This window comes from Echiichthys vipera (assembly GCF_963691815.1).
Source record: "Echiichthys vipera genome assembly, chromosome: X".
Classification (NCBI taxonomy): Eukaryota; Metazoa; Chordata; class Actinopteri; order Perciformes; family Trachinidae; genus Echiichthys; species Echiichthys vipera.
In genome coordinates, this window is record NC_139825.1 from 45328677 (window position 1) to 45400765 (window position 72089).

The window sequence follows — 72089 nt, forward strand, 5'->3', positions numbered from 1 at the left end:
ACTTCCTTTCCCCTTTGATCTCATTTGCACTGTGTTGTTGTTATTTTAACCTGATTTGATCATTTTGTTTACTCCCCATTTTTATTATTGTTTGTGTTGCACCGTTTTTAACAACTGTACGGTGTCCTTAAGTGCTTATAAAGGCGCCTATAAATCAAATGTATTATTATTATTATTATTTAGATGCTAGTAGGGTGACTTTGTAATTGTTTTAATGTGGCTAGGTTTGAGTCCATGATTACGCCTTAGTTCCTGGGTTGGTTTGTGGTTTTTAGCATTACTGTTTGAAGTTGGGTGCTGACTTTTCACCGTTCTTCCTTGGCTCCAAAAGCAATGATTTCTGTTTTTACTTCGGTTACTTGGAGAAAATTCTGCTCCATGTAATCGTTGATTTGCTCGATGCATCTGCTCAGTGCTTGTATTGGACTACAGTCACCTGGTGATATAGTTATATAGATTTGTGTGTCGTCTGCATACCTGTTGTAACATATGTTGTTGTTTTTCATGATCTGAGCCAGTGGCAGCATGTAGATATAAAACAGAAGAGGCCCCAGGATGGAGCCTTGGGGAACTTCATGTGTAATTTTTGCCTGCTCAGATGTGTATTTACCTTAAACACAAAGTAGTTGCTGTCCTTCAAGTAGGATTCAAACCATTTCAATTCTGTGCCAGAAAGTCCCTCACAGTTAATATTGTGCAACCTTTTTTGAAGAACTGCTGTCTATGATCTGTGCTGACTTTGACTGTGCAGTTATTGTTGGTGATTTCAACATTCATGTTGACAAACTTCATGACAAGGGGACTAAAGAACTTCATTGTGTCATTGATAACCAATGGATTTATTCAGCATGTAACCGAGCTCACACACAACAAAGGTCACACTCATGTCTAAGGGTGTGAGCATTTCTAAGGTTGCTGTGATTGATGTTGCTCTTTCTGATCATTCCTGTGTTTTCTTTGAGAGTGCTGTCTCTGTGCAGAGTGATGTTCAAAGAAAGGTCATCACAAAGCGTAATATCACAGAAAACACCTGTGGAGCATTTATTCAGGCTTTCCCCTCCACACCCACCCTCCCCTGGGTCCCGGTAAATGAGCTTGTTGGTCATTTCAATGTGAAAATGAAAATAAATATTGATACCATTGCACCCACTAAGGTGAAAGTGGTTTCTGGTAAAAAAAAAAAAAGTCTCCGTAGAGAAATTGTGTCTGAAAGCTGAATGCAGGTGGAGGAAAACAAATCCCCAGGTTCACTATGACGTCTATAAAAAAAGACTTCAAATCTACAACTTGAAGCTCAAAAAAGCAAGACAATCCTTCTTCTCAGACATCATTGCCAAAAACAATAATAATGCACGTGACTTGTTTTCTACTTTCGACAGGCTAACAAACCCTCCTGTGTCAGTAGCACCTGAACTGCTTTCCACCAGGGCCTGCAATGAATTTACCTCCTTTTTCAATGACAAAATAAAAAAAAGTAGGCAAACAACCAGTGCCTCCACATCAGGTGCAGGACATGTGCTGCCCACGTGCCAACCTATCGCTCAAATACTCAAATACCATGGCACAATTTCATGTGATTTACCATAGGAGCGTGGAGGACATAATAAAACATCTGAAATCCTCCTCCCGCGGCCTCGATATTCTCCCACCAGGTCTTTTCAAAGATGTACCAAACTGCATGGCCTCAGATCTTCTACAGATTGTCAACACGTCTCTTCTTTCAAGTGTCTTCCCACAGGCCCTGAAAACTGCTGTTAGCAAGCCTTTCTTAATAAAGAACAATTTAGACACTTCACTAATGAACAATTATAGACCAATATCAAACTTCCCATTCTTCAGCAAAATCATTTAAAAAGCTGTTTTTAAGCAGCTGAACAACTTCATGTTAATGAACAGCTGTTTTGATGTCTCCCAGTCTGGTTTTAGACCAAACCCCAGCACAAAGACGGCTCTTGTTAAGGTCTTCAATGACACGGACAATGGCAAAATTTCATTCAATTATTGAATCTCAGTGCTGCATTTGACACAGTCCATCACAACACATTACTAGACCGTCTGGAAAACTGGGTGGGGCTTTCTGGCACAGCATTAAAATGGTTTGAATCCTACTTGAAGGACATGTGGAGTTCCCCAAGGCTCCATTCTGGGGCCTCTGTTTATATCTACATGCTGCCACTGGCTCAGAGCATGAAATACAACAACATATGTTACCACAGCTATGCAGACGACACACAAATCTACATAACTATATCACCTGGTGACTGTAGTCCAATACAAGCACAGAGCAGATGCATCAAGCAAATCAACAATTAGATGGAGCAGAATTTTCTCCAATTAAAGAAAGAAAAAACAGAAATTATTGTTTTTGGAGCCAAGGAAGAATGATCAAAAGTCAGAACCCAACTTCAAACAGTAATGCTAAAAACCATTAACCATGGGACAGGTCTGCTCTGTGTCCCCAGAGTCAGGACTAAACATGGGACAGGTCTGCTCTGTGTCCCCAGAGTCAGGACTAAACATGGGACAGGTCTGCTCTGTGTCCCCAGAGTCAGGACTAAACATGGGGCAGGTCTGCTCTGTGTCCCTAGAGTCAGGACTAAACATGGGGCAGGTCTGCTCTGTGTCCCCAGAGTCAGGACTAAACATGGGACAGGTCTGCTCTGTGTCCCCAGAGTCAGGACTAAACATGGGACAGGTCTGCTCTGTGTCCCCAGAGTCAGGACTAAACATGGGACAGGTCTGCTCTGTGTCCCCAGAGTCAGGACTGAACATGGGACAGGTCTGCTCTGTGTCCCCAGAGTCAGGACTAAACATGGGGCAGGTCTGCTCTGTGTCCCCAGAGTCAGGACTAAACATGGGACAGGTCTGCTCTGTGTCCCCAGAGTCAGGACTAAACATGGGACAGGTCTGCTCTGTGTCCCCAGAGTCAGGACAAAACATGAACGGGCAGCGTTCAGTTTTAATGCACCACACATCTGGAACAAACTTCCAGAAAACTGCAGGTCTGCTGCAACTCTCAGTTCTTTTAAATCAAGACTGAAGACTTTTCTATTCACCGCTGCTTTTCAGTAAACTGCACTGTAACTGCAACCATCTAACAATCTTTTATGTTTTAAAATTGACCTTTTATTCCTTTTTGAATCTTTTATATGTTTTAAATGTATATGTTTTATGTGTTATTGCTTTTAATGTTTTATGTTTTATAAATATCCTGGTTAAATAAATCTTAATAAAATAAAATTGTGTTCTCAAATATTTGGTTCTGTTTGTTTTACATGTTTTTAGGTTACGTGTCCATGTACTTTGCTTTTGCTGCTGTGACATTTAATTTTACCTACAGTGCAGACCTAAAAATTGGACACACCTTCTCATTTAAAGAGTTTTCTTTATATTAGACTATGAAAATTGTTGATACACACTGAAGGCATCAAAACTATGAATTAACACATGTGGAATTATATACTTTTTTTTAACAACTGAAAACACACCTTATATTCTAGTCTCTTCAAAGTAGCCACCTTTTGCTTTGATTACTGTTTCGCACACTCTTGGTATTCTCTTGATGAGCTTCAAGGCAAGAAATCCCACTTATTGAGCACCATTTCAGCTGACAACCTCCTAAACTCATAAAGAAAATGTGTGTGCAAAGCAGTTATCAGAGCAAAAGGGGGCTACTTTGAAGAAACTAGAATATAAGGCGTATTTTCAGTTGTACATATGAAGAGCTCTTTTCCAAAACGAGATAAAAGCCAAATTTAAAAAAAATTAGTTTGAGCCACTTTGCTGTATACAGAACCTTTTCACTGCTTCATCAGTGTTTCTGCCAAATCGCTATATTTCCTTGTTTAAAATGGTCTCAAGATGCAGTTCCTTTCCAAACCGCGACCAGCGCCAAACCTATTTTTAGCCTAAATGCGATACGTCCTCTCGACCAATCAGAATTCAGTGAGCGTTCTATGCGATCCAACATGGCGGCGCTCTGAAGCGGGAGAGTTTTTCGTTTCGTCCGTCCGTTCAACATGTTCAGACTGAGCCAATAAACCATTTTGACCAGATCAATTGAATATTTACCAAATGTGTGGGTCTAGGTAAAACATGTCATTTATTTAAATGGATTTATAGCGTTTTGGATGAGTTAATTCATAGTTTTGATCCCTTCAGTGTGAATCTACAACGTCAAAAGTCATGAAAAGAAAGGAAACTCAGTGAATGAGAAGGTGTGTTCATACTTTTGGTCTGTACTGTAAGTGGGGTCAAAACTGTCTGGTCCTGTAATGTATGTTATGTATACATCGTTTTAGAGTGTTGTTAATGAGGGGAACAATACTATAAGATAATTAATTTTCTGGGTTGAGGCAGTAGATAGCGTACATCTCATTTACACTTAGGAGCCTCCTCTACGTGGTCTCATGGGAGGGCGTATAAATAGCACGCCACTTTTCATGGCTTTTCGCGTGCATGTCTACGCATATTAAGCTTTTCGCGTGTCATTTAACGCCCGTAGTTCCCCAGGGTTAGGGGTTAGGGTTAGGATTAGGGTTAGGGCATTTCACGCCCGTTATCTCAGCCATCCTTCACATGAAATATTGATTTAAAAACAACCCTCTGACAGAAAGCTCCACCACTTCGTATTTCTCCGGAAAGTAGCGGAGAAATACGAACACGTGGGTTTTCCCTCAATGACATTTGTGCGTGAAATGACAACGCCATCTCTGCACTATACAAGTCAATTGAGACTACATGGCGTGAAATGACAAAAATCATGAAAATGCGTTGTAATTATACGCGAGATGGCTTGAGAGAAATATCGTGTCATTCACACGCCTTTTGGTGAGACCAGGCTGGCCTCCTTTATTCCTTCTCTCCTTTTCCTTCCTTATGATTTCCCTTCTCTCACATAGTTTAAAGTATTTTCTTCCTCCTTTGTTCCTCATTCACATCCTTCCTTTCCTTTTATCATTCCTATTTCTTTTTCCTTCTTTCAGTCAGATCTTCCTCACTCCTGTCCTTCCTTTTGTCCTTTCCTTGCACCTACTTCTCTCACTTAATTCAAATACTCATTTACTCCTTCTCTGTGCAGTGAGAGGCAAATTGGTAATAAAAAACTAACCTGATTAAATTGCTATCCTCCTCCCTACCATTTTTCTTGCATTCATTCATTTGTTCACTATAAATTGACAACCCAGAAAAAGGGTTAATTCAGCCAAATTGAAGGGTTTTTTTTCTGTCTTTCCGGGCATCTTTCCGTCATTCAATCAACTGAACTGACAGAGCAAAATTACTCTAATGATTATGTCCTCATCAAGAGCTCTTACTGAAAATTGGCTTTCTAACACTATTTCTATTTCTGAGTTGGATGATACTCACTTCTGAGTCTTTGCTTAAACAAAGCAGAAGAAAATAACCCAGAAGTGCCTGAAATACTCATGAAGACACATACACACACACACACACACACACACACACACACACACACACACACACACACACACACACACACACACAGGTATTAAAAATATAGACTAAATTATTCTTCAACCACTTTGAAGACACTGTAGAGATGACGGGTGACTGTTAAGAGATGGAAACTCCTCCAGCGAGCTCTTGTTCCTCCTCTACAACACTTTGTACCGGCCTTTGCTCGTCGGCTGGTAGGAACACACACACACACACACACACACAACATACTCTACACTACACTTGAATGCAGGTAAACCCTCTTCTCCATATTTTGAATTATTTGACAGATAAAGCATTCATTCACAAGATTAGCATTTCTGGGACAAAAACAAATCAGTTGAAATAATTTCCGTTCTGCCTTCTCTATAAAGACATACCCATCCAATGCCTGAAGGTATTTGTCTTTAATTTTCAACATAGTAAACCTGGAATATTATTGAATATTTAGGGGTTTATTTCAGCATAGACTAGGTGAGGAGTTGTTTTGACCCACATTAATTTCCATGGGTCATATTCACAAAACCTCCTGAGGCTGGGGCGGCAGTAGCTCAGTCCATAGGTGACTTCGCTGGGAACTGGAGGGTCGCCCATTTGAGTCCCTGTGTGGACCAAGAATGGAGCGTGGACTGGTGGCTGGAGAGGTGCCAGTTCATCTCCTGGGCACTGCCGAGGTGCTGTTGAGCAAGGCACCGAACCCCCAACCGCTTGGGGGCGCTGGTCACTGGCAGCCCCCTCGCTCTAACATCTCTCCATTGTTTGCATGCATTTTTGTACAAACTTGTACAAATTTGTGCATTTTCTATGTATTTATTTTGTCTGTTTTCCACGTTTTTGTAACTGAAGAAAGCAATACACTGTATTCTATGTATTAAACGCAGGAGATGAATAAGGAGACAGGTTGGGGTGGTGGATGGGTCCCAAAACATTCACCCAAGCGATTGGGGTTTGTTACCTGCCGCTCATATCCAGGATGTCCTAAACCAAACCAAACACGATGTGAAGAAAAACCCATCAAAAGATGAAGATTTGTTCTGTATCAATGAAACATGACATTGACATCAATGAGTCAACATGAGACCAAAGTCCCTATATGGTTATGTGGTATGTGTCTTAGACCCCTGGGTGACAAAGATATTTTCTTTTAACAGAAAGACTGCCCTACCAACTGGGGTGTGGAGTGTGAAAGACAAGGGAGTATTACATCCACGGAGGGTCAAAAGTAATTAGGGGTCCAAGCCCGAGGGGGCTGGGGGCCACGCGGTGCAAGCAGCAGCGTGGCTCCCAGTACCAGCGGTGCTGGGAACCCTATTGTTTTAGCAAGGATTTTACATACTGCAGCCTACAGTGTGCAAGTTATGGATGTGAAACTTTGAACTTTGGTTCAGACCCCTGCACGTACGGCAGCCACCAAAAATGACACATGTTCACCAGCCGGTAGCGCTATAATCCAGCTGACCACGTTTTTGCCTGTAACTCCCACATTGTACCTCACACATTCAAAGTTCTTACATTCAGGCGTTCCCTGAACTGAGGTGAGTCTCTGGATATAGGCCAGGCCCATTTCTGCCTATATTTAAAAAGCTACTTTTTCGAACACCTCCTAGGTTGAGTGTGAGATGAAACTTGGTAAACGTAATGTTTGGACGGTCCTGACTAAAACCTATCAAAAATAATTCCCATACTCTTATAAATGCCAAAGTTATAAAGGAACAACTTCCAGTAGATTACAATCAAAACTGGAAGTGCTTCGTATCTTCCTCAAATCGACACAAAAATCTAGTAATCTAGTTTCCTAGGTCTATGCAGAATCCAACATATTTTAGCAATTATAAGTCATATTAACAAGAAACTTAAAAACAATAGAATTTGATGCTCATCTGAGGCTTTGAGAAAAATATGACACCAATCAGCCATAAGATGGCGCTGTTTTGAATATCACTCATACTGGAACATTAACCGTACAAGTTATGGAAACACAACTTTCAGGGGAGATAAAAACTGCTGCCCCCTCAGAACACACAAAAAATGACACATGTCAATCACTAGCTGGGACTATAATCAAGGAAAAGGCTTTTTGGTCGCTAACTTCCACATTGTTTATTGCAAATGTAGATTTCTTACATCCACATGTTTTCTGAAAGGCGCTGAATCTTGGGATTTAGACCACGGAACATTTCTGACGAGTACTTTTTGCACAAAATTGCAAAAACTAAAAAAAAGATTTTTTCAACTTGAATGCCTAACCACGGAACTTTGCAGGAATTATCCTTTAATCATCTTGATTTAAAGTTATCAAAATAATTGTAATAGTCCAAAACATGTGTATTTTCTGAAGAAACAACTTCCTGTATGTTTTACTTATTACAGGAAGTATTGTACATATTTGCAATACTTAGTCCGAATTACATCCAACTCAGATTGATAGTTGTCCATGGAAACATCCGTCTCTGTGCAGAATTCGAGGTCAATCGAACAATAGTTGGCCTGTTACACAAAATTGAAAAATACTCAAACAATGTGAAAAATATTCAATAATATAATATCTATTTTGCAAACGCGTCCTAGGCCAAGAGTCTCATGAGCACAACATTTTGGCCCTCATTTATCAAACGAACGTACGGCAGAAAAACGTGCGTACGACAACTTCCACGCAAACTCTGGCATTCATCAATTTGGACGTGAGCGGTTCTTTTATATTTCAAAACAGCTCAGCTCCAGCCCCCTCGCGACCCCGACAGGGACAAACGGTTGAAGATAAATGAATGAATGTGTTGGTGCATGGCTGCAGGAATGCGCACTGCAGAGCCAAAGTCATCTCCTCGGTTAGTGGCTGCCCTCGATAAATTGCATTTAATCAAAAAAGGTATCAGATGATTAACATCTTGGTTTGGTTCTTCTAGGTGACAAAGGTTATCCTCTAACGGGATACCTAATAACCCCGCTGGCAAACCCCGCTACAGAGCAGGAGCAGTGCGCACACACGCCACAGTGGATACAAATGTTTCATAAATCACACGTGTGTCCTGTCGTACGACCAATTCTGCGCTCAGATCTGCGCCTGTTTTCATGCAAGATTGATAAATGAGGGCCATTATCTTTTGAACCCTATGATCAAAAGTGATCAAAAGAATTTTCATAATCGAAATAATATTAAAGTTATAGAGGAAAGACTTGGTACATTTAGTCAAAACAGGAAGTGGTGCATTACTTTGAAGAAGCTTTTCTGATTATCACACAACTTAGAAGTTATCTCCCGAGCCGCAAAATCTAACATCAATCGGCCACAAGCTGGGGTAATGCATGCATTATGTGAACAAACACAATATCTACTAATTCAAATACCTACACTTTCTTTTTCAAACTATAATCTGTGTTGCGTTCAAGCTGTGACTTCTGTCGTGCCCATGGACCTGCAGGTCTGAATTCATCGCCTCTGCGGGTCGCCCGGTCCACGTTGCACAGGGGGCTTGGACCCTGTTGATACCTGCTTGCAGGTCTAGTTAGTCTTACAATGCCTATTAATGACAGTAAATGTCAGTTAATTCTGTTATTTTTTCACCCTAATGTCTCACCATAATCTTATTTTTGAGAACATTGAATCAATGACACATTCAATCCATAACAAATCATGACGGCCTATAGTGTTTTATATACAGTTAACTGCAGAAAGTTTCCGCCTGTCTTCGCTGCCTCCTCACTGTATCCATCATACAGCTAATAAGACACAGTGGTGGATGGTGGGCCCTTTGGGAAAAAAACGATTACTCACTGACACAGAGATGAAAGAAAAAATAGATACAGAAAGAGAGAATCCACTTGAAGAGTTGATGTATCTTGAGTTTTGCTGACCAGCAAATTCACACTTTGGGGGGAAAGTGAAGAACTTCAGTTATCATTTTTTTATGTGAGGAGTGTATCAGAGTTCACTCCCTGAGGTATTTGTTTAATTTAATGAGAACCAGTTCATTCTCCATCGAACAGGCAGAGGCCAGCAGAATTCATTTGGCTTTTACCACTGAAGATGAATAAAGTTTGAACCCTGAAACCTCTCTGCGAGTTGCTCTCGAGCAAGGCGTTTAATCAACACCAGTTAATGTTACTGTAAAAACAACATCTCCACTATCAGTGCTGTACATGAGCTATGTTTTCATGTAGTTTACTAAATGCATCAGCACAAACGCATTTCCTATAGTGCAGTATTACCGTATTTTCCGGATTATAAATTGTAGTATTTTTCATAGTTTGGCCGCGGGTGCGATTTATACTCTGGAGCGACTTATGTGTGAAATTATTTACACATTACCGTAAAATATCAAATAATAGCCCGGGCTGTTATTTATCTCAGTCACGTAAGAGACTAGGCGTATATCAGTAATCGTCACACACACACGTCAACCAATCAAAATTCGGCGGGGGGCGGGTCATGGCAGAAGTGCGTTGTGAAAAAAAAGATGCTAGCTGCTACTTCCGTACCGTTGAGTTGGCGGAGTTGTTCAGAAGTGACACAGAGGAAGAAGAGTTCAGTGGATTTAGTGATTAGCAGCGACAGAGTGTTTGGTAAACGTAGAGCATGTTCTATATGTTATAGTTCTGTGTGATTAGTGACAGAGTGTTTGGTAAACGTAGAGCGTGTTCTATATGTTATAGTTCTGTGTGATTAGCAGTGACAGAGTGTTTGGTAAACGTAGAGCATGTTCTATATGTTATAGTTCTGTGTGATCAGTGACAGAGTGTTTGGTGAACGTAGAGCATGTTCTATATGTTATAGTTCTGTGTGATTAGCAGTGACAGAGTGTTTGGTAAACGTAGAGCATGTTCTACATGTTATAGTTCTGTGTGATTAATGACAGAGTGTTTGGTAAACGTAGAGCATGTTCTATATGTTATAGTTCTGTGTGATTAGCAGCGACAGAGTGTTTGGTAAACGTAGAGCATGTTCTATATGTTATAGTTCTGTGTGATCAGTGACAGAGTGTTTGGTGAACGTAGAGCATGTTCTATATGTTATAGTTCTGTGTGATTAGCAGTGACAGAGTGTTTGGGAAACGTAGAGCATGTTCTATATGTTATAGTTCTGTGTGATTAGTGACAGTGTTTGGTAAACGTAGAGCATGTTCTATATGTTATAGTTCTGTGTGATCAGTGACAGAGTGTTTGGTAAACGTAGAGCGTGTTCTATATGTTATAGTTCTGTGTGATTAGTGACAGAGTGTTTGGTAAACGTAGAGCATGTTCTATATGTTATAGTTCTGTGAATGACTCTTACTGTAACATGTTACGTTAACACACCAGGCACGTTCTCAGCTCGTTGTTTATGCGTCATATAACGTAAACACTTATTCAGCCTGTTGTTCTCTGTTCTAGTTTTGTTTTAAATTGCCTTTCAAGATGAAATGTCGTTTCTTGGTGTTGGATTTTATCAAATACGTTTCCCCCAAAAATGCGACTTATACTCGAATGCGACTTATAAATGTTTTTTTCCTGCTTTATTCTGCATTTTCGGCCGGTGAGACTTTTACTCCAGAGCGACTTTTAATCCGAAAAATACGGTAATAATTCTTGACTTAGATTCGTAATCTACCCTTTAAACATTTCAACAATTTCCACCCACTACTACACACAATCCACACATGGAAATAGCTTCAGCTTGATTTATGAGGCTGCAAATGTAGAATGGGGTTTCCAGATGCACTTGATGTGGTCATGTTAACCCACCACAAGCAATTACATCACTTAGAGGTGATGGATGAAGTGTTTCAGGCAGACAGATGGATAAATGACACACAGTCCTGGCAGCGTGACTAACCACACAGAACGAGAGGCACAGACAAACCAGGGGGTTTCCAGAGACTGCGGGCGGTGTGTGGTGGATGTGAGATGGTAGATGGAGGAAACTGAAGCCAAAGCATTTGGCAGCAGTTGAGCTGTGGGTATCGACAGGGTAATGCTTTATGGGAAAAGATGCATCACTAATGCAGCCAGGTGGAAAAGCCTGTGTGCAGCCACTGAAATTAATTAACTGCAAAAATTAAGGCTGGTTTGATAATCATCATCATTTACAACCTTAATCTTTCCTCAGTGAGCTAATGTTAGTGTGACATGAAGGTAAGAGAAACATTGTTTTCTCCAGATTTCATCTTTTCTGCATTTCCCAGGTAACAGCGGTCAAACTAACTGTGTGCATGAAGCTTGTGTGTAGCTGGTGTCATTCTTGATAGTGCACAAACTAACAATGGTAGGATTTTCTGATCACTATCGTTACCATTACTACTGATAGATTAATCCTTCATTCATTCATCTTCAACTGCTTATCTAGGGGTCGGGGGTCGCGGGGGGCTGGAGCCGATCCCAGCTGACATCGGGCGTGAGGCGGGGTCCACCCTGGACAGGACGCCAGTCTATCACAGGGCACATAGAAACGAACAGAGACAGACAACCATTCACACCTACGGGTGATTTAGAGTCATCAATGAACCGAACACCTGCACGTCTTTGGACTGTGGGAGGAAACCAGAGAACCCGGAGAAAACCCACGCAGACACGGGGAGAACATGCAAACTCCACACAGAAGGGCCCCAGCCGGGATGCGAACCTGAAACCTTCTCGCTGTGAGGCAACAGTGCCAACTACTATCAATTCAACTCATTTGTATAGCATCACGTCAAACAAAGCCGAGTGCTTTACATAAAAACTAAATAAAACATATATCTTTATATAACCAGGCATAAATATATACACACTCGAAATAATTGTTAAGTAGGTGTTTATAAAATCAATTTAATTTTCAAAATGTTGATGATTTACAGACAAAATTTCATTGTTTTGTCACCGCCTGTTTTCAAACTGACGTCCGTTCTGGTCCAGACACTGCTGACAACACGAAACAATGGAATCGCACACATCGCAAAACAATTCCTTTGGTGTTTGTATGCATTCATGTTCAATGGCTGCTGTCAATTCAGCAACTGTTGCAGGTCTCATAGTATAGACTTTGGCTTTTAGGTATTCCCATGTATATACATGTATACATACTAGGGATGGGATAATAATGTATTTTGCGTATTGCGATAAAAACACTGTTAATCGTGGTGAATTTCCATTATCAGGATTGTATGTGTGTGTGTGTGTGTGTGTGTGTGTGTGTGTGACATGACTGATGAACTGACTGCACTTTACTGCAGTTGTCCTCTCCCCACAACATTAATTTGGCCACAGCCCATAAATTGCAGTTCAAATCAAGTAGTGGAAGTCAAAGAAGTCAAAGTGTCCATTGCATCTACAATTAATTCAATTCAATTCAATTCAATTCAATTTTATTTATAGTGCCAAATCATAACAAAAGTTATCTCAGGACACTTTACAGAGTAGGTAAAGACCACACTCTATGACTTATTTATGATTTACAGAGACCCAACAATTCCCCCGTAGAGTACGGTGGCAACGAAAACCTTCACTATAACAGACAGGAACGTCAGACAGACCCAGCTCTGTGGAGGACGCACATCTGTCTGCACCGGAGAGAGGAAGAGAAGGAGAGAGAGAGAGAGAAAAGACGGACAGATGGACAGAGAGAGACAAAGACAGACACAAAGACAGAGACAGACACACTTCCAGTAACTATAATAACATCTATAGTAATGTGAATATGACTTATTAATACAGCAGAACAGTAGAAACAAGCACAGCTAAGGTGATAGATTATAACAGCAGCAGGAAGCGTGTGTATTTACCAACCACAACAACAAATATGCGAGTGTGATCATCAAAGCATGATCGCTGCACGTCGATTTCGCTGTGATTTTTTATGACGTAGAAGATGATATTTTTTAATCAAGGGAAACGTTATGATTTATATTTAATATTGTGTTATTTTCTTTTGTCTTTTTAAACTTTCCACAATACATGCTTTTGTCTCTACCTTTTTAAACAAGCTGGCTTTTGTCAGACAGAATAAATTATATGTTTTTTATGTTTATTACTTTGGACATGTTTATCTAATTAGAGTATATATATATATATGTATGTATTATTTACATTGTTATGTTTTAGGCGGGTTAAATCATGTGGAACGGCTGTTTCCAGCTAATTAACTGCTTTTCCAAAAAAAATAAAAAAGCACACGTGCACACACACACACACACACGCACAGTGTGCACAGTTGGTGCTAAATAGATAATGACTGTAAACAGTGTTGTTAAATGGAAATGAGCCAATGATGATGTTATTAATGCAAATAACCTATAATGCCCAGGGAGTGTAATTAGAACAGACACACACACACACACACACACACACACACACACACACGCTCAGGCATATCAGATTTGTGTGTTTGCATGTGATTTAGAACCATGTTGAACATGAAGTCAATTTTGTGTGAGTGTGTGTGTGTGTGTGTGTGTGTGTGTGTGTGTGTGTGTGTGTGTGTGTGTGTGTGTGTGTGTGTGTGTCTATGGGGTTCTATCCGTGTCAATTAGAGACAATGCGTGCACATAGCGTGTATGTTGCCATGTGATTAATAGAACCTTTTGTTACATTTTGTTGCGTGCGTGTGTGCGTTGTTACATGTGCGCAGTAACAAGAAGCAGCGTGCTACACTTAGAGCGTGTGCACGTCTGACTTTCACTGTTAGATGTTTTCTTTTAGGCGATTACACGCACGTGCGTTCATATGTTTTGATTGTTCACAACCGGAAGTAGATCTAGAATGCACGCACCATTACGGGTTGTTGTGGAAATGGATTCTTCAATAAAGATCAGCAAACAGGATCCGCTTTTTCTACGTGGTCTATTTTGCCAAAGCATTTTCTTCTGCAGACAAAAATACGTTCACCCCTGCGTCCTCACAAAGTTAGAGTCTAGCAGGAATGACTCAGCTAAGCCTTGGTTGGGTGACGTCTTCAGACCAAACAAAAACATGCCTTAGACATTACAATGCTGAACACTCTGAACCTCTCTCATCACAAGGTCTCTAACACAGGGTGCAGATGCACAAATATGCCATTATAACATCAAGAGTTAGTTATTTGCGTTATCCATTAAGAAGGTGAGACAGAGGAGACACTGAACTGTGTCTGACCTGACAAAACTATGATTATGAATTACAAATATCCAAAATTCCCACAACAGGGTACATGAACGCGTAACGTAGTTTCTCTGTGTTCCATTTTCATCCAGTAGATGGCACCACTGAGGAAATAATACACCAAACAGACTTCATCCATTGTTTTATATTTGACCAGAAAGATGATTGAAAAATCACCAAACTACAGGGGAAACATATATTTTCATATATGTGAACACTTGTAAAGGACTAATGTAAGAACAACTGTCCTTAAATGAATAAATAAATAAATGAAGCACCTGTTCAAATGAGGCTTTAGTTTAACTGTTTAAAAGGCGTCTGACTTGTTTATTATTTATGAAAATATAAATCTTGAAATGAAAGATAAATTTTGATCCATATTCTCCTGCTCCTCTGACATGGCTACACTGAATGATGTATTAAATAGACAACACTATGGTTTTATTTTCTCATAGGGTGTTCTTTAATTATTTAATGACAGCCGTGCTTACATTAGTCATTTACAAGCATTGAAATAAACACAATATAACAATGTCTGTTTTGGTGTATTATTTTCTCAGTGGCACCATCTACTGGATGAAAATGGAACAGAGAGAAACTACGTTACGCGTTCATATACCCGTAATGGTGCACGCAGTCCAGATCCACTTCCGCGAACAATAAAACATACGAACGCACGTGCGTGTAATCGCCTAAAAGAAAACCTTGAAATTGGAACATAGAGAAAACTATGTTACATTATTATAATCTAAGCACAGAGACGCTTTTTCCCCTCACTCTTTACCCTCTGTCATGCGTCCACCACCACCACCAAAATGTATCACACTTACATTGTTAATTGTGTTCTAGTAGAGACTGATTGCAACTATTAAACATACAGTATATGTTATCTTTATTGTTTAAAAACATTGAGATAAAGACAATATGTGTTGATGGTTTATGAAGTAAAACTTGATTTCAGACTTGTTTTTAAAGCCCAGGTCCCGGATCCAGAGGGTCACAAAAGTGAAGCCCATACAAGGATTAAACTATTGCAAATAAGACAGAAGTGAAAATGAATAATTTATTCCTACAGCTTTAAATACTGTTGATGCTGGGTGCCACCAGGTTAGATTTTGAGTTGGGTTCTCCAACTGGAAATTCGGTTATTACGACCTCCAAGTTGAACTGTAATGCAGCGTAAGCTTATGTTAAAGCTGCAGTCAGCAAGTCTGGCAGGTCGAGTTGGATCAACATCAAATGTTTACAACTCTCACAATCCCCCACTATCACAAGCTCCTCCACGCTCCCCACGAGTGCTCGTCAGTGCACGTGCACCAGATTCCTGTGATGGCACCCGTGTCTTCTCTCATCAATAAACAACATGGCGTACATGCTACATGGAGGTAGGCTGGCTAACTTACTCAAAGATAGCGATTGCTAACGTCATTAAGCGTATGCCTAGCTTGAGGCGATTTTTACAAAACAAAAAACTGGCTCTACATACACGTAGAGGCACTGTCAAGACTCGGCTCTGTCAGTATCCTTCTCTCTTCCTTGTGTGTGAGTTTGTCTCCCTCTGTCTGTGTTAAGTATATTGTCTCCCCGTCATTAAGTTTAATCTAATCGTGTTTTGTTTTCTGTTTTCTCCGTAGTTTCCCGTGTTCCTGTTTCCCGTCTGTCTCTCTGATTTCCGTCGTCTCCACGTTCCTGTTTTTCCCTCGACCGTCTCGTCATTTGTGTTACCTGTTAACCCTGTAGTGTTTTGCGTTTTGTTTGTAGGTTATTAAATATGTGTTTGTACTTTTACTCCGTGTCCATGTCTGCATTTGGTCCACCTGTTTTTGTGTGTTATCTCTGTACCATTCATGACAGACATGTTTTTTTTCTAAAACCAGATGATTCATATTGTTCTATCGGAGCAAAGTGTCGGCTTCAGTGATTATGATAAAAAAGAAAATCCTGCTGACCGCACTTTTAATATAGCAGATGTTTTATAGTGTTTGTTTATTAGCAGCAGAGGACAGGAGGAAGTAGGGAAACACCTCTCAGCCCCTCTCTCTTCATACATTCTTCTTTCCTTCCCTCCTCTCCATCACACCATCTCATTCTCTTCCTCCCATGCTTTCTACTCCTTCCTTCTCCTTACCTCTTTCCATCAGGAGATATCCTTACCTTCTGTTGTTCTCCATCTCACCTCCAGTTCTCCAATCCATCTTGTCGTCTCTACCCGTGAACATCTCCTCACTTTTAACACCTCGCCTCCTTTTACTATCTTCCAATCCTTATCCCTCCTTAATCTTCTCTACTCAAGATCTCCACCACCTCCACTCCTTAGTATCTGCCATTTTTTCCTCTTCCCCTCGCTGCATCCTCCTTCTCACATTCTGTTTCCTTTCTACTTCCTGTCATTAACTACACCATTCTTCCTCCTATCGACTACAGCATTCTTCCTCCTATCGACTACACCATTCTTCCTCCTATTAACTACACCATTCTTCCTCCTATCAACTACACCATTCTTCCTCCTATCGACTACACCATTCTTCCTCCTATCAACTACAACATTCTTTCTGCTATCAACTACACCATTCTTCCTCCTATTAACTACACCATTCCTCCTCCTATCAACTACACCATTCTTCCTCCTATTAACTACACCATTCTTCCTCCTATCAACTACACCATTCGTCCTCCTATCAACTACACCGTTCTTCCTCCTATTGACTACACCATTCTTCCTCCTATCGACTACACCATTCGTCCTCCTATCAACTACACCATTCTTCCTCCTATTAACTACACCATTCTTCCTCCTATTAACTACACCATTCTTCCTCCTATTGACTACACCATTCTTCCTCCTATTAACTACACCATTCTTCCTCCTATCAACTACACCATTCGTCCTCCTATCAACTACACCGTTCTTCCTCCTATTGACTACACCATTCTTCCTCCTATCAACTACACCATTCGTCCTCCTATCAACTACACCGTTCTTCCTCCTATTGACTACACCATTCTTCCTCCTATCGACTACACCATTCGTCCTCCTATCTACTACACCATTCTTCCTCCTATTAACTACACCATTCTTCCTCCTATCAACTACACCATTCTTCCTCCTATTAACTACACCATTCTTCCTCCTATCGACTTCACCATTCTTCCTCCTATCAACTACACCATTCTTCCTCCTATTAACTACACCATCCTTCCTCCTATCGACTACACCATTCTTCCTCCTATCAACTACACCATTCTTCCTCCCATCAACTACACCATTCTTCCTCATATCAACTACACCATTCTTCCTCCTATCAACTACACCATTCTTCCTCCTATCGACTACACCATTCTTCCTCATATCAACTACACCATTCTTCCTCCTATCGACTACACCATTCTTCCTCCTATTGACTACACCATTCTTCCTCATATCAACTACACCATTCTTCCTCCTATCAACTACACCATTCTTCCTCCTATCGACTACACCATTCTTCCTCCTATCAACTACACCATTCTTCCTCCTATCGACTACACCATTCTTCCTCCTATCGACTACACCATTCTTCCTCCTATCAACTACACCATTCTTCCTCCTATCAACTACACCATTCTTCCTCCTATTAACTACACCATCCTTCCTCCTATCGACTACACCATTCTTCCTCCTATCAACTACACCATTCTTCCTCCTATTAACTACACCATTCTTCCTCCTATAAACTACACCATTCTTCCTTCCATTAACTACACCATTCTTCCTCCTATTAACTACACCATTCTTCCTCCTATCAACTACACCATTCGTCCTCCTATCGACTACACCATTCTTCCTCCTATTAACTACACCATTCTTCCTCCTATTAACTACACCATTCTTCCTCCTATCAACTACACCATTCTTCCTCCTATCGACTACACCATTCTTCCTCTTATTAACTACACCATTCTTCCTCCTATCAACTACACCATTCTTCCTCCTATCGACTACACCATTCTTCCTCCTATCGACTACACCATTCTTCCTCCTATCAACTACACCATTCTTCCTCTTATTAACTACACCATTCTTCCTCCTATTAACTACACAATTCTTCCTCCTATCAACCACAACATTCTTCCTCCTATCAACTACACCATTCTTCCTCCTATTAACTACACCATTCTTCCCCCTATCAACTACACCATTCTTCCTCCTATTAACTACACAATTCTTCCTCCTATCAACTACACCATTCTTCCTCCTATCAACTACACCATTCTTCCTCCTATCAACTACACCATTCTTACTCCTATCAACTACACCATTCTTCCTCCTATCAACTACACCATTCTTCCTCCTATCAACTACACCATTCTTCCTCCTATCAACTACACCATTCTTCCTCCTATCAACTACACCATTCTTCCTCCTATCAACTACACCATTCTTCCTCCTATCAACTACACCATTCTTCCTCCTATCGACTACACCATTCTTCCTCCTATCGACTACACCATTCTTCCTCCTATCAACTACACCATTCTTCCTCTTATTAACTACACCATTCTTCCTCCTATCAACTACACCATTCTTCCTCCTATCAACTACACCATTCTTCCTCCTATCAACTACACCATTCTTCCTCCTATCAACTACACCATTCTTCCTCATATCGACTACACCATTCTTCCTCCTATCAACTACACCATACTTCCTCCTATTAACTACACCATTCTTCCTCCTATTGACTACACCATTCTTCCTCCTATTAACTACACCATTCTTCCTCCTATCAACTACACCATTCTTCCTCCTATCGACTACACCATTCTTCCTCCTATTAACTACACCATTCTTCCTCCTATTGACTACACCATTCTTCCTCCTATTAACTACACCATTCTTCCTCCTATTGACTACACCATTCTTCCTCCTATTAACTACACCATTCTTCCTCCTATCAACTACACCATTCTTCCTCCTATTAACTACACCATTCTTCCTCCTATTAACTACACCATTCTTCCTCCTATCAACTACACCATTCTTCCTCCTATCGACTACACCATTCTTCCTCCTATCGACTACACCATTCTTCCTCCTATCGACTACACCATTCTTCCTCCTATCAACTACACCATTCTTCCTCCTATCAACTACACCATTCTTCCTCCTATCAACTACACCATTCTTCCTCCTATCGACTACACCATTCTTCCTCCTATCGACTACACCATTCTTCCTCCTATTAACTACACCATTCTCCCTCCTATCGACTACACCATTCTTCCTCCTATTAACTACACAATTCTTCCTCCTATCAACTACACCATTCTTCCTCCTATCAACTACACCTTTCTTCCTCCTATCGACTACACCGTTCTTCCTCCTATCAACTACACCATTCTTCCTCCTATCGACTACACCGTTCTTCCTCCTATCGACTACACCATTCTTCCTCCTATCAACTACACCATTCTTACTCCTATCAACTACACCATTCTTCCTCCTATCAACTACACCATTCTTCCTCCTATCAACTACACCATTCTTCCTCCTATCAACTATACCATTCTTCCTCCTATCAACTACACCATTCTTCCTCCTATCAACTACACCATTCTTCCTCCTATCGACTACACCATTCTTCCTCCTATCAACTACACCATTCTTCCTCCTATAAACTACACCATTCTTACTCCTATCAACTACACCATTCTTCCTCCTATCAACTACACCATTCTTCCTCCTATCAACTACACCATTCTTCCTCCTATCAACTATACCATTCTTCCTCCTATCAACTACACCATTCTTCCTCCTATCGACTACACCATTCTTCCTCCTATCAACTACACCATTCTTCCTCCTATTAACTACACCATTCTTCCTCCTATCAACTACACCATTCTTTCTCCTATCAACTACACTATTCTTCCTCCTATCAACTACACCATTCTTCCTCCTATTAACTACACCATTCTTCCTCCTATCAACTACACCATTCTTCCTCCTATTAACTACACCGTTCTTCCTCCTATTAACTACACCATTCTTCCTTCCATTAACTTCACCATTCTTCCTCCTATTAACTACACCATTCTTCCTCCTATCAACTACACCATTCTTCCTCCTATCAACTACACCATTCGTCCTCCTATCAACTACACCATTCTTCCTCCTATTAACTACACCATTCTTCCTCCTATCAACTACACCATTCTTCCTCCTATCGACTACACCATTCTTCCTCCTATCAACTACACCATTCTTCCTCCTATCAACTACACCATTCTTCCTCCTATCAACTACACCATTCTTCCTCCTATCAACTACACCATACTTCCTCCTCCTTACATCTTTTCTCCACCATCTTTTCCCCTAATGCTTCTGTCCTGTCATGTGTGATCCTCCTCCATTCCCCTCCACCCATCCATCCATCATCTTCCTCCTCCTCTTCTCTACAACATATCCTGTTACCCTTTAGCTTCCTCTCTTTCCTCCATCTCTCTAAGTCTTTATCCTCTTTCTCTTCCCTTCACCTTCTTTCCGTCTTTTCCTTTCCCTCATGCTACCTCTCCTCCCTCGTGTCTTTAATCACTCCCTCATTTTATCCCCCTTTCTTTCAGGTCATGTATGAGGTTGTTTGACTAATCTTTGAATGGCTTACTAACATTTTCATGAAAATTTCACCTCGGCTGCATCTATAATTCAACGCAGGCTTCACTTTATCAGTCATTAGAAATGCACACACACACTCAAATCTCTACAAGCTCTCCTCTGCCATCCTCTTCACCTTTTCTCCTGCTCCTCTTCTTTTCGGCTCATCTTCTCTTTCCTCTCCTCTTGTCTCCACTCCTTGCTTTTCTACTTTCACCGTTTCTTCTTATTACTACCTTTTTTGATCCTTTGTTCCTGGTTCGGCTCTTTTCCTTTCCCTGTTTGTTTTCCATCATCTTTTTGAGTTTGTATTGTCTTCTCTACTTCCCCCTTGCTTCTCTTTCCTTATATCCTTTTCTTTCTCCCGCCCCTCATCTGCTTCCCTGGATCACTCGCTCCCATTTTCAAGCTTGAAACTTTCGATAACTTAGACTAAGCTTTGACTGATGTCCTGTTTATTCTCCTGCACGTATAACATCAAGTGAAACTACAGCAGTTTAGCTCCTTTAAACTTTATAATTTTGAATATATTTAACTTATATGCTCATTTTCAGGTTCATACTTGTATTTTGTGTCTCTACTATTTAATTGCTTTAATTCTCCGAAAATGGCTACACGGTGGTGTGGTGGTTAGCACTGTCGCCTCACAGTGAGAAGGTTCCCTGGTTCAAATCCTGGCTGGGGCCCTTCTGTGTGGAGTTTGCATGTTCTCTCCGTGTCTGCGTGGGTTTTCTCCGGGTTCTCCGGTTTCCTCCCACAGTCCAAAGACGTACAGGTGTTCGGTTCAGTGATGACTCTAAATTGCCCGTAGGTGTGAATGGTTGTCTGTCTCTATGTGCCCTGCGATAGACTGGCGTCCTGTCCAGGGTGGACCCCGCCTCACGCCTGATGTCAGCTGGGATCCGCTCCAGCCCCCCCGACCCTGACCCCGGGATAAGCGGTTGAAGATGAATGAATTAATGGATTCTCCAAAAACACTTTTCTTCTCATGCACATGGCTGCTGCACCTTTATTCACCCTCTGTCTGCAGACAAGGCTCAGTCTGCTCTGACTGGTCATCGTTTGTGATCGTGTGAAATAGTAAAGTTAAAACAAGTTTTTTTAATGAATTACGTGTATCAAATATCTAAATCTCAAATTTGAAACTATATAGTATGGCAAAGGGTCTCCATAAAACAGTAATAAATGCCCTTTTTTGTAGTTAAGGGTGCCCTGTCTACAAAACAAATGTGACTTAAAATGGTTGTCTATGGGTAAATGCTTTTAGAGTGACATGGTTTGTTGTTACAGTTCAGCAGTTTAAAACTTATTCTTGGCTCAAGTGTATTTTCAAAGCTCTATGTATAGTTGCAGTTCACTTGGACTGTTTCACTAATGTGTAACATTTGTTTGAGTAGATGTGATCACAGCAATTGTACTGGCATGTGACCGTCTCTATTCTGGATCTTTTGTGACCTCCATCGGACCAAACTCTAAGGCACTTTGCAAAAAACTAAGGTAAGGTTGGGTGATGAAAATGTCAACGCAGCAGCTGAAGGAGAGGGGAACTCACCAGTCAACCAATTCAAATAGTGCTGTGTTCTGGTTAAATAATTGGGGCAGCAGGAAACCGGTGGATTGCTTACTCCAGGTAGGGAATGAGTCCTTACCCCAAGTGAAGGAGTTCAAGTACCTCTGGATCATGTTCACGAGTGAGGGGAAGATGGAGCGTGAGTTTGGCCGGAGAATCGGAGCAGCGGGAGCGGTGTTACAGTCGCTCTACCGCACCGTTGTGACGAAAAGAGAGCTGAGGAAGGCAAAGCTCTCGATCTACCGGTCAAATCCTGGTTCCTACCCTCACCTGTGGTCATGAAAGCTGGGTCATGACCCACAGAACGAGATCATGTGTACAAGCGGCCGAAATGTGTTTTCTCAGGAGGGGGGCTGGAGTCTCCATTAGAGAGAGGGGGAGAAGTTCAGCATCCGTGAGGAACTCGGAGTAGAGCCGCTGCTCCTTTGTGTTGAAAGGAGCCAGTTGAGGTGGTTCAGGATCATCTAGTAAGGATGAACCCTGGGCGCCTCCCTAGGGAGGTGTTCCAGGCACGTCCAGCTGGGAGGAGGCCTCGGGGAAGACCCAGGACAAGGTGGAGAGATTAGATCTCCACACTGGCCTGGGAACGCCTCGGGATCCCCCAGTTAGAGCTGGTTAATGTGGCCCGGGAAAGGGAAGTTTGGGGTCCCCTGCTAAAGCTGCTGCTCCCGCGACCCGACCCCGGATAAGAGGCTGAAGATGAGATGAGATAAATAAAAGGTGAGAGATGCTCTCTAAGAACCTTCTTCCTGTGGTTACTTTTTCGACCTCGCCCCGCACTTATTAGCAGTTTTATCACTCTCCTGTGGCTTTTAGTGAAACACTTCGGTATACTTGAATATTTTTTCAGTGTGAGAGAAAAACAACATACAAAAGGGAAATAATTAATCCATTGATTTGTACCACAACAAACAAACTAAAGGTTTGAAAACTCCCTAAAATGTTCTTCTGCTGAATGTCTCTGTCACACTAACAAAGCCTGCATTTAAAGGGAACTGACAGCAACATTAAGCGAAATAAATTACAAATGAGACAGTACAGATGGAGAGAGGTACAAAGGGAAGAGAGAAACAGAGAGGGGGATGAAAGAAAATAAAGCAGATGATGGGAAGAGGAGGAGGAGGAGGAGGAGGAGAAAGGGAGGTTTCCATCTGTTACTGTGTTTCTGCTGAATCAGGGAGGCGGCTGCGTTTTGAAATGTCAGGACTTCTCTTGACTTCTGACTGCACGCACGCACGCGCACACAGACACACAGACACAGACACACACGCACACACACACACACACACACACACACATAGAGGAGGGCTGTAAATGTTGTAGCAGAGAGAGAGAGCACGGGCAATTTGTATTAATGAGAGTTTAGTTGAAATTTTTGGCAAAGCCAGAGAGAGATCTAGAATAGAGGAGAGTGGAGAGCGAGAGAGATGCTGACAAAGACAGTGAACAGAAGAGAGAACGCAAACTATTCAGTCAGTCAGTAAGTCTGTCAGTCAGACAAACAGTTGACAAGTCAGTAAACAACCATAACTAAGTAACGCATAATCCATGAGCTCTGTTGTCAGGAAATCAAACTCAAGAGACACAAACAAGCAAACAACAAAGAAAACAGTACTGTTTAAAAATAAGCTGTGTACATGTTAATTTCTGGAATCAATAAAGGCGCACTCACACTGTCCTTCCGCACCGGGCCAAAACCGTTTTTTCAGCTAAAGCCTAGTGCGTTTGAGCAGTGAGAGTGCACCCACTCCAAGCATCACTGCGGCCTGAGAGAGGTGGGCTTTTGTAGAGCGCGTTTGCACATGTACGAGCACGAGCGTGCGCACGTGTACGAGCATGATGCCTACGGCGGTTCTGACGTCATTTGTGTGCGCCTGTTGGGACATAGAAAATAGAAGGAGGGACCATGCGCGGACATTTAACAACAATGGCGGTGAAAGGTTCACGTTGGTGTGATGCGGAGGTGGAGTGTTTACTGCAGATTTGATCGATGAAAATATTCAAAAACAGTCGACAAGACGCACAAAAAAGCTGAGGTCTATGGAAAGATTTGTAAACAAAGCGACGCATCGGGATGACGTCAATCAATGCGTGTGACGTGTTACGGCGTGATGATGTATGGACAGGCAAGAAGCATTCGCAGAGGCCCAGGCAGTGTGAGTACAAACAGGCCTGGGGCGCAGGGGGAGAGGGCGGGGGGGACAAGTACCCTAACGCACGGGGCGCAGTGTGGAAGGACAGTGTGAGTGCGCCCTAAGTTGTTTTGTTGTTAGGCAGCAGACAGTGAAACATGAAGAATGTTGACAAATATAGCATAAATCTATATTTCAGCTAATGAGCTAAACATGCAAAAGTAACAGATCATCTAAGCAACCAACTCCGTCAACTTGTCTTCCACGTGGTCCATCAACCAACCTACTTCTGTAAATATTATCTATGGCTACTGTTGACTGTTAAAACAACATTAAACATTTGAGGAACTTAGCTTCTTTAGTTGACCTCAGTGGCGCCATCTCCTGGATGAAAATGGAACACAGAGAAGCTACGTTACGCGTTCATGTACCCGTAATGGTGCGCACAGTCTAGATCTACTTCCGGTTGCGAACATTCATTCATTCATTCATCTTTAACTGCTTGTCCCTGTCGGGGTCACAGGGGGGATGGAGCAGATCCCAGCTGACATTGGGCATGAGTCAGGGTCCACCCTGGACAGGACGCCAGTCTATCACAGGACACATAGAGACGAACAGAGACAGACAACCATTCACACCTACGGGCAATTTTAGAGTCGTCAATGAACCTGAGGCAACAGTGCTAACCACCACACCACCGTGTAACCCCCCGGTTGCAAACAATCAGAACATATTTAAACTTCTTTAATTTAAAGGAAAATTTAAAAAAGGGATTTGTACGAAACATCTTTTATGCACTATGAATAGTATTGTTTTTTATCTGGAACTCATGAAACCAGTCGGTAAGAAGGAAGGATTGGCAATATGGTGAAAAGAGAGAGGTAGGAAAGTGCTTTAAGGTATATGTGCTGATTTATGGGAGCATCAGATTAACAGGGTCTTCAATTGATTGATTGGTATTTAACTAACTGGATTAGAGAAAAACAGACATCATAAACATAGTTATTGGATTCTAACATCATCAATGTGATATATAAATTAATATAAACCATGATATATTCAATCCAAATTACTCACTCACATTTATACTTATCGGTACACCAGTCAGTAAGCACTGCATGAACGTTTGCGTGTCACACCTCCAGCATGAGTGTGTGTGTTTCTAGTCTGTGTGACTCTGGGCAAGCGAATACTTAGCATATGTGTGTGAGCGTGTGTCACTGATAACCTCCATCTGCTCTCAAGTGATGTTCAGCTAGCTGCTGGCTTCACTGTGTGTGTGTGTGTGCGTGTGTGTGTGTGTGTGTGTGTGTGCGTGTGCGTGTGTCTCACAGAGGCCTCAGAGAGAAATCCTTTGATTGCTTTGATGTTTCAGATGCACATTAAAATCCTTGTAACACATGTGCAATAGTAAAGGTTTAAATCATCAAGTAACCTGAGCTGACTCAAGTTGACCTTTAAATTTAAGTGTGTATTTTTATTTAAACAATATAAATTTATTGGTTACTGTCCCCTGGTTTGCCTCCAGCCAGAGACCTTTGTTGCATGTCATTACCTATCTCTCTCTCCCCTCATTCCCTGTCAACTCTCTACTTCAGCTATCGAGTGAAGGTATAGAAATCCCCACGAGAGAACTTTAAAAGAAAGTTGGTTTTAATATTTGAACTAATCTCATCTCATCTTCATTCACTTATCCGGGGTTGGGTCGCGGGGGCAGCAGCTTTAGCAGGGGACCCCACACTTCCCTTTCCCGGGGCCACATTAACCAGCTCTAACTGGGGGATCCTGAGGCGTTCCCAGGCAAGTGTGGAGATATAATCTCTCCACCTGGTCCTGGGTCTTCCCCAAGGCCTCCTGCCAGCTGGACGTGCCTGGAACACCTCCCTAGGGAGGTGCCCAGGGTTCATCCTTACTAGATGATCCTGAACCACCTCAACTGGCTCCTTTCAACGCAAAGGAGCAGAGGCTCTACTCCGAGTTCCTCACGGATGCTGAACTTCTCCCCCTCTCTCTAAGGGAGACTCCAGCCCCCCTCCTGAGGAAACACCTTTCGGCCGCTTGTACCCGCAACCTCGTTCTTTGGGTCATGACCCAGCTTTCATGACCATAGGTGAGGGTAGGAACAAAGATTGACCGGTAGATCGAGAGCTTTGCCTTCCTCAGCTCTCTTTTGGTCACAACGGTGCGGTAGAGCGACTGCAACACCGCCCCCGCTGCTCCGATTCTCCGGCCAAACTCACGCTCCATCGTCCCCTCACTCGTGAACATGATCCCGAGGTACTTGAACTCCTTCACTTGGGGTAAGGACTCATTCCCTACCTGGAGTAAGCAATCCACCAGTTTCCTGCTGAGAGCCACAGCCTCAGATTTAGAGGTGCTGAAAGCTGGCTGTGACAGCATTAATGAAAAAATACTAAGTTGCATCAGAGATGTTTCCACTTTCTTTTGCACCATGTAAGATTACCTTTTCTGTCATGCTTTGTTGAATTATTGACGCCATGCTTACCGATGCTTTCCTGTATTTAAGTTATCAAAATTCATCTACCTGCCATTTCTGCCTGCTGCTTTAAACCCACTTCTATTAATTCTGATGCTGCACTTTTAAGAAATACCATATTCTACCAAGTTCTTCATTTTGGAGACCAATTCCTTCCGCATTAATATAAATTACTTGGGCCTCGGTGGAACCACTGACGGTCTTTACAATCAGAAAAATTGATGAGTTTGGTCTTTGTATTCTTCAAATTGCTGAGAACGGCTGAAATGGTTGTGGAAAGTTCAGTAAAACTGAGATTAAGCATGTCAGTCAGGTAGTCTGCACTGATGACTAAATTCCATGTAATGGCTTTTTTATATTTTGTAACTGTAATAACTCTTAAACAATGACCCTCATGCTGCCTCTAAACCCACAGATATCATATTTCTTGCAGATATTCAGTTTCTAATCAGTTTTTAATCATCTGGGTTATTACACACTGATTGTCTTTCTGGGATTAATTCAGGGAATGTATTTTAAAAATGGCTCCTATTTGGCTGTTCTTCACCAATGTTGGTGTGTGTGTGTGTGTGTGTGTGTGTGTGAGTGTGTGTGTGTGTGTGTGTGTGTGTGTGTGTGTGTGTGTGTATCTGCAGTGAGGCCAGATAATGAGTTTCCACTTTATTTACATTTTTCAAGCCGAGGGGGCAATTTTCCAGCTTTCAGCTCAATGAAAAGAGAATGGATGGGAAACAGTAATACTGATCAATTAAGTAAAAAAGTGTCTCATCCTTATTAAGTGCCAGAGCTTGGTGTTTCTCACAGATTACAGAAAATGTAATATATGTATAGAAGCTTAGAAATAGCTTGATTTGTTGAAGGCGTTCTTGGAGGTTAATTGAGCAGAGTTGGTCCAATATACAGCTCAGATCTTAATGTGTGCACAGTCTGGTGCATTCTTGTTTTCTTTATTATGCATTTAATCTGTTATACAGTGAAAGGCAATTCAAATCTAAATCAAATGGGAAAACATGCCAATTCAAAAGACAAAATGGAGACCCATGGTCTCACCAACCAACCAAGAATCAAACAGAGTAATGTATTATAGCTGAGGCGAAGCTGCTTGGCAACCAGCTGACAACGAACACCCAATTTTAGTTTTCCAATGATATACAACGCAGCTTTCAAAATGTGACAATTTTAACCATCATTATGTTGATTCACCATTTGCTGCTGCAGATTTCCAGCAACCATCCACTCTTCAGACCAAAAATGTCTTCAGGTACCAGTGAGATTATCAAATATGATCCAGGAAGTCCAGTATGAGGACCTGATTCATGAGTATGAAGGCTCAGACACCAAACATTGCACAATGATTTTCATTAGAAGCAGCATTTTACAACTCAGAAAAGTCCTCACGGTGACGACCAACTGGTTCACACATGTTTACTGTCATACTCTGGGCATAATCAAAATTAAAGGTTTATAAAAACATGGGAGCTATGCTGAAAAGGACATGAGCCCAGAAAGCCTCATTTGTAGTTTAATTAAGGGCGCACTCACACTGTACTTCCGCACTGTGCCCCGGGCTTTAGAGTCCTTGTCCCCCCCTCCCTCTCCCCCCGCACCCCAGCCCCGTTTGTACTCACACTGCCTGGGCCTCACGCAAATGCTTCTTGCTGTCCATACGTCAACACGTCACATGCATTGATTGACGTCATCGTAATGCGTCGCTTTGTTTACAAATCTTTCCATAGACCTCAGAGTTTTTGTGCGTCTTGTCGACTGTTTTTGAATATTTTCATTTACCAAATCTGCAGCAAACACTCCACCTCCGCATCACACCAATGTGAACCTTTCACCGCCATTGTTGTTGTTGTTAAATGTCCGCGCATGGTCCCTCCTTCTTTTTTCTATGTCCGAACAGGCGCACATAAATGACCTCAGAACCGCTGTAGGCCTCGTGCTCGTACACGTGCGCACGCTCGTGCTCGTACATGTTCAAACGCGCTCTACAAAAGCCCACCTCTCTCAGACGGGCCGTGGACGGCCTGCTAGCCGCAGTTATGTGCGGAGCGGTGCACTCACACTGGTCAAACGCACTAGGCTTTAGCGGAAAAAAAGGTTTTGGCCCGGTGCGGAAAGACAGTGTGAGTGCCTTAACTGTTATCAACATGAGTGAGACGTAACATTCAGGAGCAAATTTGTGAGAGAATTACGTTTTCTTAGATATGATCAGAACAAGAGCAAATTAACTGTAGATTGCCTTAAGCCCCTCTGGTGAGTTGTTATCGTCAGTCAATGCATACATAATCTCCATAAACAGATACTGAATATTAATGTTGAATCAATAGTTAAGGGGAGAAGATTTGTGTTAGGGAAACAGTCTGATTTCCATTTGTAGTCCGAGTAGTGTTTACGAAACACCTTTGAGCAAGCTTTGATTGTTTGCAGGTAAACCATCCATGTTGAGAGCAAACAAGGCAGAACGCATTGAACGTCATGCAATCACAGCTATTGTCTGATGACAATTTACCATTAGCTTGTTGTTGTAATTTATCTGCATTCATATGCAAATATCTGTTAAAAGAGATGCCGTCTCTCAATTTGAACTCCAGTCTCACCTCTCAAGTTGCTGATTGGACAATTAAAAAAGACTGCCGCTCGGGACATAACATCTTGGCCTGAATATCCTCTGGCTGCAGTGGTAAGCCCGAACTATTAGCCGTTGTCCCCAGAGGCTGATTTGTTGTCAGACAGATGGCTAATAGGTTCCAAAACACACTGACATTGTATAACATGGTATAAAGATGTGGATTAACATTTAAGCATCTATACAATGAATCCATACTACAGAGCATATGTGGACTCCCACAGTCCAAAGACGTGCAGGTGTTAGTTTAATTGATTGACTCTGAATTTCCCGTAGGTGTGAATGGTTGTCTGTCTCTGTTTGTCTCTATGTGTCCTGTGATAGACTGGCGTCCTGTCGTAGGGTGGACCCCGCTTCACGCCCGATGTCAGCTGGGATCGGCTCCAGCCCCCCCGCGACCCTGACAGGGACAAGAGGTTGAGGTTCCTCTCGTTTCAGGTCACTTGTCCTTCCTTCTGTGTCACCGGTCTGCTGTGTTCCCTGATTACCTGATTGTGTCCACCTGTGTGTATATATAGTCCTTGTCTTTTTGCCAGAGTATTTCATCTCTATGTACAATATTTTCAAACATTCACAGATTTCATATGAACATTTCTTCCCTGCAAACTACTTTTTAAAGGCTTCATACAGCACATGTATTCATTTACTATCTGTTTTAGCAACTTTATGATGGTCCTTGAATGCACCAGCTTACTCTCTAACTTTGAAAACCCTCCTTTTATCCTTAGGGTCGATTTAACCCCATTCAATGTTTAACATCACTAAATACGATTGACATAATTTTTTTTGTCTTTATATTTATGACTTCTCCTTATTTTATGGGACAGCTGGGAAAACCTAAAATTGGCATGATTATATTTGTCATTTTCCTTTTTACATACTTGTCGCATTGGTGTTCCTTTTTTATCAATTTGATCATTTTAGTCCTAACAGCCCGAGGTTTACAAACCACCTTTCTTTAACAGGGCTCCCCCTTGAGAGGAATATTTGGAGCGACACAATCTGCACTAGAAAGAGAGACAAGCCTGCTGAACCAAAACTGAATTTACCCTCCAGCTGTACTGCTGCTGAGGATCAGAGACGAATGCTGGACATCCAAGTCATCTCTTGCAAAAGTGACACATTTGTAGTCTGTGCAGGAAACACCTCCAGTATCTACAGTGCAGTGGTTTAAAGCAGCACAAGGTAAACCTGCAGTACAATACTTTTCTGAAAAGTGTGTCAGGGTTGATGGGAAAACAGTTGTTGTATGAATTGTGAATTGATTAAAGGACCCACTGAGCTGCAATGTTGACTTTTAGAAAAATGGTTACCATGCATCGCGTTAATGTGACTTTGACACAACATAGAAACACATAACAAGCATCTGTTGAAGGCTGGAGCATGGGCATGTCTTAAGGTCCTGCTATACTCCAAAATGTACACACACACACACACACAGACACACAGACACACACACACACACACACACACTCAGCAGAGACATGGGTGCACTTTAGTTGTCTTTCTCCCTTTTCACCGAGCCGTTTTCCCAAACATTTTGTTTCTGCCTAATTATTACTTTCAGTCTAATGTGCCGCTTTATTAAATGCATTATCAAATAAGATGCATAAGGGACACAAGCTTGTTAAGTTGGTGTGTGTTATGGGTTCATGGGATTTTGTTTCTGCCTGGGATGTTGGGCTGAATCAGCTGTAGTTAAGTGAAGTGCAAAAAGGCTTGCCTCATTATGGTCCCCCCCCCCCCCCCCCCTGTATTTAAGGAAGGACGGAGCAGTGGGAACATGCTCCAGACTTCCATAGTTTTGGTTAATTCCTTCACTTCCTGCTGCAGATTTCCAGCAACCATCCTCTCTTCAGACCAAAAATGTCTTCAGGTACCAGTAAGATTATCAAATACGATCCAGGAAGTCCAGTTTGAGGACCAGATTCATGAGTATGAAGGCTCAGACATCAAACATTGCACAATGATTTTCAATAGAAGCAGCATTTTACATCTCAGAAAAGTCCTCACGGTGACGACCAACTGGCTCACGCGCGGTTACTGTCATACTCTGGGCATAATCAAAATTAAAGGTTTAGAAAAACATGGGAGCTATGCTGAAAAGGATGTAGGAAGTAAAGATAGTCCTGCTCACTGGTATGATTGGGTGGCCATATATTGTCAGCAGTATCTCACAGATGTTGTATTAATGATGGGTCTGTCTGACGTTCCTGTCTGTAATATGGAAGGTTTTCGTTGCCACCGTACTCTATAGGGGAATTGTTGGGTCTATGTTTATCATAGAGTGTGGTCTTTATCTAGTTTGTAAAGAGTCCTGAGATAACTTTTGTTAGGATTTGGCACTATAAATAAAATTGAATTGAATTATATTGAATTGATGGTCATCATTCTGCCACTTTTGGTTGCTGTCTCAGTTTAACTTTTTAACCGTATCTTGAAAGAAGGTGGCAACGTACTGTGAGACTGCAGTTTTCATTTGTTCATTTAGTTTTGTTGTAGTTCCCTGGTTTAATTTTTCCCCCTTTGTTTCAAAAGGGTTTTTGCTTCTTCAATATCCCTTTGTAAAATTTCCACAAATCACAGTGTTAACCACGTGTTTAAAACTGTGACCGTGGCGCGTCAACAAGTGCGAACCAGTTTCAGCGGTTCAAAAATGTTGCAATTCAACATATCTGTGCTTCACAGAAACGTACAATGCCAACATTATAGTCTGGCGAGTGTCGATACCAAAGTTTTGCTACCAATACAACATGATTTTGTTAAGTGGTGTCTTAACAGAAGCTGCTGCACGAGAGCTCATGATGGAGATCCACCAACTCTTTCAAACTAACGGAAATACACGTCGAAATCCAAGACTTGGACTTACACCTCTCTTTATTGATCCCTTTGGGACGACTCCCACAAGGGAATTAAGTTTCCAGCAGCTTACAAAAACACAAAGGAGGTATAAAAAACCTATAAGATAACCAATAAACCTTTAGCTAAATAAAGACAGAAAGTACAAAAAAACAATAAACAGTAAGCAATAAACTCTTAGTCAAATATATAGGAGGTAGATGTAAGAATACGGGTCAATTAAAGTTAAATCATATAAGTTAAATGTAAAGGAAATGTATAAGATAAAATATGTATGACTGTATAAGACAGAAATGAGCAGTAAGATTAAATTATTGCACTTAAGTGGTGGATAAAGTTATTGCACAAAGAAGAAGATAAGTGTCCAGGTATGTAAGAGACCGTTTAAGGTCCATTTGATTCCTGCGGGCGGTGCTTGGTGGTTTGACTCGACTGTTTTCAACATGACGGTCAGGTCACAAATGTGTTACAGCTAAACGGCACACATATATATGTTTCTGAAACCAAGCCAGAAATATGCAAGACAGTAACCGAATGTTGATTCATATTTAATCAGCACCACCAAGTTTGACAGATTGATCGTAGTTCACGAGCCTGGTTCGTTGAGGTGCGCAGGCGTAATTTACACAAAGTTGAGGTCCAGTCATGTTTTTGCATATTCAGATACGTTGAACAGTCAGTGAACTCGTAGTCAACTGTATCCATCATGCGATAAGCAGCCAGATCTCCTGCTCTCTATACAAAATGAATGAGAAGAATGAGCGTTGATCGATCACCACCTTGAGAGTGAAAGCAAAGTCTATTGGTGAATTTATGATTTAGCATAAATCAGGCACTAAATAAGAAAATGAGTAAATCAAATTATGAATCTGACTAGAAATACAATGCTGTCAAACCACATGTTAGGTTGTTATAAAAAAACAATATTGAGGTTTGATACTAAATACTGCCAATTTACCATCTGCTACTGTGGATATATGTAAAATGAATTTGTCCTGGGGTGAACTTTCCCAACATGAATGCATGCCGCAACAGAACTGTTCCTTCTGTATAAGCAGCTACTCTAAATATTGCAACAAAAATCAATATAAAAATCTATCTTCTACAACTTAGAGTCTGCATGTTTAACAGCGCCGCCTCGCTGGCCTCTGTGTCTACAACCAAACACAATCACACACACACACACACAACGCTGCAGAGCACAAACACTAATCAGCTTCTACACATGGAGTCAAAGTGCAGCAACATCTATTCATTATCACCACAGCGGTGCTGAATAATTAACATGACCAAGTTTTAAAGCAAGTCATTATTTATTTATCCATGTTTAATATTTTTCTCTTTTCTATCAATACAGCCGCCCGGACGCATGCAGCAGTAGAATGGATGGGAACAGTGAGTGCAGCCTCCCGCTTACACAGTGCAGTTGTCAATGTAGCAGTATTTATAGATGTCACTCAAATGTGCATCTGCTTCTGTGCTACGATTACAGGTTACATCATTGCTTCTGTCATCTCCACTATTCTTGCTTTCAAAATATGGTTCATTTAAAAAATAGTTACAGGTGACATGATAGTGATCCAGCCTTACACTGACGATGTTTACATGCATGCACACAAATAGTTGGATCCAGAAAGTCTGTGATTAACATTTACCAGCAGACATTACAGTGTAATATAGGGCCGAAGTATATCACGCCTTCTAGATCACTAAGGGCGCACTCACACTGTCCTTCCGCACCGCGAACCGGGCTTTAGGGTCCTTGTCCCCCCTCCCTCTCCCCCCATGGCCCCAGCCCCGTTTGTACTCACACTGCCTGGGCCTCACGCAAATGCTTCTTGCTGTCCATACGACATCACGCCGTAACACGTCACACGCATTGATCGCGTGTGTGTGGCTTTGTTTCCAAATCTTTCCGTAGACCTCTGAGTTTTTGTGCGTCTTGTCGACTGTTTTTGAATCTTTTCATCGACCAAATCTGCAGTAAACACTCCACCTCCGCATCACACCAACGTGAACCTTTCACCGCCATTGTTGTTGTTGTTAAATGTTAAATGTTAAATGTCCGCGCATGGTCCGTCCTTCTATAAGATCCTCTGAGGAAAATCTGTTCGTGGTGCGCAGAGTAAACTCAAATCAAGGGAAAGCATCTTTCAGTCATTATGCAACAAACAGCTGGAATAAGCTTCCTTTCACCCACTCTGACCACTTTTAAAACTAGACTGAACACTTTTATGTTCACCTTAGCTTTCTGCTAAATCTTTGCACTTTTAACGTCCGCACTGTTTTTATTATTCTCTATGTTTTTATTCTCTTTGTCTTCCTGTAATGCATTTTAATTCATGACATGTTGTGCTGTGAAGCACTTTGAGTCTGCCTTGTGTATGAAAAGTGCGTTACAAATAAAGCTGCCTTGCCTTGCCTAATATAACACGTTGAAAACGCTCATACAGAGTGTCTGCATTGAAACAATCAATCATTAAGGATGACGGTAATCATTTTAACAGGCAGTTCTTAAGCATATGTCGTACATGAAAATGTGTGTGAATGACAATAAAGTTTGTCTAAGTCTAAGTCTACATGTAACAATGAAAAGTAATGCACAGTAATTCGTGTTTATTCCACATATTGAGACGTAGCATAAGACAGCAGATCTCTTCCTTTGGTAGATGGTTCCCAAAACACAGGACACTCACCCGGGTGAGCATGGTTTGTTTCCCCGCCCGTTGCTGTTCATGTCCCGGACGTACAAAACTAAATATGATATAATAAAATCGGTCATATAACGATATTTTTAGTGCCTTGGTGTCGTGGACCATTGCTACACCGTTGACCTCTGGTGGTCAACGTTGGTCAACTTCTGGTTTGTCTGTCCTTCACTGTTTCTTAAGATATTCATACGATATCATACAAACCTATTCATGAGAATACATTGATTTAAAAATAGAGGATTGGATGTGATATTTCATGTATGGCAAAGGGTTGGGTCTGTGTGTCTGTGTGTGTGTGTGTGTGTGTGTGTGTGTGTGTGTGTGTGTGTGTGTGTGTGTGTGTGTGTGTGTGTCAGATTGAGATGTATGATTGGTTGCCAGTGGAGCTGGAGCCAGTTTGTTGTGCTGATTGATCTCCACATCTGTGCAAGCTGTTGGGATCTCTCTCTCTCTCTCTCTCTCTCTCTCTCTCTCTCTCTCTCTCTCTCTCTGTATTGAAAGGTGATAAATTATCGTAATGAGCCCTATGTGAAAGTTTGCAATGCTAATAATAGAGAACTTTAGTGTGATAGTGTGAGTAATAGTGGAGCTATAAGCAGAGTCTGATGTTTGGTACTAAAGCATGGGAAACTAAAGTACTTGTGTTTTAATTAACATCTGTAATCGAAGCATTTTATAATTAAGCTTTGCTACAAACTACTTAAAAAATCACATCATTTCCAAACATAAAGCACACTTCATCAGCAACAGGCAGGCAGATACACGGAGTGGGATCATACTGTAGATCCTTTATACATGCTGTTTGAGAATAAAACATATGAAACACCTTCACAGAGAAGAGTAACCAACAGCAGCAGCACTCTTCCCTTCCTCCCCTGAGCCTCACAGTCCTGCCTGTAGCTGTATCTTACTTCACAACGTTTCTGTGCACAATAGAAACTTACATCGACATGTTACTATTGTGCTCTGTGAGTTCAGAAGTGTGCTGCCGCAGTGTTTTCGTTCTCTTGTCTTTTACTGCATGCTGCGTAGGAATATTTACCCATCTGCTAACATCTGTCATTACATCTGACAATACACAAACCTTCACTTGTCATGTGACAACACTGTCTATGTCATGTTTGTTTTCCAACATTCACAGATTTCATATGAACATTTCTTCCATTCAAACTACTTTTTAAAGGCTTCATGCAGCACATGTATTCATCAAATATCTGTTTTAGCAACTTTACGATGGTCCTTGAATGCACCGGCTTACTCTCTAACCTCGAAACGAAAGCTTTTCTCTAACCCTCCTGTAATCCTTAGGGTCGATTTAACCCCATTCAATGTTTAACATCTCTAAATACATGTTTTTATTTCTTTATATTTATGACTTTTCCTTATTTTATGGGACAGCAGAGAAAACCTAAAATTGCCATGACTATATTTTTCATTGTCCTTTTTACGTACTTGTCGCATCAGTGTTCCTTTTTGTCAATCTCATCTCATCTTCAGCCTCTTATCCGGGGTCGGGTCGTGGGGGCAGCAGCTTTAGCAGGGGACCCCAAACTTCCCTTTTCCGGGCCACATTAACCAGCTCTAACTGGGGGATCCTGAGGCCTTCCCAGGCCAGTGTGGAGATCTAATCTCTCCACCTGGTCCTGGGTCTTCCCCGAGGCCTCCTCCCAGCTGGACGTGCCTGGAACACCTCCCTAGGGAGGCGCCCAGGGTTCATCCTTACCAGATGATCCTGAACCACCTCAACTGGCTCCTTTCAACGCAAACGAGCAGCGGCTCTACTCCGAGTTCCTCACGGATGCTGAACTTCTCCCCCTCTCTCTAAGGGAGACTCCAGACCCCCTCCTGAGGAAACACATTTCAGCCTCTTGTACCCACGACCTTGTTCTTTCAGTCATGACCCAGCTTTCCTGACCACAGGTGAGGGTAGGAACGAATATTGACCAGTAGATCGAGAGCTTTGCCTTCCGGCTCAGCTCTCTTTTTCAATTTGATAAATTTAATGATTTAGTCATTATTATTATTATTATTTATTTTTTCAATTCAAATATTTAGAAATGTTTGAAATTGTTTTTCCGAGCTCAAATTGACCTATACATAATAAATGCCACTGTCCCTGATAATGAAAATTGCTTTCATACCAAATATTCAAAACAGTACTTACAGATAATATACTTACTTTAAAACACACAAACAAATATCCCTCAATCCAATTTTAGATCAATTAGTAAGACATTTTATCTTTTTAAAATAAATACACGTAGAATAACTGACATAAAAACTTCAGTGACAACTTTGATTAAGATAATTGGATAAATCTGGATGTTTAAATTGACCCCAAGGATAAACGGTGTTAGTAAAATTTAAGGGTAACATGCTTTTTGTTACTCATTCAATCTTGAGTGATCAGTGATTCGGTCCTCAGTTCAAATGCCCCAAAAATCATGAGAAATAGTTCAGAGTAAAGGTTCACAAATGGAAATATTCTCAGTATGTAGTGAGGTTTAGATCTTGAGGGAGCAACAGCCAGTCTGCTGATATCACACATCAGGGATGCAGAACAGGACATGACAGAACAACAAACCCGACCTGTCGGCTCCTGGGCTGACTCATGGGGGCCGACAGGCTGCTGAAGTGTGTGTGTGTGTGTGTGTGTGTGTGTGTGCGTGTGTGTGTGTGTGTGTGTGTGTGTGTGTGTGTGGCTACCAAGACGCATTCACATACACTAACACTGACCAAGATTCACAACTGAGATCTCTGTTCAGGCAAAAACAGTTCCAACAGAAAACACGAGCAGTTCGTGGATGAAGATCAGCTGTCCGTCATGATCTCCATCATCATCATCATCATCATCATCACACCATCACTATCCTCCTCGCTGCGTGCTGGCATGCGCATCATTAAAGTTAAAGAGAAAACGTATATCCCATTTGGCTTTTATAAAAATATAAAAAAGAGGAAAAAACAAAATCAAACTACAAGACAGAAGAGTGAAATGCACGATAAGCAAAAATAGATATTGTGAGATCATAGAGAGAAAAGACACATTTGCGATAGTTCTAAAAAAATAAAATAAGAGAAAGAAGCGAGAAAATACAACAAAACTGTAAACAAACACAAGAGAAGCCAGAAGATGGGGCTTTCTTTCAGCAACAAGGAGCGGGTAAAAGCTCCGGTAAGACTCGCAGAACAACAAAGACAGAGAGAGAAACCCAACCAGCCGCAATTCAGTGCAAAAAAATGTAAAAAGAAATTGAAAGAAAAACAAACCAGTAACAAAGAAAGAGGCAAAAAGAGGAAGAGGGAACTGACCTACCAAAGGAGGTCGGCTGAAAGAAGCTGAAGCGAGAGGAGAAGAGCGGGCAGGCGGTGAGGTTCAGTGTGCGCTCGGTAACCGGGCTGAAGCTCTGACTGCGCGCCAGTCAGTGGGGCGGTGATAACAGCAGCAGCGCGCCGACTGGAGCGAACCACTGAGCGCTACGGGCGGGGGGAGGCCGGGCAGCAGAGCGGGCGATGGGAGCTCCGTGCGTAATTTGGCACAAGGCTAAAAAAAAAAAGCGCGCATACAGAGTCAGAAAGGCACTTAGAGGGACATCATCTAGAAATTGATGTACTTAACAAGCCTGATTGTTCGTAGCTGGTAATCAGTGGAAGAGTTTCACTAACACTTTGTGCACCTTGTTAGATCCCGTGTATTTACCCCTGTACAGGTGGTCACAGTCCCGCTCTCCGTTCAAAGGGTTAGAGTCCTCAGTGGCTTTACCGGGGTTTCACAGTTAAAGTACAACTGATGGACTAATTAAGCGGGTGGCGAGGAGACCCGCCTAGCTTCTAACTACCTTCACAAGGACGTCTACCCTGCCTGCTCCGGTGTGGCACCTGGTTGAACAGCCCCGAACCAAGCATCCAGCCGGCCACGCCCGTTATCGGCAGCTCCCCCCCTTGCTAGGATGGATTTTAGTAACTTGGATAAATAGTTACAAGGGTCTATCAATCTGTTTAGGGCTAGGATAACCTTAAATCATTTCTCTGTAGTATGTTCGCACACAGTACCTTTAAAACCACTGTTCTTAAGAAGAAATGTAGTCAGTGTCCACAATGTCAATCTTTAAATGCAGGTTATTGTATTTTATTGTTAATTTAGCAAGGCACAATAAAACATGGTGTTGTTAATGGAGTGTGAATCAAACCACTCTGCCATGGATGTAGGGTTATATATGTTCAATCACAACGAGACTCGAGCCAAATACAATTCATTCTGCACTGAAGGAGCGACTGCAGGTGGGGCGCGCACATACCTTCACGCACACACACTCAAACCGCACACTCTCTACTCACGCTCCGTTTACTTTCCAAATTATTTCACAAGTATTGCCCTTAAACAGTTCAGTGGATCACCAACAGGTGCACACGTCAGTTCCGTCCTATTCTTGATAAACGCTTTGTTAGATTACCTGCATGTCTTTTAGCGGGGCCATTCAAACAGAGGGGGGGGGGGGTCCAATCAGCTGTCACCCAGATGATGTAACAGTCACATGATTAAAAGTGGTATTTCCGATATTTATGTGTAAAACTTAGATTTCAATGCATCAGCTGGTAAACTTGAGAACACATTTGGCCTATTCTTTGTGCAGTGCAATCTTAATAAATCTATTCATTGAATAATGAAATAATAAAAGGGGACAGTGCAATTTCATAAAACACATGATTACACATGGTTAAAACAGCAAGAAGGCTAGTTTTAATCTGTAGTTCCCTGGCCATGATGTGTAGAGGCAATAAAAATTACAATTTAAAAAAGAAGAAGAGAGAAAAAAAAATCACACAAAACATGTACAATATAATACAAAATACATATTCAATTCAATTCAATTTTATTTATAGTGTCAAATCATAACAAAGTTATCTCAGGACACTTTACAGAGTAGGTAAAGACCACACTCTATGACTTATTTATGATTTACAGAGACCCAACAATTCCCCCGTAGAGTACGGTGGCAACGAAAACCTTCACTATAACAGACAGGAACGTCAGACAGACCCAGCTCTGTGGAGGACGCACATCTGTCTGCACCGGAGAGAGGAAGAGAAGGAGAGAGAGAGAGAGAAAAGACAGACAGATGGACAGAGAGAGACAAAGACAGACACACTTCCAGAGATGCAAGCAAAGCCTAACAGTAACTATAATAATATCTATAGTAATGTGAATATAACGTATATGTTAAGACAGTTAATACAGCAGAATAGTAGAAACAAGCACAGCTAAGGTGACAGAATATGAAAATGATAATAATTATGGTGGCAAACATGATCAATGATGAGTAGTGGCAATAGCAGCTACGATACAGCTACAAATTTTATAGTTATGTGTCATCATCCCGATGAGAAGGGCTTCAGTATTTCAGAGGGATTTTCATTTCTGCAACATTATTTCATTTACACTTTTATGCAAGAAGAAGAGAAGACATGGGCGGCTTTACACCTGTATACAGAAAGTGGTCTTCATATATAAGGCTTACCTCATCTTTCAGGCACTTAAGTATTGATATATTTTATTGATCCTGTCAAAGTCTTAGGTAAAGGTTAGTTTCTCCATGCAGTCTGTTTTTCTGTTGACAGCTCGGTTAAAGACTGCAGAGGAACATGGATTTGGATTTATTTATTTATTATTCTCAGAATAAGCAAATTATCATCTGCATTATTCTTATTATTCTTATTCATCTTCTCCTTATTATTATTTATAATGAAAAAGTCACAGGGCTAAGTGTTTTGAGTTGCTTTGTGATCCATTTTACCGGACTATCCTCTGTCAGTGTTTGGCAAAAAGTCTTAACATTAAGAAGAAGGATTAGAGTTACAGTTTAATTCATCCCTATCTTTCATATTTTAATATAGTTTGGGCAAGTACTTTTCCTAGTTCTCTCAAAATCTCGGTCCTCCAGAAACGTTTTGTCAGAATTGCAACTCAGAGTCTCACACCCCATCGACTCCTTAATTTCAAAAACTACAAATTCTTACTATACGGTGGTGTAGTGGTTAGCACTGTCGCCTCACAGCAAGAAGGTTCTAGGTTCGCATCCCGGCTGGGGTCCTTCTGTGTGGAGTTTGCATGTTCTCCCCGTGTCTGCGTGGGTTTTCTCCGGGTTCTCCGGTTTCCTCCCACAATCCAAAGACGTGCAGGTGTTCGGTTCATTGATGACTCTAAAATCACCCGTAGGTGTGAATGGTTGTCTGTCTCTGTTCGTCTCTATGTGTCCTGTGATAGACTGGCGTCCTGTCCAGGGTGGACCCCGCCTCACGCCCGATGTCAGCTGGAATCGGCTCCAGTCCCCCCGCGACCCCGACCCCGGGATAAGCGGTTGAAGATGAATGAATGAATTAATGATTTATAAGTGCCAGTCAAGTAAAGGGAATATTCCTGTTTAAAGCAAATTCACAGGTCCATTCACACTCAACTCGTCCATCTTCACATCTTCATCCTCCTAAATTTCTTACTAAAGGTCAATTTTCAATAAGATTTAGGGTTTTACCAAATTATGGAAAGGGTTTTCCCATCAGGCAAAGAACTGTTCCTCCATAACACGCTACAAAAGAAACGTAAAAGATCATTTAATGGTTGCTTTGTAATTTATTTGTTACTATTAACTTGTTTTTCCTTGATGTACTTTTTATTTTTGTATGTTAATTTTGTGTTTCTTTATATTATTGTGAAATTTTAACAATATTTGGGTGGAGGCTTCAAATCAGCCCACTGGGTTTTCTGCCTCTTCCTGCGCTGTAATTTATTTCTCTTCTTCGTCAGTATTTGTGTATTTTTTAAAATTGTGCTAAATAAATATTCTACGTGGTCTCATGGGAGGGCGTATAAATAGCACGCCACTTTTCATGACTTTCATGAATTTTCGCGTGCATGTCTACGCATATTAAGCTTTTCGCGTGTCATTTAACGCCCGTAGTTCCCCAGGGTTAGGGTTAGGGTCAGGGGTTAGGGTTAGGGTTAGGGTTAGGGTTAGGGCATTTCACGCCCGTTATTTCAGCCATCCTTCACATGAAATATTGATTTAAAAACAACCCTCTGACAAAAAGCTCCACCACTTCATATTTCTCCGGAAAGTAGCGGAGAAATACGAACACGTGGGTTTTCCCTCAATGACATTTGTGCGTGAAATGACAACGCCATCTCTGCACTATACAAGTCAATTGAGACTACATGGCGTGAAATGACACGCAAAAATCATGACATGCGTTGTAATTATACGCGAGATGGCTTGAGAGAAAAAGCGTGTCATTCACACGCCTTTTGGTGAGACCAGGCTGAAATATTACCTAAAAACCTGAACCTAGATAAGCAACTTGATAAGTGCCAGTAAGCTAGCTTCAATCTCTAGTTAATCATAGCTAGGTGGGTGAGCATCCATAGCTTATAGGAGATGGATGTATCTATGGTGACATCTAGCGTTGGTTTGTCGATTAATGTTATGTAATGCCTCGAATCTGGCATTTTGGCTGTTGCTATTTGGTATTTTTGAAACACGAAATGACTGTATTTTGACAAGATGGTGAAGCTGGAGTGGAGTGCTAAGACGCTGTTGTTCAATGGGGCTGCACAAAGCTAAATTATGAAAAGGAAAACTGACGATTTGTCAGCCAGCTGATGCTGGTGAGTGAGCTGGGAGCTCTGGTCGCTGTCGCCATTAGCTGAAAAGAAACAGAGCCCGCGGAAAAAATGAAAGTTTCCCTTAGCAGTTAATGCTAGCCCTTAGACATTGTTAGCTTAGTTAGCAAGGTGAAACCAAATGCTGAATACATTTTAAGACGTTTTTAGGTGACCAAAATGTTACAATCAACTCTAACTCAAACCCCTTCTCTGTCCCTAGCACAGTGACCTGTCGATCAAAAGGTAGCCCCACCCTAAAGCACCCTCTGCTATATTGCCTATTTCACTCTAAATAGGACTTTCATTTACTAAATCAACATTGTTCTGTATTGAAGAAGACTTAAAACTAGCGATTGGGACCAGTATGATCTGATGATGAGTATGTAAAGTAAGTCCCTTGTATTGTTGTAGGTGTTAACCTAGCCCAGCAGCTATAAAGTTGCTATGGAGACATAATGACCTTAGAGCATTAAGTTGTTCGCTTTGTTGGCATCTGTGGGGTTTGAAACCACTGACATTAAAAGCCGAAGGGCTGTCTTGTACATACTCAAACACACAGTTATCTCTGAGAATGGTTCAAAAGAGAAAGAGACGTCCAGTTATGCAGTATGTGTGCAAGGTTGTTCATTGAGTTGTGATGCTTGTTTCTCTCTCTGTTTCCTCCTTGAAGACAGACGGAAGAGCAGGGAAACAAGGTAAAGAGAGGGAGAGAGAGCGAAACATTATCTGGTGAGACAGAAAAGCACAGAATAAGAAAATCTCCTGTGGTTTACACATTCAGGTTAATGTAGAGAATAAAAGCAGACAGTTGTAATTGAACTGATGAAGTCAAAATACCAATAATCACATCAATACTGTGGCAAAATAGTGATAATATGGATTTTTGTGATATTGTCAGTTTATCATTTAAGTCGATGAGATGTCAAGAAACAGAGTGTTATGTTTTAACTTTGTAAGTCTCCCTGAATTTGTAACTATTCGTTTCCTTTACGCTCATTTTAAATAAAAGAGAGTTATTTGATTTTATTCATGGAGAGATCTGATGTTAAAGCACAAACAGAGAAGAGATCTGCTTGCTGTGAAGCTTTCCTCCACTGAGAGTGAGAGAAAATACTGGAGGTGACAGAGTTTCTTAATAAAACAACTTGCACTTAAAAGCCTGATGGAAACTGAATTCATGTGAAGGCAGAGAAAGAGATCGGAGAGAGAGATCTGATCGTCGTTTTTCTTAAATAAAAGGTCTCAATTTAAAACTATGATAAAGTGTCACCAAGATGAGCCTTGACTGAACATGTCAGTCTGCCCTCTCTTTTGTCGCAGTGTGAGTGCGCCGCTGTCCTTCCGCACCGCGACCCGGGCTTTAGGGTACTTGTCCCCCCTCCCTCTCCCCCCGCGCCCCAGCCCCGTTTGTACACACACTGCCTGGGCCTCGGCCAATGCTTCTTGCTGTCCATACGACATCACGCTGTAACACGTCACACGCATTGATCGCGTGTGTGTGGCTTTGTTTACAAATCTTTCCATAGACCTCAGAGTTTTTGTGCGTCTTGTCGACTGTTTTTGAATATTTTCATCGACCAAATCTGCAGTAAACACTCCACTTCCGCATCACACCAACGTGAACCTTTCACCACCATTGTTGTTGTTGTTAAATGTCCGCGCATTATGTCCGAACAGGCGGACATAACGCTACTGCTGTAGGGCTCGTGCTCGTACACGTGCGCACGCTCGTGCTTGTACATGTGCAAACGGCTCTGCTAAAGCCCACCTCTTTCAAGCGGGCCGTGGGCTGCTGTCGGATGTTATGCGCGGAACGGGTGCACTCACACTGCTTAAACGGCTTTAGCTGAAAAACCGCTATTGGCCCGGTACAGAACGACAGTGTGAGTGCGCCCTCATACACCTCACTTCTACCTGCCTCATACACCTCACTTCTACCTGCCTGCCCCTGACCATCCCGTCCTGCCGCCTTTCCAGGTATCACCTCAGCCTTGCCTTCTGTCCCAGACCTTCGTCCTGTCCCTCCTGGTTTCCGTCTACCTCTCTCCTGGGCTGTTTGGTGTATCCCTGCAACGTCTCCTTGACTCCCTGCCTGGCGCCAACTCTTCTTTCGCCTATCCCTCGCTTCTTAATAAAGTTCATTAAGGGTACGTCCACACGATAGAAAACAAGATTCTGAAATGTCTTTTTCTCCGTCGTTCTTAAGAAAGTTTTCTGTTTTCTGGCTCAAGAAATATCTGCGTTCACACAAAACCAGTGAAACCGACTCAAAACACTGTAGTACACATGCCAGGTCTGTATGTGGCGCTGTAGCTCTGCCACAGAAATACACCAACAACGGAGAAGAAGAGTCTGAAAGAAGCTGTATACAAACACAGACAACCTTCTCGCTTAATATGGCCACTCTTTAAGACTTCTTTTTTGTCAAAAGCAATGTTGCCTTGAGCTTTACAAAAAGCGACCAGCAAAAATGTTGCGACTTATTCAGACCATCAGGGAAAAGGGTGGTCAGCCTAATTCATTTTCATGCATGCTGCTCAGAGTAATCCAACTCTACGGCCACTGAAATCCGTCTCTTCTCTTTTTCCCTCTCGCGCAGCAGCACTGCACAGACTCGCGGTAGGGTTGACAGAACATATGCCGCTTTGTCGTCCAAACAACAACTCAAATTTATACACTCCCGGTTCCAGAAGAGCGTCTTTTCAGGCTCAGTTAACGCTGGATCCGTGTGGGTTGTCGCGGATATAAAAAACGTTACAGCAAGACGTGTCTTCGAGTGGACGGGCCCTTAAAGTGAAATTCGGCGTAAAATCATCCAACGGCCCTTTTCAGCAAATACACTCAAATAAGCCATCAAGACAAATTTTTTCGTGCAACAATTATTAACAGAGGAATCCGGTAAAGTCGCTAACAGTCGAATGTGGCTAACACTGATTAGTTTGGGGCAGCACAAGGAATGCATTAAAACGGCTTTTTTAACCACTAATGCTGCTCAAAATAACACCAAACCTCTGCAGCAGCAAGAGCCCTACACATTATGATTCACCTTCTCGCTGTGAGGCGACAGTGCTAACCACTACACCACCGTGTAGCTCCTTCCTTTTGGATTGACTTTGGTAATTGACTTGAATGGACTTTACTATGAGAGAATTTGGTACCGGGGTACCGGGTTTAATTTGGTCACTGTGCTTCCCCATGCTAATCAGTGTTAGCCGCATAACATTACATTAATTACTGTTAGCGACTGTAGGGGATTTCTCAGTTAATAGTTGTTACATGAAAAAATTGTCTCGATGGCTTTGATGAATGTATTTGCCGGAAAAAAGACCCTGGGATGATTTTCACGCCAGAATTTGACCTTAACCTACCTGGTTCTGTGCTGCTATTGGGTCCTAACCTATACTCATTACATAACATAACTTTCACACACAGAAATCTGAATTTTGGCCTCTGACCTCTTAAAACAGAGCATTTGTGATGTTCAACCAAAGTTTCAAACAAACAAAAAACAAAAAAAAGTAATTTGTGTGTATTCCACTTATTTACGAATTGGGTATTCAACATTTTAATAGTGGGGACGAAGTATAAGATGCCGACTCTCTGCTTAAGGAGGGACGTTGGGAATGTGGATGGATCCCAAAACACTAGAACCCTCAACCGGGTGAGCGTAATTTGTTTGCTGTTGCCATTCATGTCCGAGACATACTGAGCCAAGCCACGACCATTTTGCTAATCCTAAGCGCGTTGTTTTGATGACTGACAGTCATCTTTTTGTAGGCTAAAACCTGTCAGACTTTTTCTTTTCTTTTCTTAATGACAACAAAAGCAACCATCGCTGTCCACTTCTGGCTCGTTAACATCTTGTATTGTTCAGAACAAAGACATGCACGTGTTCGGTTAATTGAGGACTCTAAATCACCCGTAGGTGTGAATGGTTGTCTGTCTCTGTTCGTCTCTATGTGCCCTGCGATAGACTGGCGTCCTGTCCAGGGTGGACCCCGCCTCACGCCCCATGTCAGCTGGGATCGGCTCCAGCCCCCCCGCGACCTCAACCCGGGGATAAGCCGTTTGAAGATGAATGATGATGATGATCATATGGACCTGTAAATGAGAATATGTTGGGTAAAACCATAGATTATAAAACATGGAATCAGCCTCTGTGGTGCTGGTTTCTAAAGAGCCAAAATGAAGGTCTAAGCAGACAGTTCTGAATGGTGACGAGGGCTGAATGAGGACTAAGGTATCTGCTTACCACCTGTGACGGCACTCACCTGTCACTCAATGTGACCATGCCCTTTTTGAAAAGTTTTTTTTTTTATTCTTAACTGGTTTGGAAATAGTTTGATATGAAAAAAGCTTAAATAAACATCTCAACGACTGGACCACTTGTAAGTTGTGTTCCTACTTAAAGAGGCCCTATTAAACTAGTTTTCAGGGTCATATTTGTATTTTTCGGGTCAACTACAATAGGTTTACACGCTTCGATCTATAAAAAACACCCCTACCGAAAGCCCAGTGTGCTTTGATTGGTCTAATTGCTCTGCTGTGATTAGTCAACTGTCTATGGTGCGTACAGGTAAATGTTATGCCGCTTATGATCTACAGAATCAGTTATCTCAGCAGCTTAGACAAGAAAATTGGTGAATGTAACAAGATTTCCTTAAACACTTGTATAAGCCACTTAAGAATGAATCCGTTCGTACGAGCAGTTCTTGCATGAGGCCCATTGTAGGTTTGTTTTATGCTAACAGCTGCTAACAGCTGCTAACAGCTGCTAACGCCTGTCTGTTGATGCAGAAATCCAACAGTCTGGAGTTGTGACGTTAGAAACGTAATTTAAACTTAGCTGAAACACATTGTTCATGAGCGAATATGTCTCCCTCTGTCCTCCAACTGCTTTAAATAACACTTTACTGCATGAATGACCTGCAGATGGAGCAGGTGTGTTGTAGTTTTGTGTTGCGTTTAACTGACAACAGTATATTTCAGTGTCTGATGGAACAGCTGTGGTTATCAGCTACATTTATAGTTTCTGTAGAAAGATTTTCTGATGATGGGTGGAGATTTTACACATGTTAATTTGTATGGTGGCCATGAGAGCTCAACAACCTGCAACTACAGACAACACATGAAAAATTACAACAGCTATAATGAAATGTGCCACACACACAGATGTTTAAAATACAGATTCTTACATTTTAAGTGTTTATTAACACTTTTGTTGTTGTATGACATATTTCATGCTCAAAATTATAATTTAATTTGGGTTAGACAATCACTTTAAACATGCAGTCTTGTATTATGGATTTATATACTCATATCATTCATTCATTCATCTTCAACCACTTGTCCCTGTCGGGGTCGCGGAGGGCTCGAGTCAATCCCAGCTGACATCGGGCGTGAGGCGGGGTCCACCCTGGACAGGACGCCAGTCTATCACAGGACACATAGAGACGAACAGAGACAGACAACCATTCACACCTAGGGGCTATTTAGAGTCATCAATGAACCGAACACATGAATGCTTTTGGATGGTGGGAGGAAACCGCAGTACCAGGAGAAAACCTACACAGACACGGGGGGAACATGCAAACGCCACACAGAAAGGCCCCCCGTTGGGATGCGAACCTGGAACCACCTAGCTGTGAGGTGACAGTGCTAACCACTACACCACCATGTAGCTAAACTAAAACTTAAGGGCATACTCAACAAGGTTTTCACACACATACATCAGTTGCTGCTGCAGCGCTGCATGTTATCATTAACACTTTTGTTGTTGACATATGACATATTTCATGCTCAAAATTATAATTTAATTTGGGCTAGACAATCACTTTAAACGTGCAGTCTTGTATTATGGATTTATATACTCATATCATTCATTCATGTTCAACCGCTTGTCCCTGTCGGGGTCGCAGGGGGCTGGAGCCTATCCCAGCTGACATCGGGCGTGAGGCGGGGTCCACCCTGGACAGGACGCCAGTCTATCGCAGGGCACATAGAGACGAACAGAGACAGACAACCATTCACACCTACGGGCAATTTTAGAGTCATCAATGAACCGAACACCTGCACGTCTTTGGACTGTGGGAGGAAACCGGAGAACCCGGAGAAAACCCATGCAGACACGGGGAGAACATGCAAACTCCACACAGAAGGGCCCAGGCCGGGATACGAACCTGGAACCTTCTCGCAGTGAGGCAACAGTGCTATTTGAATTGCCTTTTTGCTGAAAGGTGCTGTATGTACATAAACTTGCCTCGCCTTATCTAACCCCGACACATCTTGCAGTCAAAACACATTTGGGAAGAAACATAATTATCTTTTCTCCTTAGTTTGCCCTAATTAACACATTTCGCACAAACTGTAAGAATCAGGAAGGAAATACAACATCTTGGTTTTCACCCTGAAAGGCTTCCTAACAGGTTGCTTCTGAAAATTATGGCTGGAACGGCAACTTTGGTACTTAATGAGCTGAGGAAGTGTTGTGTAAGCAACTGGGCTTTGTCTGGTAGTTTCTCACTTCACATTAATCCACTTTAATACCCACTGCTGCTTTCTTCTGTTAGAAGTAACAGGTGTGGGAGGTACTTTAGACTCTCTCAGCCAGGAGGAAAACAACAACACATGAAGGCATAAACAAAGCACTAGATGGGAAAATAAATTGCTGGGAATATGTGTAACTTACAGGTCAAAGGAGTGGGCTTGTTACCAGAGGGTTGTGCATTCAGTGTTTATTATCAGGTCCCACCTGATTAGGATACATGGTGCACAGTGGAAAAAATTATATAAAGATAGAAAAATGTGTGATTTCAGTCCTCTTGTAATGACCACCATCAGTTTAACCATATGGAGGGTCTTTAACCTCATCCTCACACCGTGGAGATGCTTGACTGTGAGCATTGTTTTACCCAGATGTACAGATTGGTGATTGAGTTTTAAATATTTCCTTTTAGAAATTTCTAAAATTAAATGTGTGAAAACATCAACCATGTCCGAACACGACACTAACTCGTATTCTCAAATAACTGCCCTTATTTACCCCGGCTGCAGACGGATCCAGGCCTTGATTTATTGCTAATTTCTCCTGTTTTTATCAGTATATGTGTTCATATTTCAGAAAGAAGCCTCCCTGTTTTCTTATCACAGGGCTCACTCTGACATTCTTAAAATAACACCAAATATTGCATAATCTTAAACTATTCTTCTGTCTTTTTCATTGTATTTTACAATCTGAAAACCATTTTTTCCAGGTGAGGCATTAAAAAGTAATGGAAAACGGGGAATGATGAGCGTTGGTGTTTGTACTGCTTCAAGATATCAAACAGAACCACTTAGACTAAACAAACAGCTACTGATAAAACTCTGTTCTTCTCTCGTGGTTTTATCTATGAATGGCTTTGAATAAATCATAGTGGTGGAGAACATGGAAACACACACACACACACACACACACACACACACACACACACGCACAGAAAGAACAAATTATACATATGTCACTATGCATCGCATGTGAGCAAGACCTTTATTGTCTCGATGTGTAGCTGAGCCTAGCTTCCGCTGAAGATGACAGTTTAATTTTCTGCAGTTGACCTTTTCATATGAAACATTCACTGATAAGCCCAGGTAGAATACACACACACACACACACACACACACACACACACACACACACACAGGCTTTCCTCCACAGTATTTATCTTCTTTTCAGTCATCTAACCTCACAGCACCTCAATAAATACCCTTCCACCACATACAAATACACCGAAACGTCTATAAAGTGATAGTAAATTAATCATTTCTGCATTTTAAAAGGCAATTATAGTCGAATGTTTGACACAAAAAAGCAAATGAAATGAGAGAGATAGCTAGCTTTTGCCTTGTTCCTGGATTCACTTTCTTGCTTTCACCCCAAACACATCTGTATTTCATGTATTTAAGTGAGGTGCCATAATAAAATTCAGACATGTAATGGGGGAGTATTCACTTCCAGCTATTAAACACAGTGGATGTTTTAAAATCCTCATGTCAGTGCGTAGTATTTGTGACATGAACCTTGGAGAAGATGTGGACAGTACAAATGAAAAATGGAAAATTGCTTGTGTATGAAAATGTATGAGAGAGCGAGAGAGAGAGAGAGAGAGAGAGAGAGAGAGAGAGAGAGATGTGCTTTCAGAAAGCTAGGAAATGCTTTTAAAAAATCAATACACCACGTTGAACTACAATCACAGGGCATTTTCTGTACTTATTATTGTACATTATTTTAAAACGCACTTGATGGTGCTAACGTGCAGCTGTCTTGTCAGGCTCTGGAGAGTCTAGGAAATTGCTGAATTAAACACTATTGGAGGTTAAAAAAGATTTATTGCTGGGTGTCGGAGTCACATGGTTGTCATTTGTGCTACTTTGCCTGGGTTCAGACCCAGGAATCTGCCATCTCCAATCAGTTGACTGATTCGTCTGATATCATGACATGAAACAGCTTGTTCTTGATTGGAAAAATCAATCAATCTCATGAGCGCCACAGTGGGACAAATGATCAGTCAATTAGCCCTAAGGGTGGGACTAACAACATTGTCAAGCTGAGTGTCTACGGCATTGTAGTTTGTTTTTACTTTCCTCCGGATGTGTGTGTGTGTACTGTGTCTTGTTTTGAGTGTCACTGCCCCTGCAAATTGTTTAATTTCACAATTAGACTTTGATTGAGATTGATTTGGTCCAATAACATTGGAAAGTCTCAGCCTATTCTCATTCCCAGCGCATCAAATACCACCGTTTTGTCATGGCACTCAGCGTTTAACACAAACACACATGTTGTTTGTCGTTGCAAAATGCACTGGGCTTTCAATTGTAAACCTGTCAATAGTGATAGTAGTTGCTAGGAGCAAGAGCTCCAGGATTAAGAGTGCCAACCTTGCGTAAAGTGGTAGGATGATGGATGGGTCTAACAAACACTAGGCTTTCACCCAGGAAACAATGTGTTCCCGATGTTTAAAACAGTGACTGTAGTGGCACTTCATGTTTTTGATGTGTATTGAGCAGTGACGCTTAAGTGTCCTGACACAATGGCCCAATTTGATGAGTTTAGATAAGGTTGAAAGTCTAGAAGAGCTGCATGATTGAAATATCTTATCCCCATCTTATCCCCATTCAAGTTAGCATAGGGCTAAACTGGAAGTTAGCAAGCTCAGACTTCTGTTGATGCAGTCCAAACTGTCGTGATGCGGTGCAATCCATTGGACATAATGGAGCAGCAGTGTCATTGCTAAATTTGGACAAAAATACCCATATGGTAAATGGACTTGTACTTATAAAGCACCTTTCTAGTCTTCTGATTACTCAAGGTGCTTTCACAGTGTTTGTCACATTCACACAGACATTCACATTGATGGCAGTGGACATCTAGAGATCATCTAATCTAACCATTCACACCACATTTACCATGCGCAGCTCGGGGAGCAACTCTGGGTTCAGTGTCTTGTCCAAGGACACTTCGACATGTGGACCGGGGGAGGTGGGTATTGAACCGCCAATCTCTTGAATGGAGGACGATACACTCTTTCACTGAGCCACAGACACCCATATGCGTGTCCTGCATGTTCCTGCTGCAGAATCTCTGTTTGCTACTGTTTAATGTATCTTCAACATAGACAGATGGCAGTGATTGATCACACACATATACACACAGAACAAAAAGCCAATATGATCGTTTTCATGATCTTTAGTCTAATGGCTCCTACTTCAATAATGACACTAAATCACTTTAGACAGAGTTTAATTAGCAGCTCCCGCTGACACTACCTTAGATCTTCACTTTGTATCTTGTTACGCCCCCTGATCTAGGGGAATCAGTGACATAACATGATGTGCTGCTCCCCATTCTTCCCACTCCCAAGAAGGCCAGTGTCACAGGAACTTTTAAATTAAAGTTAGCATTTTATTTCTTCAGAGGGAGAGAAAGCCAAAACAACAAACAAAAATCATCTAACTCCCTACCATCCCTATACAAATCAAAAGTATTAACAAAAAGACAAAATCTTACCTATCTCCTAAACAGGGGGAAACAGGAGAAAAGGTTAAAGCTACATATGATTTAGGTTTTCTTCATTTTATGTCAAGTTGTTTGGTTCTGATCCAAAGAAGAAAAAGACTGGCAGTTCAAATTTAATGTCAAACACCGTCCCATCCTCAGAAGGTTGAAGGTTTATTTACAGGAATTTGTGGTTGTTGCCAGTCTGGCTTAATATGCTGCGTTTGCAGTGGCCAAACCAAGCATTACATTAAAACATACACAAAACACTGGTCAAATAAAGTGAAGTAAATTTGTATTTCCACACATTACGAGTGAACAATGGGCTGCATCTATTTTCTGAAACAGATAATCCAACGCTCACATAATGCACATTAAGCAAGGTGTGTGGAAGTGAAGACACTACTTTTTTGGGGCGTAGCTCAGTCCATAAGTGACTTGGCTGGGAACCGTAGGATTGCTGGTTCAAGTCCCTGTGTGGGCCACGAATGGAGTGTCGACTAGTGGCTGCAGAGGTGTCATTTCATTTCCTGGGCACTGCCAAGGTGCTGTTGAGCAAGGCACCAAACCCCCAACTGCTCGGGGCGCTGGTCACTGGCAGCCCCCTCGCTCTGACACCTCTCCATTGATTGCATGTATATAGGTCCTGTCTGTGTGTGTGTGTATTTCGGGCCTGTGTGTGTAACATGATTAATAATAAGAGTGAAAAAATTCAATTTCCCCGTTGCAGGATAAATAAAGTAATTCTTCTTCTTCTATTTTCATTTTTTACAGCTATTTCCATCATTTTTGATGTGTTTAAGGGATCGGTGCAATTAACAAGTCTTACCCCGTTACAGCGGGCTGTTCATGCATGATGTGAACAACTATGAGCACCTTCTGATGTGGTCGAACGACATATTGTGTGAGTTCTTATTAACCATAACCCAGCCCTTGCTGCAACTTATAAACAAAACATTGTGCTACTGTACATGGTATACAAATATGTAGTATCAATGCTAAGACAAACTCGGACTCAAGTACGTCACCTTTCTTAAAAATCACCCATACCTAAGCTTCTCACAGCTCTAATATTAACACTCTTCATATCTCTGTAATCTTCATTTAACACCGTTCAGTTTACCACATATTGTGCTACGTGGTCTCATGGGAGGGAGTATAAATAGCACGCCACTTTTAATGACTTTTCGCGTGCATGTCTACGCATATTAAGCTTTTCGCGTGTCATTTAACGCCCGTAGTTCCCCAGGGTTAGGGTTAGGGTTAGGGTTAGGGCATTTCACGCCCGTTATCTCAGCCATCCTTCACATGAAATATTGATTTAAAAACAACCCTCTGACAGAAAGCTCCACCACTTCATATTTCTCCGCAAGGTGGCGGAGAAATACGAACATGTGGGTTTTCCCTCAATGACATTTGTGCGTGAAATGACAACGCCATCTCTGCACTATACAAGTCAATTGAGACTAAATGGCGTGAAATGACACGCAAAAATCATGACATGCGTTGTAATTATACGCGAGATGGCTTGAGAGAAATAGCGTGTCATTCACACGCCTTTTGGTGATACCAGGCTGATTAAAGACTTTAAGATTAACAATGTTGTAATATCTTTAAGTTGTATATTTCCCTTGATATTCTCCAGCAGTCTACACTGTTAACCTCCTGAGTATTACATAATCACTGCATTGCACTGAATAGTTTTCCAAAGATGCCCGTTGCTGTTCTGTAAATTGCATTTTCTATAATACATACACAACAGAGACTGTATGCCTCAACAGCAAACACAATAATCTGCTTCCATAATTTAACAGTGAGGCATAAAAAAGACAAAATGTTATAGCCATTATACGTATAGGTTCACTCTAATTGAATTCCTAAACATATGCAGCTGAGCAAAGCCCCATAAGAAGCACTAATCCAGCCTCCTTTCATTCACTTTGGAATAATTATTTTCTTTGTGGTGAATAACCATTAAGCTTATTTGTGTGAGGGGTAAATGTAAATGTTGCGATGGATGATGGAGCAACAAACTTTTATTTATCATTTGCCCAGGGAAGTGCTGAAATCTCAGGGTGATTTGAATACTTCTTGAAATTGTATTTATTGTTTACTACTAGATAGTCCCACTGAGATGAGAGGCCTCCTATTCAGAGCAGACTTGGCCTAGAAAGCAACATAACAAATACAAAACCCGGCAGACAAACAAGCACCAAAATAATCACAGTAACAACAAGCATTTATGAACAAGGCCAGCCTGGTAGACTGGAAGAAGAGATCTACGATTTTAAAAAAAATAAAGAGAGAATATGAAAGATGTTTTAAAAATACAAAAAGTAGGCATTTATTTAAAAAAGAAATGATTGCCACTCACCTGAAGTGTTGGGAAGACAAGCTGTAAAAATGTTGAAGGGGACTGACAAACGAATGTCTTGTTAGAATAGAGAAGAATTACTTTGATGATCCCAGACCGGGAAATTATTTTGTAACAGCAGCAGTGAGTCAGCAAATAAAAGCTTTGTACATAACCTAAATAGAATCAAATATATACATAGTGTATATATACAGTGCACAGTGTGCTATAAACAATAAACAATAATAATATCATTCATCTTTATTCATCTTCAACCTATGTCCCTGTCGGGGTCGTGGGGGCGTGGAGCCGATCCCAGCGGACATCGGGCGTGAGGCGGGGTCAACCCTGGACAGGACGCCAGTCTATCACAGGACACATAGAGACGAACAGAGACAGACAAACATTCACACCTACTGGCAATTTTTAGAGTCATCAATTAACCTGCATGTCTTTGGACTGTGGGAGGAAACTGGAGAACCCGGAGAAAACCCACGCAGACACGGGGACAACATGCAAACTCCACACAGAAAAGCCCAGGCCGGGATGCGAAGCTGGAACCTTCTCGCTGTGAGGCGATATACTATAACAATAATAATATATACAAAAAAAACAGTAGAGAGAGCAGAGTTCTCTGTCAGGCAGAAGTGAGAGAGTGATTATATACATATATATTATATATATTATTATTATATACAGTGATGGAAAGATTTCCTGAATCTGTTGCTACGACAGCGAAGCTGAAGCAGCCTTATGGAGAAGGTGCTCCGCTATCTGACCAGTGTGAGTTGGAGAGGGTGGAGAGGATTATCCATGATGGAGAACAGTTTTTTCAGTGTCCTCCTCTCCACCACAGCCTCCAGAGTGTCCTCCTCTCCACCACAGCCTCCAGAGCGTCCTCCTCTCCACCACAGCCTCCAGAGCGTCCTCCTCACCATTACAGCCTCCAGAGCGTCCTCCTCTCCACCACAGCCTCTAGAGGGTCCTCCTCTCCACCACAGCCTCCAGAGCGTCCTCCTCTCCACCACAGCCTCCAGAGTGTCCTCCTCACCATTACAGCCTCCAGAGCGTCCTCCTCTCCACCACAGCCTCCAGAGCATCCTCCTCACCACCACAGCCTCCAGAGTATCCTCCTCTCCACCACAGCCTCCAGAGTGTCCTCCTCTCCACCACAGCCTCCAGAGCGTCCTCCTCACCATTACAGCCTCCAGAGCGTCCTCCTCTCCACCACAGCCTCCAGAGCATCCTCCTCACCACCACAGCCTCCAGAGTGTCCTCCTCTCCACCACAGCCTCCAGAGGGTCCTCCTCACCACCACAGCCTCCAGAGCATCCTCCTCACCACCACAGCCTCCAGAGCGTCCTCCTCTCCACCACAGCCTCCAGAGCGTCCTCCTCTCCACCACAGCCTCCAGAGCGTCCTCCTCTCCACCACAGCCTCCAGAGCGTCCTCCTCTCCACCACAGCCTCCAGAGTGTCCACCTCTCCACCTAAGCCTCCAGAGTGTCCTCCTCTCCACCACAGCCTCCAGAGCGTCCTCCTCACCACCACAGCCTCCAGAGTGTCCTCCTCTCCACCACAGCCTCCAGAGTGTCCTCCTCTCCACCACAGCCTCCAGAGGGTCCTCCTCTCCACCACAGCCTCCAGAGCGTCCTCCTCTCCACCACAGCCTCCAGAAGGTCCTCCTCTCCACCACAGCCTCCAGAGCGTCCTCCTCTCCACCACAGCCTCCAGAGCGTCCTCCTCACCACCACAGCCTCCAGAGCATCCTCCTCTCCACCACAGCCTCCAGAGCGTCCTCCTCTCCACCACAGCCTCCAGAGCGTCCTCCTCACCACCACAGCATCCAGAGTGTACTGTTTGCAGCCAATCACAGAGCCAGCCTCCCGAGCGTCCTCCTCTCCACCACAGCCTCCAGAGCGTCCTCCTCTCCACCACAGCCTCCAGAGTGTCCCTCCAGCCAATCACAGAGCCAGCCTTCCTGATCAGCTGCTTCCCGGACAAACCACAGCAAAGAAAAGTACACTGGCCACCACAGACTGATGAAGGTACTTACTGTTGATGCATTCTGTAGTTATTGTTTATGTTATTTAAGGGTAGATTTAAATGAATTACAATTAGGGCCACACAATACAGAGACTCTGATCTGAATGAGTACAGCTGTTCAGAGGTTGTGAGCTGCCACAATTTGAGACCCAATGGAAGAGATGCAAGAATGTCTAAACAAACTAGTCAAGAACAAAAGTGATCAGTGATCTCTGCATTGGTCAAAGAGCAATAAACACTGCAGAAATTAAAGCATGCACTCTTCTCCTTGATAGCAGTGGAAGCTGTCTTCGCAATAAAAAGGTCAGTGGTTGAATTTTTTAGAAAAAATCCAGGAAAGACATCAAGCAACACAGAAAAGAAGAATTGGCTTATAAGAGAAGATATGCTAATCACACAGGTGGTGGTTTGGTGAATTATTTCCCCTGAGCCAGCCTGAGGAGTAAGTCCAACTTTGCATAAATGTCAAGCAGGTGGAGGGTTTCAGCGAATCGACTACCTTGAGAAGGAGATCAGAAACTTCCAGGGATTCTCTCAAGTTCCTATGTTATGTTATGTCCAGTGTTTCCCTACGTCATAGATTAAATGAGGACTTGAAATCTCCCACCTGCAGTTTATAGCCTACTGGGTCCCCTCACAGTTGTAGGCAGGACATTTCTCTTAACTTTAGACATTGACATCTCCACAGTGGCTCAGCATATTTTTATTATTTAAATTGCATTTGCATACATCTCCCTTCATTCTTTTGCAATTCTAACTGAAAAAATACCAATCGCTAGCATGTTAGTTTATACAAAGAGAAATACATGCACAAAACAAAAGACAGGCTATAAATAGGAGAAGCACAGACACTTTGAGAGGTTGTAGCTCAATTGCTACAATCTACTGTAATGTCCTGAGAACAAAGGCTGGGGATCTTAACGAGACACTAACTACAGTAACTAGGGTAGTGAAAGCAAAGCAATACTTTTTTGAATGTCACTGTTGTTTGTGGACTCCAAAGAGACCATCTGTCACACCCCCCATCAGACACACCCCTCTCATCAAGCAAACTCCACTCACCTGTGCTCTCTGCTCTGGCTGTATTTAAGCCCCAACTCCACACTCACTCATTGCCAGATTGTTCTCGATGCTTGCACCAGTCTCTCCAGCGTTATTCTGCCTGATCTCCTTGTTTCGTCCCAGCATGCCTCTGACTATCCTGCCTGACCGACCTCCTGGAAATCTCCTCAGCCTTCCGTCCCTGACCACGATCCTCGCCTGTCCCCTTCTGGATTCTGCCTGTGGGCTCCTGTGGCTAAGTGGTGGTTACCTGGTTCAGCTCTTCAGAGTGAGTGTAACTCCAGTCTCCTCTGTGGCTACCTGCAGCGCCGTGACTCTGATTATTCCCTGCACCAAAGCCAATAAAGTTTGTTACCAATGATACCTGCCTGTATTTGTGCTGCTATTGGGTCCTAACCAAACCCGTTACACCATCCAGTCCCTTACAGGTATCACACAGGTAAGAATGGTCATCCGGTGTTGAGATTCACATCAAAAGCGTTGGAGGCGATGAAAGCGTCAAGATGCCATTCAAAACCAATGTAAATGACACAATGACGCGCAATGTCGCTTCTGGGAGGCAATTCGACAAAGTGTTTATCATGTCCATAGCATCGTCACTAGTGACGCTTGAAGAAAACAGATTGTTCCTATAAATATAATATAAGGGATATAACTCAACGTGCCTTTTAGAGTCTAGTCTGCCGGAAATCCAGACAAAGAAGAAGAAAGCCGTCTGATCCACTGGAGACCGGCAGCCCCCTGTACGCCTTCAGAGGTTAAATCACTGATGGCCTGATATCACTACAACACAACAGCTCTTTGAAGAACCACACACTTCCTTTTAAGAGCTTGTTTATGTTATTTTTTAAAGCATTCAGATCCCTGTTAGCACTAGCATCACTTCCCATTTAGCAAAACAGCAGAATAGGCTGAGCCAGGGGCTAGCTTCAGTTAGCTAGCCGCCTCGGCTGCTACCTGCAATTGAAGCGATGAAGTAATTATCAAAAAAATGTGACATAATCAAGGGGACGCGATACTTACTTTCCGGGCATTTAATCACCTCCATCGCTCTTTGTGTGAATGCACGGTCAGTTTCAATGGTAAGTACATACAAAATGTATGTAAATCCATCTCCACTCAGTCCCCTGTGGACAAAACTGATTTCCATGAGCCACCACCATCTTATGTAGTTAAGATCTGATGCTGCCAGACTACATTTTAGAAAGCCTCTCATCTCACTGCAGCAAGGGGAAGTCTGCCACTCGTGGTTCGGGTTCTCTTGTGCCCCCCTTCCCTCCAGCAGGTCAAGCAATGTGGTGTTGGTGTTTGCTCCCCTGAGCCATAGTTTTTTTTAATTATTATCTTCTGATTTCACATTATAAGACTTTAACTGTGAAGTACTTCTTTTTATTACTGGATAACTTATGAGACCTGTCTGAAAAAGGAGCAGGACCGATTGCCTTAAATAACAATTTAGGAATTTCAATTAAGGCAATGGTTAACTCTTACAAACACACACCTGCTCACATAAAAGGTTGTTTCATCAAACAAACAAAGAATTTATACCAAATTCGTACAATCAAGTTCCAGTTTGAGCAAGTCTCATGACACAATACATTGAGAATAAGGATATGAAATATATATATGGTCCCGGTATGAAGCCCCGCACTGAGTTGGGTTGATTTTTTTCCTGCCATAATTATTCCGAAACAAAGGCTGTTTATTGTTCGTTGATATACTTTATGTAAACCACACAAGTCAAGACAAGATGTCTGTAATGAGCACTGGTGGAAGTCCAAATTCAATCAACAAGGGATAATGGATAGTATAGCTGATCTACAGCCAATCTGATGAGCCCTGAATTAGGTTAATCATGTTATTGTTGTTTTTCTGACATTTTAACAAAACCTCATGGTACAACTTTGCCAAATACAAATCAATAGGCATGATATTCTCACCAGCACATGGCACAGCTGAATATATGAAGCATAAAAACATGTAAATTATGTAAAGAGTGTAAATTGTGTATTTTTTTGTATATGATAAATATTTGGTTTGGAAGAGAAACATTTGTAATGCTATTTTTCTTCATTTGCTCACATCCCATGAAGCTAGATATGTAGTTTTGAAGGTTAAAGTTTCCTCTAGTCGGACGAGTAAGTTGTATGGACAACAGCTCTGAGGAACCGTCAGCTAAGAAAAGGACATCCTTACCATACAACTAACTTGTCTGACTAGAAAAAACCTTAACTTTCTAAATGGATAAAGAAGACATTCCGAATACAATCGATCTAGATATGTAGTATTAAGTCCCAATTCATCTCATGGTGAAAATCGAGTGAGAATATATATATAATATATTGACAAAATTCCATTTCAGATATTCATTTTATTCATTGTACTACTTTTGTGAACCTAAGACTTTGGTAAACTCATTTCAAACACCAAAACGTTTTGTCCACATGAGTAAAGAGAGATATAAAGAATTTGAAAAAGTGGAATTCAATTTTCAACATTTGGGCCAAATATGTCATGAACGGATCAGAGATAACACAAAAATGGTGGACCCAATGCAGACACGGACACGAAGTAAAAGTACATATAAAACGTTAATAATAACAACAGACAAACGCAAAACACTACAGAGAAAAACAGGTAATATAACTAACAAGACAATCACAGGAAAAACAGGAACGAGGAGACGACGGAAGATCAGGAAGACGGACGGGAAACAGGAAAACGGGAAACTACGGAGAAACAGAAAACAAACACGATTAGAATACTTAATGACAGGGAGCGTGATAACCACAACGAGAAAGGGGACGCCAATCCTGGGGGAATAGTTTTACCAGTTAAGGGTCTACAACGGTCCGGCACTGTATGCCTGTCAGCTCAAGGTATTTGTAGTGGTACAGGTGATCAGCGTAACAGGCTGCAGCTTGGGGGGAACGCCTACCGGACCTAGACAAACATGAACACATACACAAGCAGGGAAACACAGACAGAGGGAGACAAACTCAAACAAAAAGGAAGAGAGGAGGATACTGACAGAACTGGGTCTTGACAAAATAATCTCTTCACACATTGCTTTAGGACAAATTTGGGCCTTAAGCTGAGTTTGTTCTGAACCTTTCCATATAAATAACTTGGGTATTATGTGATATGCAAGTACCCCTTTAAGGGAAATTTACAAAAGTATGCAAAATCGAGAAATTAGCCTTACACCTCAGAGGGTTAATTGTATTAGGGAAATATTACAAAAAATATAACCTGTTGGTGGGAGGTACTATATGAACACTAGTCTTCAATATCAAAGACACTTCATTGTTAACCAGACCACCCACCCTGACCTCCTCCCAAAATCATGATACTTCTTCCTTTGTTTTAAGCCGTCGTCATCTATTCACACGGTAACAGTTGCCATTAGCTTGGTCAGGACGCCTTGGCATCACTTTTTAATGCAGTGGTAAATGGTAAATGGAATTGCATTTACGGTATATAGCCCCTTTCTAGTTTCACCACCCAAAGTGCTCTACACTACATTCATCCGCTCACCCACACACATTCATATACTGATGGTAGAGGCTACCATGTAAGGTGCCATTTGCTCATCAGAATCCAATCTAACCATTTATAAACCCATGGTACCCATCCTTGCAAACTTCAGATTAGTGGACAACTCTATCTCCTGAGCCACAGTCGCTCTGTGAGTCCCTTTGTGAATTCAAACAAAACTAACGCTAATGTAGGAGGTTTAGGCAACAATACAGGTCTAGAGGTCCTGTGTGTGTTTGGCCCATCCGTCACTCCAACCGTCCTCCTTATGCTGCAGTTGCTCAAAGGGAGGGATGATCCATCTTTCCAATAGATGAGGGTCTACGGAGCGAACCAAGAGTTAGGGTATAGGGCCATAACTTCTCATACCTATTGTATGAGAAGTGAGGCACGGACAGCCTCCAGCCTGCCTCTAGATTGCGCAATCACTAACAAACTGGATTGAGCGCGTGCAAATGGCGCGTGCTTGTTCCCATTTCTGTGTATGTTTCCAATATGATGGTTGAGGATACTTTTATGTAATAGAAGCATACGTCTTCTTTTCCATGGTGTTCAGTAATGTATTTTACGTATGTGTGTAATATTTACATCTTATTGATGTGACATAAATCAACAGGGAAAATGCTGCCTTGAGGCAGGCAGTACCTCTGCCTCAAGGAGGGCGGCGATAGTGAGCAGCCTGATAGCTGCCAGGTCAGCCAGATCACGGTGAACTCTCACCCGTGTGCAAAAAGTTAACACAAGAAGTGTGCTGTGCGACGCTGTAGAGCTTAGCGACAAGCTGTCATTTATTTCTCTCAAGTTCTGCCCTAAAAATGGAGGATTTGATTTCTAAACTAAGACATTTTTCAAAGCTGGACTTTTAGTCAAAGCAAGAAGTCATTTACTAGTAAAGGTAAGATGAACTGCAATATACAGTGGCACTGGTGTTTTAAAATGGTTTCCAGCATCCTATCCGCTCCTATTCTCTCATCCTATCCCATTGGCATCCTACTGTATGTTTGTAAATCTGACTTGTGAGTCAGTGCCTCCCCAGACCTCACCCTCACTGCACGTCACTGGTAGTGATAATCAACTAATAAGGCCCATGCAATCAGCTGATAACATTAAGAGTGGCTTCCATTGAAAATGTGTCTACAAAAAGTTGAACATCTGTTTCACTTTGCAGGTATCAGTTGCCACTCATTTTTCCTGGGAAGAAAACTTAAGTTTAGTCTTCAAACTTAAATTAAAAAAAAATAAAAAATGAACACGTCCCTGGAGGCAAACTTGGAGAGATATCTTTCACCAGAAACCTTTTAAAAAGTTGTTTGAATTCCCACATTGACTGATTATTGTCAGAAAATGTAGCACAGAATCTAGGCCAGATCTGCTTTTGTCAAACAAATCACTCCAGGCATTTCCCCTGCTGTACATCACCTGCCAAAGCAAAACAATCTTAGTTTTAATGTTGAATGTTATGGACAACAAATTAATAGCCTTGCATTTCCCAGTCCATCCTGTATCATCTTCTAACCACATGCTTAAGAACACACACACACACATGCGCACACACACACACACACACACACACACACACACACACACACACACACACACACACACACACACACACACTCATATACTGTAACATTTCAAACCCTCAGAGAACTGATGCGTGTACTCTTTCAAACCACTTCATGGATCCCATTTGTAGAGAAATGCTGTCATTTAATGTGTTATGTTTCTATGTAACATATATTATTATTATTATAATTATCATTATTGCCAACGTTGAATGAATAGTATTTATATAGTAGCATTTAAAAATCATTGTGATCATGATTTGTTCCTTTAATGACATTGAACATTTGTTTAAGAATTTTGAGTTTACTGCTTATAAAGACTTGAATTGAGCACAGTTAAGTAAGAGGTAACCACTCATACCCTGCCATTATTGTTGATATAATTGCTTATGAAAAACTGTGATTGAATATCCTAAAGTGTTCTTAATCTCTGGGCTTTTAACTGACAAGCTGGAAGCCGGGACACATGGACCTTGATTGCTGTCTGTCCTGCCAACGGTAAAGGATACTTTGTGTTCAGTCCTTTACTTTGTCAAAGTATCATTTCAGGGTTGGTAAATGGACAATGAGGAAAATTTAGTTAATGTGAGGAGCAGTGATGGGTGGAGTAAAACGGTCAGGAGATACTGTACTTTACAGCTCCTGACCAAGTATCTCTCTTTCTCTCTTAGACTTTAGTTCAGCATTCAACACCATTATCCCTCAGCAGCTGATCTACAAACTGGACCAGCTGGGGCTGAGCGCTTCTCTGTGTAACTGGTTGCTGGACTTCCTCAGTGAGAGGCCTCAGGCAGTACGGGTCGGCAGCAACACCCTGCTCTTCATGCTGCTGACCCACGACTGCCCCCATCCTTCAGCAGCAACCACATTGTGACATTTGCAGACGCCACAACCGTGGTGGGTCTCATCTCCATTACTGGAAATACCAAGGAGGATGTTATTGACTTCCGGAGAGGCCAAACCCCTAACCCCCCCTGACCATCTGGTGCTGCTGTGGACAGAGCACCAAATTCCTGGGTGTGCACATCAGTGAGGACATCTCCTGGACAATCAACACTTTATCACTGGCCAAGAGGTCCCAGCATCGTCTCTACTTCCTCCGGAAACTAAAGGGAGCAAGAGCCCCCCCCAACCATCATGTGCTACTTCTACTGGGGCACCATCGAGAGCATCCTGACCAGCTGCATCAGTGTGTGGTATGGGAGCTACATTGCCTCGAACTGCAGGACTCTGCAGCACATAGTGAAGGCTGCCGGTCGGATCGTTGGTGTCTCGTTCCCCTCACTCCTGGACATTTTCTGAACCTGCCTCACCCACAAAGCAACCAGCATTGTGGGTGACCCCAGCCATCCCTCACACAACGTCTTCAGCCTCCTGCCATCTGGGAGAAGGTGGCAGCCAGAAGCCTCCCAGCCAGTACAACCAGATTGGCAAACAGCTTCATCCACCAGGCTGTAAGGAAACTTAACACCCTCCCCTCTCTCCCTCTCCTCCCCTCTGCCCCCAAGAACTCTTTGACACCAGAAAGTGCATCTCTGTCTCAACCTCACCTGTTGAACAGTGACCACATGTTCTGTTTTCTTTTGGTTGCTATGTTTTTTGTGTGTGTGTCTTCCTGTTTCGATTGCCAGTCTGTAGTCTCTGAGCCTTTAAGTTGTTTCTTCCCAATGGTCCAGGTTTCTTTACATTGTGATATCATTTGCTTTACTCTGACTGGAGCTTGGAGAGCTGGTTAGACTGTGTCTGAGAGAGGCAGGTAGCCTCAGTACCAACTGACGTAGGGGACTCAGCTCAGCTCTTGTGTTTTTTATATTATATATATATATACATATGTATGGCTGCTGAAAAACATGCCCACAGCAGGATGCTGCCACCACCATGTTTCACTGTTCAATGGTGTTCTTTGGGTGATGTGATGTGTTGGGTTCGTGCCAGAGATAGCGTTTTCTTTGATGGCTGAAAAGTTCAATTTCAGACTCATCAGACCAGAGCACCCTCCTCCATACATTTTTGGAGTCTCCCACGTGACTTTTTGCTACTCAAAACGTGCCATTTTGTTTTTTGCTGAAAGTAATGGCTTTCTTCTGGCCACTCTGCCATAAAGCCCGACTCTATGGAGCGTACGGCTTATTGTTGTCCTATGTACAGATACTCCAGGGTTACCTTGGGTCTCTGTGCTGCCTCTCTGATTAATGCCCTCCTTGCCTTGTCCATGAGTTTTGCTTGGCGGCTGTCTCTTAGCAGGTTTGCTGTTGTGCCATGTTCTTTCTATTTGGTTTAGTTATGATATATTTCATGGTGCTCCTGGGAATCATCAAATATTTGGATATTTCTTATAACCTAACCCTAAATTGTTCTTGTTTGGAGAGTTCCTTGGTCTTCATGGCAGTGTTCGGATAGTCTACAGCTCTCTTTTCCCTTATTTGTTAAAGAAATATTTCTGTTAGTTTTCACGTGTACAAATGAGTGCAGCCCTATGAATGACGTTCTGGAAGTGTGTGCTGTTAAATTCATGAATGACGCTGAGCATTTTGCCCCATCTTCCAGTCAGGACATTTACCTTCTAGTGTGGTCAGAACGTCAAGTTGTATGAACCAGCTTTTTTCTAGCGTTTCTAAAGTCAGTCTTCAAATTTAGCAAAGGAAAAACTAAAAACCCATCAAAAATTTGTTTAAAGCTTAACTAAAACCTCCTTGCTATCCAGAGCCAAAGGCTCTCAAACAATCTACAACTCCTCCAAAGAACTTTATAAAATGTTGCTTTCCAGGAACTTCCTCTTCACAAATGACACTCAACCTTTCAAGGACCACCTAAGAACCTTTTCAGGACCTTTCTCAAATTATTGTATCTCAAACGATTTCAGGACCAACTGTAAACCACTATTATATACTCACCTGAACCTTCCAAGCAGCTTTAGACATAGTCCCCACTACACACTCACACACACACACACACACACACACACACACACACACAGCTTTTCCCATGGACTGATTAGTAACTGAAAGTCCCCCAGAGCCTGCCTGGGCTCATTAACACCTCGTTAGGCGGAGATCAAAGACAGAGGGGTAATTAACGAGGTTTCAACACTGTAGGCGATTGTACAGCCCCAAACCCCGGCTCTGCAACAGAATGGCTAAGAATACATACAGACAGGTCACCTGCTTCAACATCACCTGGCTCACACACATGAATGCACATACACACACTTACCCAACACACACTTGCACTCATAAACTCACACATTTTTAGCCCTGACTCCCTGACAAATACACATAGACACAAGGAATTGAGGATGTATAGCAGACTTGCATTAGTTTTACAGACACAATACATTATACCATGGGAATGACAAATGGACAAAATTACAGGTTTATAGGTTAATTAACATTCCACATTTTCAATTATACAAATATACATTCGATTTCCTTGCGGGAATCATCCCAAAAGGATCAATAAAGAGAAGTCTAAGTCTAAGTCTATACATTTCCATAGACTGTGTACTTTGATGCACAGAAATCAATTAAGTTGTTCCTAACCAGTGGTCTGCTGTCTATCTAGGGAAGGTAGGCAGTGCCTACTGTGGTCTCATCTCATCTCATCTTCATCCGCTTATCCGGTGTCGGGTCGCGGGGGCAGCAGCTTTAGCAGGGGACCCCAAACTTCCCTTTCCCGGGCCACATTAACCAGCTCTAACTGGGGGATCCCGAGGCGTTCCCAGGCCAGTGTGGAGATATAATCTCTCCACCTGGTCCTGGGTCTTCCCCGAGGCCTCCTCCCAGCTGGACGTGCCTGGAACACCTCCCTAGGGAGGCGTCCAGGGTTCATCCTTACTAGATGATCCTGAACCACCTCAACTGGCTCCTTTCAACGCAAAGGAGCAGCGGCTCTACTCTGAGTTCCTCACGGATGCTGAACTTCTCACCCTCTCTCTAAAGGAGACTCCAGCCCCCCTCCTGAGAAGACCCATTTTGGCCGCTTGTACCCGCAACCTCGTTCTTTCGGTCATGTCATGGTCATGTTTGTTCTTGAGTTTTCTATATATCTGATGGGAAATGTCGTAGTTACTGTCACCAAAAACGAAGAACAAGCAGTGCTTCATTGTGAATACAAGTTTGACTCTCAGATAGTATTTTACAACTGAACAGGTTCTTGAACCCTTCAGAATTCTTTGAACCATGGTGCTGTCTAGCTAACAAGCCTGCATTTCCATCAGTTTTGTGGGAACCACTGTAATCAAGGATGCCTCAGCAACTGTGGGCGTGTACAATGCACAATGGCAGAAACTGTATTGTGCTCATTAAGCCTGATGTTGTGTGTTACTGTGGTGCGTAAATGACCTGAATGTGCTACTTATTATTTAGTTCCATGGGAAATTTCTTATTCTGAATGTTGGGTTATTTCCTCTCTCATCACTTTGTGCTGTTTACTTCGGAGGATAATCAGACAACAACAGAGTTTACTGTGTGCACACCGGGAACTATTTCTCTACTTTAACCTTGACAAAAGTAGTGCGGATAGCTTCACTTCTTCCGTTCTTACCTTACAAAATAAAAGCTCGAGACACACACTACGTAGTTAAGTGTTTACCAGAGGGAACTTAAATTCATTCAGAGCAGTCCATTCATATGAAACTCAATAAAATATTTAGTAGCTCAGTGTTAACTGTTCCTGTTCAGGAATCCCTGGAGGAGATATTTTTTCTGCTGGCTGAAGTCTCCGGAGCTAACCTCAGTCACTTCACTCAGCAGCAGAAACAACACACAGGGCTCCTCCACTGCTCTTTATTTCTTTTGAAAACTGTAGCTGCTGTACATTCACCAAATATCTTCATATCTTGATAAACTGTATCTCTTCTCTGCTCTGATGGCTCTCTCTCATTCACTCAGAACACATCTCCTTTCACATTTTCATGTCATTTATTGCTCATGCCCCCAGAGAAGAAGGCTGAGTTGCTCTATCTTTTGATTGGCACACCCGCTGATGTTGAACAGGTTCAGACTGAAAAAAACAGCTGAAAAACAGTTTGACACAAACTTTCCAAGTTCTGAATCAAATTATTTTTCATCGAATTTCTCCAGCCGGTTAAAACTCTGGTGCGTGATCAGTATCAGAGCCCACTCCATGTCAGTCGAAAAAGGCCAACAGAGGAGATGAGGGAGTGATGCGCTGTGAACCACATCCAACAAGACCAGTGTTAAATCCAAGATGGCTGCCCCCATCCACTAGATTGCAAACATATCTTTTTTGTGCACCATATCAAACAGCATTATCACAGAATCATAACTGGAAGAACTTGAGGAAAACATTGATTCATACTTCGATAGAACACGGGTATCTGTCACATGAATGTAATGTAATGTAATGTAATGTAATATAGCAGAAAGATAGAAACAAATATATTTATCAGTTAATCTCTCCTACCCTTTCGGCTCAAATAGAGCCATCAGAAGGGCCATGAACCACCTAAAGCTCGACCAGGATCAGGTAATTGTAAACTGAAAAAAAACCTTTTGCACATGCACACTTTGGTTCTGTATTCCAAAACATAAACGTGCCTCTTCACTTATATTTAACAGAAATGCTCTTCATCACTATGCAAATCAAGAATCCACTCAGGAAACAGTTTTATTTGAACGCCACCACCTCAGACAGGGTGAGAAGTTCAGCATCCGTGAGGAACTCGGAGTAGAGCCGCTGCTCCTTTGCGTTGAAAGGAGCCAGTTGAGGTGGTTCAGGATCATCTAGTAAGGATGAACCCTGGGCGCCTCCCTAGGGAGGTGTTCCAGGCACCTCCAGCTGGGAGTAGGCCTCAGGGAAGACCCAGGACTAGGTGGAGAGCTTAGATCTCCACGCTGGCCTGGGAACGCCTCAGGATCCCCCAGTTAGAGCTGGTTAATGTGGCCCGGGAAAGGGAAGTTTGGGGTCCCCTGCTAAAGCTGCTGCCCCCGCGACCTGACCCCGGATGAGTGGATGAAGATGAGATGAGATGAGATGAACCTCAGACATCATTGTAACTCACATAATTAAATAACAGTTAAACAATTTTGCAAAAGGGGATTTTCAAAGCAAAACCAAGTAACAGTGAGAGAGAGGCTTTCTCCAGCCCTAACAAACCTACATCAATAAATGCATGTTTCTGGGAAGAACATCAGCCCTTCAGGAAGACCTCTTTTGGAGCCCCTATTTGAAAAATGCATATTCTCATCTTTGTAATGTAAATGTCATGTTTCATCCCTGCATAAGGATGAATAGGCGGAACAAGACATTTTTCCGGAGGTGGGGTCAGCGTGAGGGTGAAATGCACGGAGATAAAGGCAAAGAAGAGGCAGTAAAATTAGAGAGATAAGGAGAGATTAGTCTGAGATCCCATAATGTTCTGCTTAAATGTTGATACCGTTTGTCTCATACACTTCATTGCTTTGGTCATTTTGTTTTTAATTTAGTGATAATATATATAGTTGAGGGCGGCACAGTGGTGTTGTGGTTAGCACTGGTGGTTTGAATCCCGGCTGGGGCCCTTCTGTGTGAAGTTTGCATGTTGTCCCCGTGTCTGCGTGGGTTTTCTCCGGGTTCTCCGGTTTCCTCCCACAGTCCAAAGACGTGCAGGTGTTCGGTTCATTGATGACTCTAAAATTGCCCGTAGGTGTGAATGGTTGTCTGTCTCTGTTTGTCTCTATGTGCCCTGTGATAGACTGGCGTCCTGTCCAGGATGTACCCCGCCTCACGCCCGATGTAAGCTGGGATCGGTTCCAGTCCCCCCGCGACCCCAAAAGGGACAAGCGGTTGAAGATGAATGATGAGTGAGTGATGTATAGTTGAGGGCGGCACAGTGGTGTGGGGGTTAGAACTGGTGGTTTGAATTCCAGCTGAGGCCTTTCTGTGTGGAGTTTGCATGTTCTCCCTATGTCTGCGTGGGTTTTCTCCGGGTTCTCCGGTTTCCTCCCACAGTCCAAAGACGTGCAGGTGTTCGGTTCATTGATGACTCTAAATTGCCCGTAGGTGTGAATGGTTGTTTGTCTCTGTTTGTCTCTATGTGCCCTGTGATAGGCAGGCGTCCTGTCCAGGGTGGACCCCCTCTCAGGCCCAATATCATAGCTAGGATCGGCTCCAGTCACCGATAAGGACAAGTGGTTGAAGATGAATGAATGAATGAATAAATTAATGTATAGTTGACTAAGGAGGAGGATAAATATTTACTTGACTAACTAAAGAAAGGATACATTTGAATGGTATGTATATTCCCGCTCTCCTTCTTTAACAAGTCATTCTTTGTTAATTCAAACACCAAATGTTGATTTACTTGTTTTTTTTTTTAATCTTCTCAACTTGAGCACTGGGCTGCTGGAACAATATCTGGACTCTTTTCAGCATGTCATTTACATACACGTGTGCACACACACATTTGTTTCTGAGGACATTTGCTTCTCTTTTATTTCATGCAATGTGCAACAGCTGAACATGGATTTTCAGTCTGAAATAAAGTAAACGCAGGTGTAAGCACTAAAAAAAGGTAATTAACAGTAGAATCTAAGAATAAATCTTCTCTCCAGTGTAACATTATAACTCACGTTTAGACCTCAGGGACACCGACATCTGTCACATGAATGCAATGTAACGTTATATAGCAGAAAGATAGGAAAATGATTTATTAGTTAATCTCTCAGTTAAGCTCATATATGTCAGTAGAATCACAGAGAAAAATCAATAGCATCAGTTTTATATTGTCCATGAGTCTTCAAAGTAACACTGTTTTCTAATTTCTGCCATCAGCCTTGTTTAGGGATTGGAGAGCATTAATGTTTTCAGAATAACGGTCGAAACAGGTCTTCTTGGTAGTAATGTTACTTGTCCTAGCAAAGTCCTCCCTTGGTTTAAAGGTAACACTCTATTATTGGTTTTTTTTACATTGTTTTCGGCGCCATTGCTTCCTTGTTTATTCTATTTCCGTGTCAAAAGCCACCGCCGCGGATTGGAGAACATTTATGTTTTCAGAATAACGGTCGAAACCGGTCTTCTTGGTAGTAATGTTACTTGTCCTAGCAAAGTCCTCCCTTGGTTTAAAGGTAACACTCTATTATTGTTTTTTTTTACATTGTTTTCGGCGCCATTTCTTCCTTGTTTATTCTATTTCCGTGTCAAAAGCCACTGCAGCGGATTGGGGAACATGCGCAGACAAGCAACACGATAATAAGCCGAGAACCCTGTTTGCATGCGCGAATAATCGGGGAACTGAAGAAGCTCTCTAGGTCTGTAAG